The sequence below is a fragment of the Palaemon carinicauda genome, chromosome 19 (genome assembly GCF_036898095.1).
Source record: "Palaemon carinicauda isolate YSFRI2023 chromosome 19, ASM3689809v2, whole genome shotgun sequence".
NCBI classification, from domain to species: Eukaryota; Metazoa; Arthropoda; class Malacostraca; order Decapoda; family Palaemonidae; genus Palaemon; species Palaemon carinicauda.
In genome coordinates this window covers 127922425-127994513 of record NC_090743.1, presented here as the reverse complement: position 1 = coordinate 127994513, position 72089 = coordinate 127922425, and the positions used below count along the sequence as shown (strand labels likewise).

Here is a 72089-nt window from a genome sequence, read left to right as displayed (position 1 = left end):
CTGCTTGCAACAACCTTCCATCAATTCCATATAACATCATCACATTCCACATCACTTCCCTATCAACTCTATTATACACTTTCTCCAGATCCTTTTGCTAAATATTTCTCGCATATCTGTTTAACTGTAAAAATCTGATTCATACATCCCGTACCTCTTCTAAAACCACTCTGTACTTCTAAGATCGTATTCTCTGTTTTATTTTTAATCCTATTAATTAGTACTCTACCATACACTTTTCCAACCACATTCAACAAAATAATTACAACACTCATGCACATCTCTCTTACCTTTATATAGTAGTACACACCCAGTCTACTGGTACCGTTGACAACATAAAAGACATTAAACAGTCTCAACAACCATTCAAGTACAGTCACACCCCTTTCCTTTAACATCTCAGTCCTCATACCTTCCATGCCAGGTGCTTTTCCTACTCTCTTTTCATCAAGTGTTCTCCTCACTTCCTCTCTTGTAATCTCTCTCTCATTCTCATCTCCCATCACTGGCACCTCAACACCTGCAACATCAATTATATCTGCCTCCCTATTATCCTCAACATTTAGTAAACTTTCAAAATATTCCGCCCATCTTTTAACATCCTTTCATGTCTATCTTTCACTGTCTCTTCAATTCTCAAACTACTGTTCCTTACTCTCTTCACTTCTTTCCAAAACTTCTTCTTACTCTCTTCATATGAACGACCAAATCCCTGACCCCACCTCCAGTCAGTTGCCCTCTTTGCCTAAGCTACCTTACATTTTACCTCCATATTTTTCTCTCTATATGTTTCATACTTTTCTACACTATTACTCTGCAACATTCTTCAAATGCCCTCTTTTTCTCTTCCACTTTTACCTTCATTCCTTCATTCCACCATTCAATACCCTTCCTCATGCTGCCTCCAACAATCCTCTTGCCACACACATAACTTGCAATCCCAACAAAATTTTCTTTTACTAACTTCCACTCCTCCTCTCAATTACCAGTTTCTCTCACTTTCACTCTGTCATATGCTATTTTCAACCTTTCTCGATATTCACTTTTTACCTCAGGTTTTATTAAATCTTCAACCCTCACTACCTCCCTTTTACATCCTCCCACTATATTCCCCACTCTTTTGCTACAACTAATTTTCCTTCCACTAAAAATTATCAGACATAGCCTACCGTTACCCATACCCCTAAAAATGCATGCACGTCTTTAGAATCTTCCATAATATTCTTCTAGTTATCAACACATAATCCATTAATACCCTTTCTACCACTCTTCCATTTGCCACTCTTACCCATGTATATTTGTTTTTTATCCTTTTTTTTTTGAAAAAGCTAGAACTTATCACCATCTCTTGCTCAACACACATACCTATCAGTCTCTCACCACTCTTATTTTCCCCTGGTATGCCATACAGTACTTCCCATTGACACCTACCTCTCCAGCACCCACTCTAGCATTTAAGTCACCCATGACAACTACAATTCCTTCTACCCAGTCGTCCTACACATCTAGTGAATTCATTCCATTCTTCACTTTTCTCACAACCTGGTCCTTACGCACTAACAAAAGCCCAACATTTCCTACCCAGCCTAACCCTTACCCACATTAACCTAGATGATATTGGCTTCCATCCCACTACTTTAACTGTCATGCATTCACTCAGCAATAAAGCAATACCCTTGCTTGCTCTTCCCCTTTAAATCCCAGGTACTATACCAGTCACTTCACCAAACATCACTTCACCCTTCCCTTTTATCTTTGTCTCACACAAAGCCAATATATCCATCCTTCTATTCCTAAACATACTCCCAATCTCACATCTTTTACACTCTATTGTACTACATCCACACACATTCAGACACCCCAAAACTAGGGTGCATGGGAGCAATCACTCTCACCAAGCTCCACCTGTTTGATATCTCAAAGGAATATAAAATACAGGAGAGGGGGTTCCCAGTCCCCTCACCCCGTCCCCTTTAGTCGCCTCTTACAACACGCAGGGATACGTTGGTGCTAAAAACATCTCAGGAAAAAATGAGGATGCCAATTCTAGTAAAATTTCTAGGGCTAGGCAAGGTTCATTTGATAAATCTAAAAAAGAGAAGTGGCATTCAGTGTTGTGAGGAAGGGAATGCTGTTGCTGAAAATTATGTTGAGGAATTTAAAAGCTTAATGTATATGGATATTTGTCCCCAACAAGTTTTCCCCTGCAATGAAACTCATATTTCAAAAGAAAATGCAACGGAGGAATTGCATCACCCAAGATGAAAAAGCCTTGCCTAAATACAGCTGTCATATGTGTGAGAATACAAGTGCCCAGGACTTGAGGCATCAAAGCCGTACTCATTTACCATTCCGAAACTCCCACGGTTTTCAAGAACATGATAAAAGACAACTTAAGGATGATGTAAAGGTTCAACAGTAAGGCCTAGATAACTAACAAGGCAGATCTTCACTCTTTCAATGTATAGAAAAATCTCAAGTGACTGTACCTGCTTTCCAATTTTCTCCTCTGAGCAATGTGTGCCATTCTATCTCACTGATGCTGTAAACCATGGTGCAGAGGCTATGGCACTACTCAATACAAGAGAACAATGGTTTGATTTTAGAGTGTCCTTCTCCTAGAAGAGCCGCTTACCATGGCTAAAGAGTGTCTTCTACCATTACCAAGAGGAAAGTGGCCACTGAACAATTACAGTGCAGTAGTTAAACCCTTGGATGAAGAAGAATTGTTTGGTAATCTCAGTTTGTGTTGTATGAGAACAGAAGAGAATGTGGAAAAAATATGCCAGACTATTCAATGTATGTGTAGCCAAAGGAAAAATTAGCTGTAACCAGAGAGAGGGATACAATGTCATACTGTTTGGCCAATCAGAGGACCCAATAACTCTCTAGCGGTAGTATCTCGATGGGTGGCAATCAAATATAAGGATTTATGAACTCCTAATAGCTAGAAATTGTCATTAAATTCTCTAAATGAAGAATTTTTTATATTTTGGTACATACGTTTCTCTACTCTTGACAGAAACAAAGGATTGTAAGAGGCTCTCATATTTCAAAGTATAAGGGTTGCCTTCTCTAGTTCAGTTTTGCCAGAATCTTCAAAGTCAACTTAGTCACTTGGTAAGTTAGGGCCAAGGCTTTGAAACATTTTGGTCACCTTAAGTTAATACTCTATTACTCATTCCAAGAGGCACCAGCCTTTAGATGCCTTAAATACACTTTCCTCTCAATACCTACGGAGTTTCTAATAATCGAAACTTTTGTTAACACAACTATCAATGATTCATATTTTTATTGGGGGATAGCGCGAACGCAGTCCCCCGCTACCAAAAATTTCGCACCCGAGTTGACCACATTTGGGTCAATCGCAAGGGTCAGCACCACCGGAGTGCAATGGTGAGCCTCGCCTTGGGGGAACCACCTTCGTGATCATGGTGTCCCCTGTGCCAGGTAAGTATGCTCTTGCCACACACCACAGCATCCAAGGTGAGGTGAACTGAGTAAATTTGCCCTTTTATTAGTTTGTATGTAATAAATTCTGAAATTTTGTGTATATTTTAGAATTGATGTTTGTTAATGAAACCTTAAATATTTCATATTCACAATGAAAATTGAGTTCAATGGATCATTATAAATTAGTTATTTTATATCCCATGGGTTTCATCCTTTAATTTTTGTTTGAGAGAGATACAAGTTAAGAAATTTGGCACACCAAACTTAAGTCAAGACTGATTCTTTATCACCAATGAAACTCTATCTCTAATTTGCCAGAGTCCTTGTTGATAGTAGGGCATAATAGCTTTAGATTCTCCTGTTTTAGACTGATCTGACCTTATACCAGCAAGAGAGCATCTTAATCCTCTTCATACATTAAATGGAAATTTCTTACACACTCAAACTGTTCAGGAGCACGAATTCTCGCCAGCTTAAGGCCATCGCTATCTTTACACAATCTAAAACAATCACAGAGCAGCAAGACTGCTCATTTGAGTGAAATCCTTGGTTGGGTGCCACCTCTAATTCTTTACGTTATATATCATACTTTCAGTCTTAATTAAAGTGAAGAAGTTCTGAAGAACCAATTATTTAGCTGCAGCTCAGCTCCTGTGAAGGAAGAACCAATCAGCAAGTCCATCTACATCCCTAGCTAGGACTTTTGCCACAGGGATAAAAAACCATGCAAAGATTGTTCCAGCTACTACAATTCCAGAGACTATGGTTTCTCCATGTCAAGTTCAACTTGGATGTTGATGTGGACATGGATGCCAAGGCGGACAATTAATCAGCCAGCCAGTCGCAGCTCAGCTCCTGTGAAGGAAGGATCAATCAGCTCTCCTCTCGGCAAGAATTATTGCACATCCAACTGGCTAGCTGAAATTTTCAGCTAAGCTGAGATTTGCAGCTCAAAGTTCAAACTCCTAGCTGGCTGAAATTTTCAGCAAAGCCTTCGTCTGTTGACTCTCTATGAGTGCCTACAGCCCTACTTTCTTTTGTAAGATCATCTATAAGCCCACAAGGACAGAGTGCCGTGCAAGGAATGCTGGTGTTACTACGAAGACAAAGATCACGGTTTCCTCAATGTCAGGTTCAACTTACAGGTTGATATTGATAAGGATGCTATATACCAACAAGATCTGGTGCAGGTGTGACAACTACAACTTGCATCATGACACTGTGAGGGCACATAACTTTTACAACACCTTGTACAAGAGCATCACTGGTACACCGAGGAAACCACATATGTACAAGAATAGAAAGCTGAAGATGACACTTTCAACACCCACCATTCCTGCCCTGCCTTCTACAATTGCCACTGTTCCAGAACAGGCTTCTGCTGACCTGCCACAAGGAAGAAGAAGGACAAGTCCTCCAAAGGCCGCCTACCACCAACAAAAACTTACCTCAGGACCTGCCTTCTGCCACCAGTAAGACCCTGCCTGCTCCCTGGCCAGCCCTACTAACCTCAGACTTGCCTGCTCAAGATCCACCCACCACCTGTTGATGGGTGTGCCTGTAAAGCGTAAAGGAAATAAGTAGTGTAAAGGAACGTAAATGGATAAAAAATTAGGGTATAACTAGTCAATACTCATCAGAAAGTAATGGGTAGTACACCTGCGATGGACATTGGAAATTTCCAGGGTGGGTGATAACGTGAGTTGACAATACTGAACATAATCGGGCCTTGATCTCGGCTACAGTTCTAATGGTTTTTGCTATGACGTGGCTCGCTGCCCTTGCAAACTGAACATTACATCACTGTTCCTATGTTCTGGTAAGCGGTACATGTTGAGCTGTGCTCGCAATCCCCATGAGTCATTATTGTGGGGATATTCTTTAAAACTTCTAATGGATTTTGCCACATCGTGGCTCACTTTGCTAGCAAAAAAAAAAAAATACATTATCACTACTCCTATGTTCTGGCAAGCAGTACATGTTGAGCTGTGCTCGCAAACCCCATGGGTCATTATTTCGAGGATATTTTTGTACTTTCACATGAGCAACAATAGTTATATGGGTATTGTTTGGAAAACTTAATAAGAAAACTACACATATTGACATCCTTTATGTTTTCTATAGCCCTTTAAGGAACTGTATGCTATTCAGTAACACTGCCTGTTGATCACTGCCAACCTCAAACCTACCCTCTCAAAAGCCCCCTGCCACCTATCAAGCCCTGTCATCCTCAGACCCAACTGCCACTATTCCCGTCCTGTTATCCCCTGACTTCTTTGCGGCAAAGTCCACATCATCATCTAGGCATGGTGGCTGGATATCTTGAGATCATTGCTTTCTTTTGCTTCTCAGCTGGATCCAGGAGCACCAAGGAGGATTCTGTCTGAAAGAGGTTGGCACTTTCTTGATCCTTGGAGGTGATAAGTTCCCCTTACAGTTTGGTCCAACTGAGCTCTTGATGCTTGTATTTGCAGTTGCAAGGGCAGCTAATGCAGCATACAGAGGTGTTTTTGGTGGGAAGGAACTTGAATTTTGGCAGAGGGTCTTGAGATTTCTTCTCTGTTACAGGTGAGGATGATGAAGAAGAGCTGGAGATCGTAGCAACGGCTTCTTTTAGTAGCTGGGTGAGACAGTCCATACAATTGCAGTCTCGGTGGTGACTTCCTTCAGAATTGAAGAATTCAAAAGAAGATTCCCCCATCTACATAGCAGTGGAGATGGGCTGGACGACATTGATAGGACAGGTTCTGAGGAAGAAGGTGTAGGACTTGAGGCATGTGGGTCCAAAGAGGCCAGGATTTGGGTAGAGGCAGGTGATTCCTGCAAAGGTAGGACTTGGCTGATGGCAGCAGGGAGCTCGGCAGATATTGATCTTTTGGCAGGTGGGTCCAAAGAGGGTGGGACATGGCTGGAAGCAGGATGGACCTGGGCAGACAGGGCTTGGCTGGAGGCAGTGGAAGCCTTTGAAAGCTTGCCCTTTTTCTTCTTGGTGGGAGGTAGGGGTGCAACAGCCTGTGCAGGAGCAGTGGTAGCCAGAGAAGGAAGGGCTGGAAAGGTGGTTGATGAGTTAGTTTCAAACCTCCTCATCTTCAGTTTTCTACTTTTATGAAGAGGTGGTTCTCTTGGTCTTCCTGTGATGTTGAGGTACAGGCCATCATGGTACAAGGTCCAGTTGTTGCACCTGCACCAGCTCTTGTGATCCTTGGCATCGTGGCCATATCAATGTCCAGGTTGAACTTCACATGGAGAAATCCAGTCTCTTGCATTATGGTAGCTGAAATAATCCTTGCAAGGCTTCCTATCCTCGGGGCAGATGTCCTGGCAAGGGATGTCTGTTGGCTTATAGATGATTTGGCAAATATAAGTGTGGCTGTAAGCGCTCACTGAGAGTCAACAGTCGAGGGCCAAACTGAAAATTTCAAACAGCCAGGGGACTGGACTACAAGCTGCAAAACTCGGCTAAGCTGAAATTTTCAGCTAGCCAACTGGGTGTGCAGTAATGCTTGGCGAGAGAAGAGCTGGTTGGTCCTTCCTTCACAGGAGCTAAGCTAAAGATTTCAGCCAACCAAGAAAGTTGGGTAGCAGTAGATCTCGGAAAGCTGGGAGCCGAGTTGAAAATTTCAGCCAGCCAAGAAAGTCAGTTAGCAGTAGATCTCGGAACACTGAGAGCCGAGCTGAAAATTTCAGCTTGCCAAGAAAGTCAGTTAGCAGTAAATCTTGGAAAGCAAGGAGCCGGGCTGAAAATTTCAGCCAACCAAGAAAGTTGGGTAGCAGTAGATCTCAGAAAGCTGGGAGCAGAGTTGAAAATTTCAGCCAGCCAAGAAAGTTGGTTAGCAGTAGATCTCGGAACACTGAGAGCCGAGCTGAAAATTTCAGCTTGCCAAGAAAGTCAGTTAGCAGTAGATCTTGGAAAGCAAGGAGCTGAGCTGAAAATTTCAGCCAGCCAAGAAAGTCGGTTAGCAGTAGCTTTTGGTGAAAGCCGAGCTGGCAGGTCTTCTTCCCCTGGGAGTTGGGCAGAGACTGGGACGTACCTTATTTTACAACTGGTTATTTCATTTCTATTAAGTTGGCTGATTTTTTTCTACAAATGTGTTTTATTTACACTATTACTTGGTTAGGTTTGGCTATTTTAGACAAGAAATTCATCCCAGTGTCTTTATTATAGGAGCTACAGTACCTATAAAACAAGTAAATGATCAATACTTTAAAAAAATTTAATTTATAATTATTCACATAAAATATGTTTATGAGATTGTAAATTGATTTTAGCATCACAATTATTAAATGAATATAAACATATTATTGCATAAAAACTTTCTTCTCTGAAGATATATACTCAGTGCATCTGAGCTTGGGTGCTGTGGTGTGTGGCAAGAGCATACTTACCTGGCACAGGGGACACCATGATCACGAAGGTGGTTCCCCCAAGGCGAGGCTCACCATTGCACTCCGGTGGTGCTGACCCTTGCGATTGACCCAAATGTGGTCAACTCGGGTGCGAAATTTTTGGTAGCGGGGGACTGCGTTCGCGCTATCCCCCAATAAAAGTATATATAATTACAGTAATGTCTAATTAGTACCTACCCTTGTATTAATTAATGATGTAAGTCAGATAGAGACAGATCAATTTGATGATAATCTAACAGTAAAATAACTGAACTACTCACTTAAACAAGAACTAAGCATATTTCAGTACCAAGTCAAGAGTGTATTGCAAAATCTTATGTACACTGATTACAGATATAATCCTATTTTATATACTTCATCTGCTGTCACATCACAATAAAGATATTTTAACTTCTATGATAAACTTCCTATTATTTCCACTCTTTGGCTCTTTGGGTTCAAGGATTCTTTTTAAGACTTCACCAACCAGAAATATGGGCATGGGTCCAAGACAATTTCATAGACACCAACTATACCTACATATGATTAGTGTCCAAGCTGCTTTTCCACCCCAGCTAAGAACAAATATGGCCAGCGTTGATAAGCCAACCACGTTTGAAGCAAACGATACATCCATAATTATTTACAGTAGTACAAATAGACATAATTTTACAGAACACAGAGATAATCATTTGTAATTTATATAAAAAGGCAAAAACATCCAATTTCTTGTATTTGTGTTGTAATCCTGGAAATAAGCAACCCTATATTGGCAAAATATGGATTATGTGATTACAAAGGATTACCGAGTTAGTAAAATTAGCAAAAACAAGATATTTTAGATGTAAACTGGCTTTTTCCAAAGCCCGAAACTAAATATCTATGATCACCTCTGCTGTTTAGTTGCAAATGTGTGTCCAAAAAGTGCAGGACACAGGCTCTTTCTCCTCATATTCACCAAGTTTGTCATGAGCAAAACTCATAATATCAGTAGGCCTACAATATTTGTATTCCATATTCAGTTCAAGGCAGCACAATAACTTAGTGGATTCAACCTCACTTAGCATGAGACTTTCCCTCTGACCCTCCCTCAGTCTCAGTCACATGTCAGTTCTTTGTTACCAATGCCTTTTAATCTGAAGATGACTCCAAACCTGGAAATCAATAAGTCATATAATTTATATTCAACTAGAATCCTTGAATGAGAGGGCAGAAGTAAATGTTAAGAGCAGTATAAGCCTAACTGAAAGTTTCCCAGTAAATGTGGGACTACATCAGGGGGACTGCATTGAGCCCTTACCTATTTGATCTGGTCATGGATGTTTTTTGCTGATGATGTTATACTGTGTAGAACTAGGCAAAAGATAGTAGAAGAGAAACTGGAGGAGTGGAGAAGAGAAATGGAAAATAGAGGATTGAAGATCAGCAGGAAAAAGACAGAGTATTTGAGATTGAAAAATGGGGAGAATAGGGAAGTTAGTTTACAAGGAGAGAGATTGAAAAGAGTTGAAAATTTCAAGTACAGTATGTAGGATGAACAGTTGCAGAGGATGGTGATCTGGGGGAAGAAATAAACCACAGAATACAAGCAGGATGGAAGAATTGGAAAAAATGTGTAGAGTACTATGCAACAGGAAAATAAAGGTTAAGTTGAAGGTAAAGTACACAGGACAGTTGTGAGACCGGCAATGATGTATGGAGCGGAGATGTGGGCAATAAAGAAGGCAGAAGAGAAGAAGCTGGATGTGGCATAGATGTAAATGTTGAGATGGATGTGTGGGATGACAAGAAGAGATAAGATACGGAATGAGGTAATTAGGGGTACCACAGGAGTTAGAGAACTATTAGATAAGATCCAAGAAAGTGGACTGAGGTGGTATGGTCATGTCATGAGAAGAGATGAATAATATATTGGGAGGAGAGTGATGGCAATGGAGGTACAGGGAAGGAGAAGGAGAGGGAGACCAAAGTGAAGGTGGACTGACTGTATCAAGGATGACCTTCGATCTAAGGGATTAACCGGTGATGAAGTGTGGGACAGAGGTAGATGGAGAACACTGGCCAGCAACATTGACCCCACATAAAAGTGGGAAAAGATGCAGACAAAGAAGAAGAAGAAGAAGAAGAATCCTTGAAGGAAAATAGCTTTAATTCCATTAGAAGCCTTTTTGTTGTTAACTAATATGGCAACAAGACATGAGCTTTGGTTTGTGGTTCCTCTTCTTTTGTTGATTGGCCGGAGCTTTTCTCCGGACAAGGACATTTTTGACAAAATGTCATAGCCCCCAAAGTGGTTTCTTTAAGTACCCTCTTGCAGATGTTTTCCCACTGACACTTTACTAAGCAGAGGGAAAGCTCCTAATCTATAGTACATCTACTCGTTTGAGTGTTCCATTTCTTCATTTACAATTGACCAGCCTTTTATGTACGTTCTAGTCTTTTTTACTGATTGATTCATGCAGTCTTAAATTCTACACATTTTCCTCTTGATGCTACTATATATCAGACAAGATATGTCGAATTAGACACCCTTTCAATGACTACAAAGTAAAAAATACTTCCTAAGCTCTGTTTGTCATCATCACCAGGGTTTACTAATTTATGAAATTGTAAAATGTTTTAAGTAACTTATCTTTAAGCTATACCTTTAATATGAATAAATCTTGAAGAATATATTGTGTAAAAGTTAACAATATAGGAATCATATACTCATTGGATGTAAGCTTGAATTGTGTGTTGTTTAGGAAGAGCACCAGCCATCATGCAGCTAACGAAGGAAAATGTCTTCTTTTACAAAAAATACATATAGATATACATTCAGGTGACTGCTATCATACATACCCCCCTTGATATATATTGATAGCCAAAGTAACACAAATGGAAAGCTGCACAATTTATAGAATCCATGAAAAAAAAAGAAAAAAAAATAATGAAGATGCCAATATTAATCATTAAGAGAAAAATTTAATATTCAATAGGTAGATGTCATAATAAGAGCTTTGCATCTTATCAATATCTAAACAAGTAGATATCCTGATAATAAGTGATTTGCATCTGCTTGGTTCGGTCCGGTGCAGATTACCAGGAGCTTATACCAATCTCCTCAGCATATTACCAGCTTATATCATCTACTAAGCATATTACCCAACTCATATCATCTACCAAGCATATTACCCAGCTTATATCATCTGCTCCGCATATTACCCAGCTTATATCATCTGATCCACATACTACCCAGCTTATATCATCTGCTCCGCATGTTACCCAGCTTATATCATCTGCTCTGCATATTACCCAGCTTATATCAGCTACTAAGCATATTACCCAGCTCATATCATCTACCAAGCATATTACCCAGCTTATATCATCTGCTCCGCATATTACCCAGCTTATATCACCTGCTCCGCATATTACCCAGCTTATATTATCTGCTCCGCATATTACCCAGCTTATATAATCTGCTCAGGATGTTACACAAGTAAAAGGAAAGCTGTGGAGAGCTAAGAGAAACCACAAACTAGAGATCATCTGGTCATATCGCCCAAGTTCAGTCGAAAGGCGTATGGTTATTCTAATTCTCTTTAATCTTCTATCAAAATACTAGTGACAAGCCTTACTGGTTATCAGTTAGAAATACTAGACTTAATCCTTGACACAGGTAACTTGTAGATCATTGGAATCTAGGTTTGATAGGATGAATAAAAGTCAAGCTGTTCAACAGACCATGAATTTTCAGCAGCTAATGCAAGTAACAGTCAAATGCTTGATTTCCTCACGACAGGATCTTAAGTCTCGAGGTAGTCCACACCAGGTGTTAGGCAGAACCCCCTGGCCATAAGTCATAAGCCTTGCTTTGTGTACCATTATCTCACCTACTTCATTGTATTTACTTCTAAATACCCACTTGCAATCAATCATTTTGTGTCCTGTTGGTCTTGGCACTATTTTCCAGGGGGCCATGCTTTAAAGCATTTCACTTCTTGCAGCATTGCAGCTTCTTATTTGTCTTTGCCAGGACAATTGAATACTTCTTCGACAGTCAATGGGTCTTTTGGAAAATGCTGGAACATTCGCACTTCCTTGGCTTCCTCGTCCTTTGGGATCTTCCACAAAATTGGGTTCCTCTTCAAGGTTCTCTTGATGATTTTCTTGATGATCGTGACTTTCTTGTTTTTCATGAGTTTCTTCTTGATTTTCTTTACTGTTTTCCCAGTTTTCTGGCTTGTCTTCTTGATTATCTTGATTGTCATCCCTGTTTTTAATGCTGGTGTTATTATCAGAGAAATGGTTCACCCAATCTGTGTTGCTATCAGTGTCAGAGTCAGATAAGAAGAGAGTTACTGCTTGCTTCTTGGGTGCGGTTTCTACTGCGGGTTCCCTTCAATCTTCAAAAGGTCAAATCTGTTCTTTAAAGTCAACGTTAATGGAATTGATCATGACTTGTTTGTTGATGTTCCGCAACTCGAATCTTTTTTGATTCGGGCAAACCCCCAGGTAGACACATCTTGGTGTTACTATAGTGTGAGGTCTACCGCCATATGTCACCTACCCAGGTAGAGGGTGAGGTCTACCGCGTGACCAGCGTCCCAGAGCCGCGCACCTAACCATAAAAAACGTGACCTGTCCACGTGAACTGCCCATATAAAAGGAAGCAAATGGAGCTCCTAAATCTTGTTACGGGTCGGCCAAGGGAACGGCCCATGGCAACGAGAACTGTTGGCTATAATCTACAGCAAGCACACAAGTATACTCCTACATAAGAATGCTAAAACGATGATTCTGTTGGTCGTCAGCTGTTCCAGTCTCATCTTGATCATTTTTGCTGGAAGGGGATGAGAAGAAATTCCAATGATCTATTTGTTTCATTCTTAGAAGATGTACGAAGTGTGTATCGCTAGGATAAATGTGCGGAAATATATGTTAACATGTTTGATGTACGAAGAGTGTATCACTAGAATAAATGTATGGAAATATATGATAACATGTTTATTTTTACCTTTATTCCTTTTTTTTAATGTAATTAGAAATCCAATTATCTATTTAAGGTATTTCTAAGATATGTTTAAATTCAAGTGTTTATTGCTTAAATAAATGTATGAAATGTGTTTTATCTATGAGGGACGGATAATTCAGCAGTAGACCTCACGCTATAGTACTAACGAGAGGTAGATCTCACGCTATAATGTGGTAGACCTCACGCTATAGTAGCACCCATATCTTTCTGCTCGAACTTCTAGCTTTGGAGTTTCCCCAAGCTTAGCTTAAGCTTCACAGCCAAACACTTTGATCAATTTCAGGTCGCCACATTGAGGTTTCTCCCATTCCACACCATGGATGGAATTCGTTTATGGCCATTGCCATCGTTCTATTCTTGATGTAATTTGCATGAAAAATGGCTTCAGTCCAGAATTTGGGAAGTACTCCAGACTCTATTATCATGAATCTTGAGAAGAGAACGGGATTGTCAGCCATCTCTCCATTCCATTCTCTATAAGAAAAACCGAGAATTCCTTGCTGACATACTCTCCTCCATTATCAGGGTGGAGGCATTGCAAGAGTCTGTTGTGTTTCCTCTTTGCCTTGGCCATGTATTCCTTGAATTTCTCCATTGTTTCACTTTTCTTCTCCATTACAGTAATTCCACTGTACCTTGAAGGGCTGTCTAAAAAGGTAGGAAAGTAGTGGCTTCCACTTGCATTCGATGATGCTCAGGAATCTGACAAACATCACTATGTACTATTTCCAGTACTTCACTACTTCTTGATTCACTTGCAGGCATTGTCTTATTTTAGGATTTACCTTCCATGCATGTTGTGTAGTGCAGTATTCAAGTTTAGCTTTTGCTTCAAAAACTTTGGGTAAGGGTAGTATATGTCCAAATCTTCTCTGCCACAAATTTATCGTTGTCCTATTTCCTATGATTTCTATTTCTTCATTCTTATTAAAATTTCTTTCCTTTCCTTGAAAAATTTTCTTGGCTTTCCCCTGATACATCTTCACTACCTGATTCCATACTTTCAGAAATACTTCTTTTACATCTTTCACTTGTTTGACACCTTTGTAGGTAACTAACTAAAATCCTTTTTCATTGAATTTTCTTTCAGACATTAGATTTTGATCAAGATTTGGGGCACAGTATACTACTTGTAATTTCAATTCATATTCACCATATTAGTCTTTCATTTTCATAATCACTTTTCCTCTGGCTAGAATGGAGACTTTTTGCCTTCGCCCCATTTTATGTTACCTGTGATGCTACTATCAAAATCAATAACTATGCCTTTATGAGGTGTTCCAAGTTCCATATTAATTTGGAATCTTCTTTCACTGGTGACTTGTTCACAATAGCATTCACTTTTTCTTTCATTTCACTTTCATTTTCAATTACTGCAACAATTGCCTTTGTATCTGTTCTGGTTTTGGCAACTTTTCCTGATAGCTCCTCTTCTTTAGATTCACTTTAACAATCTTTATCACTGTCATATTGTGCTTTCTTCCCCGATATTCTTTTCCTGCTTCTTTCTTTTTTGTCTGTCTTCGGTATTATGTCTTCTTTCTTCTGTCTCTTCTTTCTTCCTTATCTCTTCTTTCTTCAAATTTTGGACAGTATCTTGCTATTTGTCCAGGCTGGCTACAAGCATATCGGACAAATCTTTGTCCTCTCTCTTAAAGCCTCTTGTGCCTTCTTCTCTTTTAAAACTTGTACTTGAATTTCCATCTTCTTTTCTTGAATCTATTCTGAGGTTCATTTATAAACTAAAAGGTTTTCTTCTTTTCTTGCTTCGAGTTTATCTTGCATCTCCTCGAAAAGCAGCACTGACTTTACAGTTTTGATATTCAATTCTTCAATTTTTGAGAACTGTGACTTTAACAAAATTTGATATTTGGGAATATGTTTAAGACCTCTCAGCACAAACACAGCTACCATAGAGTTTCAAAATTGAGCTACTTCTTCCCCTAAAGCTGCATTTACATCCCAGCCCAATCTGTATACATACGCTATACAGTCCTTCATTGACATTTTTTCAGTTTTTCTGCAGTTACACAGTTCTTCAAGCACATCAACAATTTGAAATGTATCCATTTTTGTGTGGATATCACTTGAAATATCCTATGCTTCTTTTGCTATGGTATATTCAATGACGTCATCCAGCTCTAATTTATCCTCTCCTTGTGTGATACCTCAGTGCGATAACTCAGTGCATCGTTATTTCTTTGAAGTTGCATTTGCGTCCAGTCGTCTTGATCATCGGCATATCTTGGATCTATACATTCCCACCACCTCTTCTGAGTGAGAGTAACTTTAATTCTCTTCGCCCAATAGAAATAATTCAATTCATTCAGAATTTTATGCCTTTTTTTTTCTCTGTCTTTGCCCGCCATTTTGTGTACCTCTCTGTGTCACGGCACCCTTGTAGTTCAGTCCTTCCACAATGTAGTACACGATGTTGTTTTACTTCCTAATTTTCCAATTTTTTTACGAGATTTATTTCACTGTTAGCGCTCGGAGTATCCTGGGCCCATAACCTGGTAAAGTTTGATTTTTTATTGTGTGTGATATTTCTCTTCATTTAATACACATTCTTTCTAATACTTTCTATCTACCTTCTTGAGTTGGATTACCAAAAACACATTTACACATGTTGCATTTTAATGTCCAACTGAGGTTACAAGGTATGGGTGACAGAACAACACACTACAGTTACATCTCGCCGTATGGGGCGGGTTTGTTTACATTATGGTAAGGGAACGGCCGACGTTGGCATTCATTGCTTCCAGGCAGTGAAAATGGAAATCAAATAATTACAAAGAAACAAAACTGAGAATCACATGATCAGATTATTTAAACATGTATAATAATGGACAGGACCCCCAGCGTGTACAGAATACCAGTAACATAAACTTACACACCTAACCTACAAACCTTGTCCTTACCTGCGACCCATCGTATTCTTAACAATAGGGCTGAAAATAAGGAAGTTACAGGGCATGGCCGGCATCATACACACTGCCCCAAGCAAACAATGATTGTGAGGACTAAACTTAAGAGAAATTAAGTCAACCATTCTTCCATGCCTGAGCCGGCCTACAAATGCTCCTGAATCATGAATGTCTATTTCTCCTCAGTTTATCCATTGTATAACCAATACACACACACAGATTGCCCAGACCATATTTCCGGACAGAGGCTCTTTAACGGTCAGTCATAGCCCCCAAGAGTAGAAGACCTGACCGGTGTTGTCAGGGTCTTGCAAAATCTCAGCTCACAAGAATCTGCTTTTAGAGTATTGCTCCGCCCAGATCAATCACACTTTTCAGAGTCTGCTAGACACATATGCAAGAAAATCAGCTTAGCCAAGAGCCACATCCAACCAAGAAAAGCCTTAGTATAACCAATATGGTGATACCTCACGCGTTGAATCATTCTACTCGGAAAATATTAATAAGGTCATGTATGAAAAATTTATTACCCAGAATATCCTCAAACATATTAAACTTTTAGTTTTTACAAGATAGAGTTTTTATTGGTGATAAACGTGAATGTAGTCCCCCGCTACCAAAAATTTCGCATCCGAGTTGACCACATTTGGGTCAATCGCAAGGGTTAGCACCACCGGAGTGCAATGGTAAGCCTCACCTTTGGGGGAACCACATTCGTGATCATTGTGTCCCCTGTGCCAGGTAAGTATGCTCTTGCCACTTGCTTGCTTACTTGCTTATAGACTGTCCAGTCTACATAGACTAAACACGGGCTCTTGCGTCGGCAGCCCATCGATCTCGTGTCATATGTTTGCCTCAAGTAAATGAGACAATCCAAATTGTTTTCCTACTTAATAGGAACCTTCCACTCATGCCACACATCACAGCATCCAAGCTGAGGTGAACTGAGTAAACTTCTCCTCATGTTAGTTTGTATGCAATAAATTCTTCAAGTTGATGTATATAATATATTTTGGGGGCTCAGGCCATGTCGTCCTGATGGAAGTTCCTTCGTTACTAGCTTCCTAGGTTATATTTGACTACAGTGATATATCCCAGAGAATTTACCAAAGGTATCCAGAATTCTAACTCCTGGAGCGAATATCCCTTGAAGATTTTTGATAAGGGATATCACATAAAATCAGAGGACGTATTCTTGACACGTCTCATAGCTATCTACACCCCTAATAGCGTTTTTGCTTCGAGGGGAAAAAAGTGGCAAGAATATATGAGAGCCGTTATCAAGAAAACGCTCCTACTGTACTGTAAATAGGCGCCACCCCGCCGCCTAGTGGCGCCATCTAGCCATTCTTTCCCTTGTAGCTTTGCTGACCGGTGTTTATCCTGTGTTATCTCCCGCTATTTTGGATTTATTTCGCTGCTGTGAAGACTATGATGTCTTCACCAACTTCATCTGCCTCTGGAAAGTTGAGTAATATCTTTGAATTGTGTAAATGTAAGCTCTTGCCAGTTTTACTCTTCGACTGAAATCGTAATTAACGTAACAAGAGCTGTTGTCAGCCGGATGGCTGGAACACAACTTCACCCAACTTCCCTCAATTCTTCCAACACTCAACCCCCATATTGGAAGAATATGTTCAGGAACTCTTAAACAAGAGGGTTATAAGAAGGGCGAAGTCCATCAAATTCCAAGGAAGGCTATTTTGTGTTCCGAAAAAGGACTCGGAAAAGCTCAGAGTCATTCTGGACCTATCACCATTCAACAAGTTCATGGTGAACTACAAGTTCAGAATACTGACGCTTCAACACATAAGGACCCTTTTGCCCAAACAGGCATTCACAGTCTCCATAGACATGACAGATACGTACTGGCATGTACCAATCAACCGTCAAGTTTCCCCCTACCTAGGGTTCAAATTACAGAAAAGACAATACATCTTCAGAGCCATGCCCTTCGGCTTAAACATAGCCCCACGGGTATTCACCAAGCTTGTGAATGCAGTCATTCATCAACTATGCCTAAAGGGAATCCAGGTAGCAGCCTACCTGGACGACTGGCTGGTATGGGCAGCATCCAAGGAGGAGTGCACGCAAGCCTCCAAGGAATTGATCAGGTTCCTGGAACACCTGGGATTCAAGATCAACTTGGAAAAGTCTCGTCTTTCTCCAGCTCAGAAGTTCCAGTGGCTGGTTGTCCACTGGGACTTACAGTCACACTGCCTTTCCATTCCATCAAAGAAGAGGAAAGAGATAGCGGGATCTGTCAAGAGACTCCTTCAATCCGCCCTGATATCAAGAAGGCAACAGGAGAGCGTGTTGGGGTCCCTCCAGTTTGCCTCAGTGGCAGATCCAGTGTTGAGAGCACAATTAAAAGATGCATCAGGAGTTTGGAGAAAACACGCATCAAACGGTCGAAGAGATCTAAAGAAGCCCTTACCAAATCGTCTGCGATCCCTACTCAAGCCATGGTCGGAGGTCAAGAACCTAAAGAAGAAGGTACCCTTGCAACCACCTCCACCGTCAGCCACCGTTCACACGGATGCCTCAAGAGAAGGGTGGAGAGGCCACTTTCATCATCGGAAAGTCCAAGGAACCTGGTCTCCTCTCTTCCAAACCTTCCACATCAACTTTCTGGAAGCCATGGCAGTTTTTCTCTCGCTGAAAAAACTGAAACTTCGCTGCTCGATCCACATTCGCCTGGTCCTAGACAGCGAGGTTGTAATGAGATGCCTCAATCGACAGGGCTCGAGATCGCCTCATCTGAATCAGGTAATACTGGCCATCCTCCGTTTAGCGGAGAAGAAGAGATGGCACTTGTCAGCAGTCCACCTTCAAGGATTCCGCAATGTGACGGCGGACGCTCTTTCCAGGTTCAACCCAGTAGAGTCGGAATGGTCCCTAGACGCAAGATCATTCTCCTTCATCTTATGCAAAGTCCCAGGACTGCAGATAAACCTCTTCGCAACGAGCGACAACAAGAAGCTACCCCGGTACGTAGCCCCGTACGAGAATCCCCTAGCAGAAGCAACGGACGCGATGTCTATAGACTGGAACAGATGGTCCAAGATATATCTGTTCCCTCCAACCAACCTTCTGCTGAAAGTCCTCGACAAGCTGAGATCCTTTCGCGGGACAGCAGCAATAGTGGCCCACAAATAGCCCAACAATGTCTGGTTCCCCCTAGTAACGGAACTACGCCTGAAGCTGATCCCGTTGCCGGATCCAGTTCTGACTCAGCAAGTGCAGAAATTGACTGTCTCCGCTTCATCACTGAAGTCCCAGAACCTTCATCTCATGATTTTCTCACCTTGGCAGTCAAGAAAAGGTTCGGGATTTCAAAAGGACAGTATCGATTTCTTAGAAGAGTACAAGTCAAAGTCAACAAGAAGACAATATGAGTCTTCCTGGAAGAAATGGGTTGCCTTCGTCAAGGCAAAGAAACCTAAGGAGATTTCTACGGATTTTTGCCTGTCCTTCTTCCTCCATCTCCATGAACAAGGTCTAGCAGCCAATATAATCACTACGTGCAAATCCGCCCTATCCAGACCAGTGCTTTATGCCTTCCAGGTAGACTTCTCTAACGAAATCTTCAACAAGATTCCCAAAGCCTGCGCTAAACTTCGGCCCGCAGCCACTCCTAAGCCCATTTCATGGTCTCTGGACAAGGTTCTTCACTTAGCATCAACTCTGAAAAATGAAGATTGATCGCTAAAGGACTTTACTCAAAAGGTAATATTCTTATTTGCACTAGCCTCGGGAGCCAGAGTCAGCGAAATAGTGGCCCTCTTGAGGGATGATGGCCACATTCAGTTCACAGACTGCGGAGAACTGAACCTCTTTCCGGACCCAACGTTTCTCGCCAAGAACGAGCTGCCCACTAAGAGATGGGGTCCCTGGAGAATCTGCCCTCTGAAGGAAGAAGCATCCCTCTGCCCAGTGGAATGCCTAAAGGTCTATCTTCGTCGAACTTCAGACTTTAAGGGAGGTCAGCTTTTCAGGGGAGAAACATCAGGTTTAACGTTATCCTTGAAACAGATAAGGGCGAAAATCACCTATTTTATTCGCAGAGCGGATCCAGACAGTACACCCGCAGGTCATGATCCGAATAAAAGTCGCCTCGTCCCTTAATTTCTTTCAGACTATGTCGTTTGAAAGCCTTCACGCTTATACTGGATGGAAGTCATCCAGAGTCTTCTTCAAACACTACGCAAAGCAATTACAGGAAATTAAACATTTCGTGGTGGCAGCAGGTAGTGTTCTGAAACCTGCCGAATTACCTCTGCAAAGAATATTGCACTATTTGGGACTTTTTAGTGAAGGGTGTACATGATAGACTCTTAAGGTACATCATGTGACTAATGTGTCTAGTGACGACACTATAAGACTGTTCTAACTACACAGGTGACATTCAGCATAAGAGACCAACACATGTGCCATGCATATTTATATGCATAGTGTTCCTTGTAACAACAGAATACAAAGTGAAATCTTTACATATTTCCCATAGAGTGGCTTGTGTTCCCTTTTTCAGGTGAAACTTTTTTATTTCTGTTATTACTAATTATGCTCCTATGCAGATCCATTCAGCATAAAATTGAAATTGTAATTGATTCTTACAACCATGATTTCTATTTTTATTTTTGTAATAAACAATAGTAGGAATCTTTGCGTCTCATTTCGCCACAAATATTCTAAACTTTATATAAATGCCAGAGCATCTTTTGATCCTATTATTATCTAGGAAAACACTAGGAACTGAGATTATTACTGTTCCGAGCAACCAGGTAAGGACTTATTGTACTATACTGTCTATCTTACTGAACTAAGGTTTCCTACATGCATATAAACCTGTCATTCTCTTTCAACAACCAGACTCGGGAGGTTCTTCAGTAACCTACACAGATCAATACCATCTAAGTACAATCTATGCTTTACGTATATGACGACACTAATATACAAACTGTTTGCTAGTCTGTTCCTTGAACTCACAATCCTCGGGTTTTTTCCTTGAGTCTACCCAGACTCTTCCCTGTAGGTGGCAGGAAGCACTGACATTTGATATGATAAGTTGAATGATGTTTTAATGGTAACATCAAGTGTCTCTAGGTCCTGAGGGCCAAAAGGAAAATTTATCTCAAGATGAACGGCACTATTGAAAATCCACAGATACATTAATGCTCTGGTAAAATTCCATCAGGACGACATGGCCCGAGCCCAAAAAACGGATTTTGAGCAAAGCAAAAAATCTATTTTTGGGTGAGGTTGCCATGTCGTCCTGTTGGACCCGCCCTCCTTTTGACAAAGGATAACGATTCCCTCCCTAATATAACGTAAAACCTATAAAGCTACAAAGAATGGCTAGATGGTGCCACTAGGGGGCGGGGTGGCGCCTATTTACAGTACAGTAGGAGCGTTGCCGTAATAACGGCTCTCCTATATTCTTGTCACTTTTTTCCCCTCGCTATTAGGGGTGTAGATAGCTATGAGACGTGTCAAGAATACGTGCTCTGATTTTATGCGATATCCCTTATCAAAAATCTTCAAGAGATATTCGCTCCAGGAGTTAGAATTCTGGATACCTTTGGTAAATTCTCTGAGATATATCACTATAGTCAAATATAACCTAGGAAGCTACTAACGAAGGAACTTCCACCAGGAAGACATGGCTACCTCACCCAAAAATAGACTTTTCGCTTCGCTCAAAATCCATTTAAGTTAACGGAGACGTGCTTGAACCATCTTATAATCTTATAAAACCGCGAAAAATCTATTTTTGGGTGAGATGGCCATGTCGTCCTGATGGAAGTTCCTAAAGGGTAGCTTCCTTGGGTATATATAACTACGGCGATATTCCCAGAGAATTTACCTTAAGGTACCCAGAATTCTAACTCCTGGAGCGAATATCCCTAATAAAAGAACCAGGGATATCGCGAAATATCAGAGGACGTATTCTTGACACGCCACATAGCAATCTGCACCCTGAACAGAGTTAACACTTCGAAGGGGTCAATTGGCAAGAAAACGAAAACGAGAAAGAAAAGAGAGCCGCTCGCAAGGTATCTCTCCTCTCCCGTTTCGTAAGCGTGCATTGCGCCGCTCACGGCGCCATCTGTATTCCTTGTAGCGATACACGAGATGCTACAGATACTGTATGTAGGGAGGGGACCTACAGCCCTTTAGAAGAAAGGGAAGGGTGGGTCCATCAGGACGATATGGCCATCTCACCCAAAAATAGATTTTTTGCTTCGCTCAAAATCCGTTTTTTGGGCTCAAGCCATGTCGTCCTTATGGAAGTATACCAGAGCATTACCGTATCTGTGGATTCTCAAAACGTGCCGTACTCCCCGAAGGTATTTCCCGGCCAACTAGACCTAGAGACCTAAGATGTTACCGTCATACATCTTTTCAACTAACCATAGACCATGTTAGTGCTTCCTGCCCCCTACAGGGAAGAGTCATACTAGACTCTGGAAAAGTCTCGAAGAGTACATATACCTATGTATGAATAACAGACAAGCCAATATAGTGGTCTCACCCTATATCATGTAAAGCATAGTTTGTAAAGAACCACTGAGTCAATATGAAATATCGACCAGTTCCCCGTTCAATACTGGATTGGACAAAGGTTTATATCCGAGTAAGAGGAAAACTTGCATATCCGCCACCGTCCCCTTAGGGCATGGAGTCCTCCCGCCATGGGAAAGCATAAACCAATGCAAAGAATGCTTGCATAAAGGAACAATCTATTAGAATTATCCCAGATAAATATACATAGAAACGTAATGCTAAATTATTTCAAATAAATTGACACAGGTGAAGGAGACGCAAGGTTCACAAGAACTAGTTTATTGACAAACAATAAATAAAACCGGTTAAACAACCATTATATATATATAAGAGGAGGATAAGCTCAGCTTCCAGCTTTCCGAGATCTACTGCTATCCGACTTTCTTGGCTGGCTGAAATTTTCAGCTCGCCTCTCAGCTTTCTGGTTTCAGAACTGTGCCTTTTTCAAGCATTCCTACAGTTGAACCTTAATTTGCTATCATCTACCACCCCTGGCATAAACCCTGCCAAGACTTCAGACACAGATAGAAAGCTCTGCAAGGATTGCTTAGAGCGTCAGCCGAACTCTCACGCCGACAACAACAACTCTCTCTCTCGCCGATCCGCTTAAACTGATATTTTCAGTGTGGTCTCCCTAGAGTTTCGCCACCATGTCCGTCTTCCACCTCGGAGAATGGGCATGGGCCCTTTACCCGGAAGACCACCGCCACTACAGGGACCGTTACGACGATCCTTCGTGTGACTGCGACAGTTGCAATGCATACCAACAAAGAAGAGTGGCCATATTCACAGCAGTAGGCCTCAGAACCACCGATGTTGATGACAAAACACTGCCTACACATCACGTCAGATGCAGCTGCAAGGGGTGCAAAATCGCCTCTACCAAGGTCCTGAAACACTATAGGGCCTTGAAAGCTAACAGGGAAGCGACTACACCTCCTCCCAAAAGAAGGAAGAGCCCTGAACACCCTTCTCCAGTTCCAGTATTACCCCTGCCATCACCTTTAGTGACTCCAAGGACTGAGAGCTCAGCCTCATCCTTATCAGTCCCTTCAACTCCACAGCAGACAGTTGCAGTTGCAGTCACAACTCCAATCTCGGTACCTGAGACCTCCAATGCCACGGAGACCGAACCTGCTGAGACCCAGGGGAACCATCCCATGGACTGTAACAGCACTGTCTACCTTACTCAACTACTTCATGAAGCCTCTACCATTGCTGCCAGCATTCCAGCTCCCAAGAATGAAGGCAGAAAACCCCTGCCTAAATTCAAACTGCACCAAACCAACAGCTCCATCTCCTATGCCACAGTTGCTGCCATGGTTGCAAAGCCTGGCATTAACCTCACTGCCAGACCCAACCGGAGGGGAGTTATTATTATTAAAAGGAGTTTTACCAGCCCAATGAGTCAAGCTTGACTCTCACAGGGCTGGCCCGAAAAAAAAATCGGGATATAAAGAAATATAAGATTATCAAAAATTCAATTGATAAGGAAAAAAAAAATAAATAAATGAAAAAAAAAATAAAAAAAAAATTATATATATGTATATACAGTATATACTTATAATCTTTAAATATTCTAAATATGGGTGAATAGATGGATGAATAGATATATATATATATATACATATACACATATATACATATATATATACATATACATATATACATATACATATATATACACACACACACATACATATATATATATATATATATATATATATATATATATATATATATATATATATATATATGAAAACTGAGTGATGAAAATAATTAACAATATATTAAATCTATGTAATTTAAAATGAATTAGTAAAAAAAACTTAGGTAAAAATTTAGATTCTATCAATAATACGTGAATTCCTTAAAAAGGTTAAAATTCTAGAAACAGAAAAATTACTTGATTCAGTTAAAATTTCAGAGAAAGTTTTCTGACCAAAACATATCTCTCTCTCTCGCTGGAAAACTTTACAAACCGAAAATATATGTTTAATAGATAAAAAAGTATCACACTCACTGCACATTGGAACAGTGCCGTGAGGTGTACTCATTAAAAATTCATGGGTTAATCTCGAGTGCCCAATTCGTAATCTGGTTAAAATTACTTCTGTTCTCTTGTTCTTTTGTGTCGAGGAATCCCAAGGAGCAACCTCCGGTTTAATTTGCCTTAATTTATTATTTTCTGGCACATTATTCCAAACATTCTGCCATTTTTCCAATATGAAATGCCTTAATAATGTGATCAAATCTCCAACTAGGAGGTCAATGTTTTGTTGTGGTAATTTAATGGCTTCATTAGCAGCAGCATCCGCCTTTTCATTACCAACAACTCCAACATGAGCCGGTATCCAGCATAACTCGACACTTACACACTGAGAAGATAATTTACTTATAAGGTCTTTAATTCTTAGGATCAAGTGGTTCCTATGAGTATAGTTTTTAAGGGCCACTATGGCACTTTGAGAATCTGAATAGATGACAAATTTAAAATTCTTCCTGTCTTCAATGGTTTTAATCATATTGATTGCTTGTAAAATGGCATATAACTCTGACGTAAATACTGATGATTCTTTTGGCAACGATAATTGTTGCATTCCATCTAAAGATACTGCAGCACATCCAGTACCCATTGGGGATTTAGAACCATCAGTATATATTGCATAGTGAGGACCTTTTCTCTGAATGTTCTATGGTAATTTGCTTGTGGTGACTCGGAGTATAAGTGAATTTTTTTGATAAATAAAACAGATGAGTACAGATTCTTGTCCTTGTCATAATCCAAGGTGGGGGAAATAAAGATGGTTGAATAAGATTCACTTTAACGTTTGTTGATTGTAACAGTCTGTTTGCCCTAATTGGGAATGGTGGTTCATGGTTGTTTATAAATATGTCCCTCTCATTAAAAAGCTTTTTTGTTGGAGAATTAGTGGATAAAATTTTCAATGCACTCCGCATTGTTACAAAATCCCGATGCAAAGACAATGGGGGTTCTCCAATTTCACATAAAACTGAGAGATTTGGGGATGATCTAAATGCTCCGCTACAAATTCTCAGGCCTCAAGTGTGTATTGGATCTAAAGATTTCAAAGTTGCTTTTGATCCTGAACCATAAATTGGGCTACCATAATCAATTCTTGATAATACTAATGCTTTATACATCATTAGTAAAGTTGATCTCCTTGCACCCCAGGTTGTGTGAGATAATTTCCTCATTAAATTAAGAGCACTGTTACATTTGGATTTGATGTATGATACATGTTCTTTCCAATTCAAAAGGGTGTCAAAAATTAGTCCCAAAAACTTTACCTTATCTTGAAATTGGATTTGTACGTTGCCCAATGTTAGATTGATATCTTGGTTTTGCTTCCATCTACTGTTTTTATAAAACATTATGGCTTGAGTTTTTTCTGCCGAAAGTCTAAAACCAACAGATGCGGTCCACGCTAGTATTTTTCTAGTGGCACTATTTAGAATCCTTTGTAAATGACGCAGGCTATTGGAGGAATAGTAAATTGCAAAGTCATCTACATATAGACTACTTTGCACTCCTTGTGGCATTTGATTAACAATGTCGTTAATTGCCAATGCAAAAAGAGTCCCGCTTAAAACACTGCCTTGCGGTACACCACTGTCAAGATTAAAAGATTCGGAGTAAATGTTATCAATACGAGTTTGAAACGTTCTTCCACCAATAAAATTTCTAATAAAAATAGGAAGGTGTCCTCGAAAACCATTCTGATGTAAGGATTTTAGTATCGAGTGTCTCCACGTTGTATCATATGCCTTTTGAATATCAAAAAATATGGCTATTGTGATCTGTTTTCGTTCAAAGCCTCTACGTATATAATTTTCTAAGTGTGAAAGTGAATCCAAAGAAGATCGTTCTGATTGTGAGCCAAATTGAGAAGTTGATAGAATATTATTGCGACGTAAACACCAATTTAGTCTATAATTTACCATTTTTTCAAGTAATTTACATATGCAACTGGTTAATGAAATTGGTCTGTAATTGTTTGGATTACTTGGATCTTTCCCTGCCTTTACTATTGGTATTACTATTGGATGTTTCCATGCCTTTGGAAATAGGTGTTTGGTCCAAAGATGATTGTAAAAATCCAATAGATATGCTTTAGCTAAAGGGGCTAGATTTCTAATCATATCGAAATTTATCTTATCTTTACCCGGGGCTGTTGACCTACAATTAGATAAGGCAAATTCCAACTCCTCTTCAGTGAATCTTTTATTGTAATATATATCCTCCATAGTATCAAAGTTCAATGGTGTTGCTTCTTCTCTTCTTTTAATGGCTTGAAAGTGGGCATCTAAATTATCAATGCTGCTTATATTTTCAATATTATGGCCGATAATATTAGAGATTGTCTGAGTATCATGTATTAACGAGCCGTTATGCATTAATGCGTGTCTCGCTGGTTTGCTGTAAGAGCCATTAATCTTCCTAAACTTCTGCCACACCTTCTGCACAGAAGTATTATCCGATATGCTTGACACGTATTTTTGCCATGAAATTATCTTGCCTTTAATTACTTCCTTTCTGAATTTAGCAGAAACCCTATTAAAATATGGTTTCAACACACTAATTTCTATTGCTATGTCAACCAGTTTGTTTATTTTATTCCCTAACATTAGGGGACCAGTGCTCAAATGTTTGAATCTTTTATTTAGGGTTTCTAATTTTCTTCCAACTACATGCTTTTCGTTTATCAGCTGGGTTAATGTCTCTGACCACCATGGGACTGAATGTTTTAACTGTCGGGTGCCAGTCAGAGGTATCGATTTATCAGCCGCTTGTGTGATAAAATTCACAACGTCATCATTTGTTTTATCATGATCTTGGGAGTAATCAAAGGGAGGCACTTGCTTAGTGTAAAACTTGAACTTATCCCAGTCAGCTTTATCTGTATTATATCGTTGAATCGAAGAAGTTGGTGTATGTCCTAATATGGTAATCAAAATAGGAAAATGATCACTGGTAAACAGGTCGTTTAAGACATTCCATTCGAACCTATCAACAATATTATTGGAACACAGAGTTAAATCTATTGACGAATAGGTTCCATGAGCTTTTGAATAGTAAGTGCTACTCTCTGCCTCATTCAATATACAGAGGTTATGATCATTCATCATCTGTTCAACCTTTGAACAATTTATGTCAACATCAACACAATTGGTGTCCCATATGGAGTTATGGGAGTTGAAGTCTCCTAGTAATAGTATATCCTCTTGCGTATTTGGGAGTACTTTAGGTAGATTTTGTATATCATAGTTAAAAGAGGGTTGATTGTACATATTATAGATATTAAAAGTGTCGTTATTTAGATGTAATCTAACTCCAGATAATTGAAATTCTGATGTGTTGAATATTGAAGCATCATAAGTTACTTTATTATGAACATATACTGCAGTCCCTAAAGTATTGGGAGAAGGGATTGAGCGAGATGCTAAATTGTAGTTTCCTATTGAAGGAACAGTATCATTAGTATGTTGTAAGCATATTGCAATAGGGTTATAATTTTTCAATAGTCTTTGGATTTCCCCTAAATGTAAACGGGTTTTAAGACCATTAATATTCCACTGAATTATGTAAGGATTGAACGTTACGGCAAAGATGATAAATTTCCACTGGGTAAGGCATTATTTCTGCTTATTCTGTTGGAGACGGGTTTCTGCTTGACTACGCTAGTTGTAGTTTTTGAATCAAGATTTGGTTCCTTGGGTATGGCTCCCTGGGTTTTACCCTTGTTTGTATTAGCTTCCTGGGTGTCATTTGGATTAAGGTGAAGTTTTTCTATAACTTTTTCCAGTTGGAGGGTGCCTGTTGCACGTTTCTTTATTAGATGGTCAACACACATACAACCAGCATTGTGGCTTTCTAATTTGCCATACTGGTTTTTGTTTTTGTTCTTAGTAAAATTATCTATTATATTATTCATCTTATGTACATTTAGATTTTTAGGGTCATTGAATTCTGCCATGAAGCAATCGTTACAACCACATGAAACTTTGTGTGTTGTATTTTCTGCCATTGTTTTACGTGAAAGCATCAGTTTTCCAGTCATACCTAGAACTGGAGAAGGGCTTATTCCTTTAATGGGTGCATTATTATTCAACTTGCTTTCACTTCCTTGAGGGTCATTGGGATTCCTATGGACTTCAACGTTTATCACTTGTTTAGTGATGTGGTTATTGACTGTGTTAGGTTCAGGTCCAGAGGTTGGGAGTTCTAGTAATTTTTTGATATCCATTTCAATTGCATCTGGTATAAATTCTATATCATTTGTTTTTTTTGGGTTTGGATGGTGTTGTATCTTCAATTACTCTTTTCTTGCTCATGGATTTTGATTTATGGGGCTCGATATCAACCATCTCTATTTCTCCTATGTTTTCTATAGCCTTGCTGGCACTGTCTGTGGCAAGTGTGTTGAAACGGTTTTGCAGTGGGATACGGTCTTCTTGCTTTAAGGGACCATTTTGGCCTACTTTGTTATTTGGTTTTTTTTTTATTCTACTGCTATTATTGTTTTCCAGAGTAGCTGGAACTGGATGAGAGTTCTGTGGCTTGCTGGAATTATTGGAAATCTTGTCGGGCCTTGAGGGATTTGTTGATAAAGAAGGTGAAATCTCAGGATATTTAGATCCAGCAGTAACTGTGGGGTAAGTATTCCTTGAGTTATTTGACTTTACGGGATTGGACAAAACTCTGGCATATGTTGGATTAGAACCATTAAGTTTTTTTCTTGCTGCACCAAAAGTTATATGCTCATTATTGGCAGTCTCAATTATTGATTGCTCCAGTTTGTACTGAGGACACAGTTTAGAATTGGGAGAGTGAGCTCCCTCACAATGGAAACAAAACTTTTCATGAGTAAAATCGGCGGAGGTATCATGAAATTCGTTGGGATAATGAAATTCGGAACAAATATAACATCTTTTCTTATTAGTACACTTTACATTAATGTGGCCATACTCGTAACACTTATAACATTGCATTGGTCGTGGGTGGAATTTCTTGACCGGAATGTTTAAGTGTCTGATCTTGATGTAATCTGGTTGGTAATGTGAAGAAAAGATTAAACAAATTGCATTATTATTCCCTTTTAGTTTTTTAGCTTTAAGAACGGTAGCTGGGCATCTTTTCAGTATATCTTCATCAGAAAATTCACTTAGATCCCTACTATAAATAATTCCTCTTGCGTGGTTGTAAGAGTGGTGAGGAGAGACTCTCTGAATTATATCTGACGAGGAAGCTTTAAAATTATTCAATAATACAGCTTGAGATTCGTTACCTGCTTTAATAAGCAGACAACGGCCATAGCGTGTTAAATTTCCCTGTGGAATACAGCCTACCTTTTTTTCAATACATTCATACCCCTTTATCAGATTATTACAGCCCTCCTTGTATGAAGCAACATACCAGACTGGTTCTGGTACTATTCTGGTATTTTCCAGAACTTCTTCATGCAAGGCAGAGCATTTGGGTATAAAGTCATATTCCGAGTCTAAAACATTTTTTATACTAGGCAATTTCACTCGACAAGAAAGGTCAGAAACTTTACCATTTCTTATTTCATGAAAAGCATTTGTAGCTTGTAATGTGTTACTAAAAGTGATATAAGCCTCAAATTCTTGTTTATCTTTGGAGAGCTGCAGTTTCATTCTTGTTATATCTCCAAACTTTTTCAGAACATTAAATAATTCTTCATAATTCCCATTGCGAGTAATTCCGTCACAATATAGGACCCTTAAATATTCATTTAAACTGCCAGAGTTTTTATTTCTCTGGCATCTGGGGGAAGTTGGAATGAAAGGTTCCAGAGTAATAGCACTGGATGAATGCGAGTCCATCGAGTGAACTATTTTCCTGGAAGAGTCAACCAGAGAGGAAGCGGATTGGTCGTCAACGGGTTTCGGTGGGTTCGCCATAATGACGAGAAGATTAATTTCGTCTGGATATTCCCCCCACCCACCAAGGAGCCACACTTAGAGGACGGGTTCATCCCTACAATTAGGGCCGCCCTAGGGGCAATATCCAGAGATACACCCCGCCCTCAGCACTTGAGGCGTCATGACGGCCGTCAACGTCAGACCCAGCACTGAGGGAAAGGTTTGACATAAAACTTTCCCCTCGCTCGGTCACGTCAGGTACTCGAGTTCTTTTGAGATGGCATGCCGTCCATCCCACCTGCGTCAAATCCAAAGAGGCAGCCAAACCATAATCAAACATAAGCCAAAGTCAATAACAAGTTCATTTCCAAGAGTTGGAGATGGGAGAAAAAAGGAAAAAACAAAAGGAAAAGAGAAAGTGCTGACTAATTTAGTTGGATCAACAGCTTGGCACCAAGGACCAGTGGGGAAGCAATTCCCACCAAACATCGGAACCCAGCTGCTAATCCCTAAGCCCCCCATCCACATCAAGGCTTCAGCATCTGGGGGGACCAAAGGGGAGAGTTAATTTTCTCCCCAAAGGACCAAGAAACTGCCAGCTATCTTCAAGAAGAACCAGCCGTGACACTGCTTGACTCTGCCTTGATCCAGAGGAAAGCAGTCATTGCCAGATACCCCATCACCATGCCCATCTCCATCGCCACCTCATGCAGCAACATTGACAAGGCAGTGCGCTGCATGCGCAAGAATGATGTCCCTGTCAGAAGGTTGATAGCCACCTTCATCGGTCCAGTGTCTTCTTCACTGGATCTTGGAGTCTGGGGGACATTCCCCATAGAAGAATACACGCCAGAACCCCTCAGATGCTACTGCTGCCAGCGATACGGCCACCACAAGGAGGAGTGCAAAGGCCCCATCATCTGTGGAGTATGCAGCCTACTAAGAAGGAAAAAAAGTGAATACTCTAAGAGAAATATCCTCGAAGCAGCAACAGACATAAAGCTATATCGTCTCCTGAATGGTAAAATGAGAAATGTAAAAGAAAAGAATCTACCTGAAGGATACAGTGACCAGGAACTAGCAAATAATTTTCTACCATTCTTTAAAAACAAAATTGAAAACATAACCAGATCATTTGTAAATACTCAACATCAGATTAATGATACACCAAGCACACAGACAAAATTAATACGATTTAACAACATAACACAAGATGACATCACCAGAATTATCAAGAGAGCAAACAAAACAAACTGCGCGATCGATTCTATGCCATAATCTGAAGTAATTGGAGAGAGACTTTCCTAGTCTAGCCAAAATAATAATGAGAATAGCAAATGCAAGCATTGATGAATGTAAGTTTCCTAAGTCTGAGAAAATGGCCATAGTAACGCCAGTTCTGAAAAATGCACTGGACTACCAGGAATTAAGCTCATATAGACCTATTTCAAATCTATCCTTTGTCTCAAAAGTGCTTGAATATGTAATTCTAGAACAACTAGTCAGCCACTTAGAAGTAATAGAAGCTTTGCCTGACAACCAATCTGCCTACAGAAAACTATACTCTACGTAGACAGCCATCTGCTCTGTTGTAAATGATATGCTAGAAATGATGGATGAAAATAAATGTGGTATTTTAATATTGCTCGATCTCAGTGCTGCTTTTGATACAGTTGCGCATGAACTGCTCCTAAATGATCTACAGTCCATCGGCGTCGAAGATCAAGCTTTCGAATACCTAAAAGACTACTTGGTTGGTAGAAATTACTGTGTACAAATTGGAAACTCTTATTCATCATAATATGAACCCTTAAACAGAGGGGTACCCCAGGGGAGTGTACTTGGCCCAATCTTATTCTGCATCTATACTATTGGTCTATCGAAAATGCTACAAAGGCATGGCGTGAAGTATAACTATTTGCAGATGACACACAATTTTACTTCTCCATAAATGATATACATGACACTACTGAAACTCTAAACCGAATCCTTGATAGTGTTAGAGAATGGATGACATTTAAAAAAAAAACTAGAATTAAATGAGAACAAAACTGAATTCATGGTGGTGGGCAAGAGAAACCGCGTGAGAAACTTAGATGATATTCAAATGAACATAAATAATGACTCGGTGCCGAAATCTAGTAAAGTTCGAGATATAGGTGTATTTCTTGACTGTAACCTGTCTCTAAATGCCCAAATAAATGATGTAATAAAAAGTGCTGGTTATCATCCAAGAAATATTGCGTTTATAAAAAAAGTGCCTGGACAAAAACTCTGTTAAGAAACTTGTGATAAACTGTGTTATTACCAGGATTGACTACTGCAACTCTATCAACTACAATTTATCAAAAGTCCAACTTAAGAAATTACAAAACATAATAAACAGAGGAGCAAGACTGATAAAAGGTGTCCAGCCTAGAGAAAGGATCACCCCTATACTAATTGATTTACACTGGCTGCCGATTAAAGCAAGAATTGAATTTAAAATATGTACAATAACCCACCAAGTTATCAGAACTGGTCGTCCAAAATACTTAAGAGAATTGCTACATATTGCGCAGCCAACCAATCGTGTCGACACGAGAATAGTTACAGATGGCTTCAAACTGTTGGAACCTAGATTTATGTCCACTTTGGGCTTCAGAGCCTTTAAATATGCAACCCCGAGACTCTATTATAAGCTCCCACGAAACATTCGAATGATTGAAGACATTAAGGCTCTCAAGAGGAAACTGAAGACTTTCTTATTTCATGAGTCTTTTGACAGTGACAATTTACCAGTAAATGAACAATATGTGACTTGAAAAGATAAATACTGTGAACAAACAAGGTAAAACAACAGTGGAGTTCCTGTAGAGAGTGGGGTTCCCTTGCTGGATGGGACCGAAAAAGCAGCCATCAAAGTAAAGTAAGTAAAGCATCACAGCACAGAAGTGAGTATCCAGGCCCACAAGGATGGAAAGGAAACAAACCTGGAGTGCCCCAACTGCTCCAGGCCTCACCACACCTGGAACAGGCGCTGCCCAGAGAGACTAAGGAGGATAGCTGCGATGAAGAGCACTTCTTCCCAAAACAGCCAAAAACACCTACAACTCGGCCATCAAAGGACCAGCGACCTCCTTGCCAGAGAAGACAACACCAGCCGCCCACTGCTACTGTACCTGTACCAGCCAACCAGCCGAAAGCAGCACCTCTTCCACAACCCATGTCCTCCAACCCTACTCAAACCCTGACTCAACAAGTTGAGTCACTGCCCTTGGAAGACCTCATCCCTATCGCCTTCAAGATCCTCATCAGAGTCCTGTCCTTAACCAGGATCCCCAACTTTATGGATTTACTCCAGCAGTTCCAGATTCCAACCACCGAGCAGGGATAAGCCTATTTGCTTAAACCTACTTCTTTTCTCTCTTGACTAAAGAAAAAAAACTTCTCCTCTCCCAGTCTCTTCTACTTACTGGGATGGGGCTTGCTGCTATAACTACTTTTTCTCTGACTGACAGACTCTGACTGTTAACCTTTCATTTCGTGGACCTAAAGAGGAGTCTCTCCTCCGGGTCACTTCCCTCACTTCGACGTCAGATGCTAGAAATCCCTTTTAAAGTAAAATATCTTCTCCTTTTGCATGTTCCAGTAACTCTGAAAAGATCACCTTTTGCCTTTATAATGTTGCAGTATCAGCCTCCTCTGGGAGACCACCTTTTTCAAAGTAATATTCTCTTACGGGCTGCCCAACTCATAGGTTTTAAACCCAAGAATCCACTGTTGTCCTACCACAGCACGAAATGCGACTGCATGGAATGCGATGCCCTGACACTACCATATGTCCCCCACTTCTAAGACAGAAGACACAGACCAGGATACATACATGTAACTAAATCCGCACCAGACCCACCTTACCCAGAAGTCTTCCGCAGAAAATACCGGGTATCCAGGCAGCACAAAAAAGCAGCCTTTGAGGAAAACTACAGTACATCTGTACCTTTCAATCAAACCAGCGACTGCCAGACTTGTCTACAGGCTCCATGAGCATCCACCGAAGAACACATCTCCTGAACCAGCGACCACTTCAATGACGACGACCCACGTCTTTGTACCAGCTACTACCCCACGGGTACCGAGTGTCTATCGTAACTCTTGAAGGAAGCCAAAGCAATCGCTGGAAATCAACCAGTCCCAGGCCTTAACCTAGCCGCTGTTACTCAGCCTCTAGCTGAGGCCACGGCCATTGACAACACACAAACCGCAATTGCAGCAGCACAACCAAGCTCATCCCAGCTATCCAAATTCAAGCTCTCTGCCACCGAAGAAACTCCATCATATGCGGCAGTAGCCGCCATGGCAGCTGCCAAACCTGGCCTCAAGTTCACAGCCAGGCCCAACTTAAAAGGTGATATCATTATTACCCCAAAAGGACCAAGAAAGCGCGAATCACCTCCACTAGGAAACCGCCCTTACCTATCTGAATCCTGCCAAGAGACAGAAGAAAGCGGTGGCTTACAACTACCCGACTAAACTGTCTGTCTCCTTCATTGAAGAATGCCACAATGTTGCCCAAGTCAAGAGGAAATTGGGCAGTGGTAAGACACCCACCAAAGAAGTTGTTGTTACCTTCATTGGACCTATACCACCTGTCCTGGAGCTCGGACTGTGGGGAACTTTTCAAATTAGGGACATGAAAAAGGAACCACTCAAATGCTTCAACTGCCAACAGTTTGGGCACCATAATTCTGACTGCAAAAGCTGGGCCATCTGCGGAGTCTGTAGCGGCAAACGTCCAACGCAGAACTACATTGATAAACATAATGACGGGAGAGAAACCTGGGCCAATTGCCCCAACTGTTCCCAACCACATCATGATGGAACAAAAGATGTCCAGAACCCCTGAAAAGGCTGAAGAAAAGAATGAATCCTCAGCAAGTCTCCAACCCTACTGCAGAGACCACAGAAACGAAACAACTAAAGCCGAAGAGGAAACCTCGAAAGAGACCTCCTCGGAAGCTGGCTCCAGCTCCAACGCCAGCTGCTACTCCTGTGTCCATCCCTGATCCTAACCCCAATCCTATTCAGAATCCTCCTTCCCCTCCTTCAATCCCCTCCATCATTGCCCAAGCTACATCCTTGCCATTGGAAGAGCTGATCCCCTTGCTAACACAGCTCATAATCAAAGTCTTCTCCCTTGTCAAGACTTCTGACAGTAATATTCAATCCGTCCTCTCCATCGTAGTTACACTCCCCCTTGAGCAGGGATAAGCATCTTTGATTTAAACTGCTCCTTTACTCTACTACTTGAGATCCTTCTCTCCTCTCCCAGTCTCTCCTACATACTGGGACTGACTTCTATCAACACTTTTACCTACCACTAAACCTTTTCACTTCGGTTCCAATTGGACTGGGTTTTCTTGGTCCACAGACGGTCATGCTCTTGGTGCTGAGCGACCTCACTTGCAACCATGCACAAGGTGCTCAGCGGATGCAAGCCCAGGCAGATGAAGGCTTCAGCGGCTATGCTCTTAGGGCTGAGCGGTCGCACCTGCAGTTATGCTCAAGGAGCTGAGCGGCTGCAGGACTAGTTATGTGAGAGCAGTGTGGCTCTGCTTTATATTATACTGTAGTCAACAATGTTGCCTGTGTTGAATAATATGCTCTGAAAAGAGCTCCAGTAAAATAGAGCAGGTTTCCTGTGAGCCAAGTACCTCCTCGACGGGCTGCCAACGCAAGAGCCCGTGTTCAGTCTATGTAGACTGGACAATCTGTAAGCAAGCAACCAAGCTGGGCCCATAACCTGGTAAAGTTTGATTTTATATTATGTGTGATATTTATCTTCATTTAATACACATTCTTTCTAATACTTTCTATCTACCTTCGTGAGTTGGATTACCACAAACACTTTTATACATGTTGTGTTTTAATGTCCAACAGAGGTTACAAGGTACGGGTGACAGAACAACACACTACAGTTTCGTCTCGCCGTATGGCGCGGTTTGTTTACATTATGGTAAGAGAACAGCAAACGTTGCTTCCAGGCGGTAAAATTGAAATCAAATAATTACAAGTGTAACTTAGTTGTCATTAATTTCTGAATTATTTAAGTTTTTAGACTTTTAATGTTAAGTATAGAAGTGTTGTATTTTTTCTTTATTAGCTTTTAGTCTCCTCACCGGTGGTTATCTTGGTGTTTATTATTGGCTAACGACTATTTTATATTTTCAAGTTGTGTTGGTTACGTGGCAGCTCTCCTTCATTATCCGAGGTATGGAGGGTTTCGCTTGGAGGAGTTGTCCTCAGGGTGTTTCTGAGCCTCCAACCTTGAAGGGCACGATAATTGCTGCTGGATTTATATTATTCATCGCCATTGCAGAGCTGCGTTGTGAAGCTGTTTAGCTTTTTCAGGATATCCTCGCTCTGCATTAAGGATTTTTATCCTTTATATACTGCCCTTGGTTCAGTAAAAGCCAAGGGGACCTCTCTGCCCCAAGGTAAAAATTTTGCTTGTTATATTTGTGTGCCGGGCCCACGACCTGTACTCCTGGGCGGTCTGCAATATTGGAGCATTCAACACCATTGTTTTGGATCCTGGTTTTCTGCCACCTGGAATAAGCCTCCAGCTGGAGAGTTTATTGTCCTCTTTGAGGAGACCCCTAGAAGTGTATGAGGAATTTGTTAGGGATATTTAGTGTGTATTTGCTAGGATATTCTTACTTTTCGTTTGCCTCCTCCTTTCTGGACCCTCTCCCCTTTTTGTATGCTTGTGTTGATGACCTTTCTTTAATTGTGTAATTGTTTTCTTTTACAGGGAGTTTAAGAGTGAGTGTTTATCATTAATTACTGTATTGTTGAGGTTCAGGTGTTATTTCTGTCTGAAACTTGTGTATTAAAATTAAGTATATTTTTGTGGTATTTTCTTTGTCCCCTTGAATTGACTTTGCACTCTTATTGAAATTGTATACTATTCCACCTTTTGTGGACTTAGTATGGTACTTAAGTGAATACTGTTTGAAAAGTTTAGTGTTTTTGTGTGGTGGTCAAGCCATCCATCACAAAATGGCGACCGTGACAGGATCTTTTTGTTCCTAAGTATTCACCGGAGTATGTGCAAAGTAAATTCTTGGGGTTGTTTTTCAGGCAGCATATTTTCACCTCCTCGTGGTTTTTTTTTTTTTTTGTAATTTAGTATTGTGTGAATAATAGTGGTCATCATGGTTAATGTACTAGACCTCCTTAGCGGAGAGGGGTGGCAAAAAAGGCTTGCAGAGTTGAATAGGGAAGATTTGGAAATTGTAGCAGAACATTTTGAATTGGAATATGAAGTGTCTAAGTCTGATTGTTATCCCTTACCACGAATTGAGGATTGTATTGATCGTATGGGTAAGGCCAAGTACATAAGTAAATTCGATTTGCTGAAAGGTTATTGGCAGGTTCCTCTTTCGAAGCGGGCAAGGGCCCTGTCCGCTTTCGTAACACCCCAGGGACTATTTCAATGTAAAGTGATGCCGTTTGGTATGAAGAACGCGGCTGCCACCTTTCAGAGGTTAATGAATACTTTAGTCTATGGTTTAGAGGGGTGTGTAGTTTATATTGATGATATTGTTATTTATAGTAATGATTGGGAAACTCATTTAAAACGTATTAGGGCACTGTTTGAGGTTTTGAAGAAAGCAGGTTTAGTAATTAATTTAAAGAAAAGTGAATTCGCAAAGGCGAGGGTCGTATATTTGGGTCATGAAGTTGGTAATGGTAAAGTTGCTCCTAAGCAAGCAAATATCGAATGTATTGAAAAAATGTTAATCCCTAAGTGCAGGAGGGATGTCAGAAGATTCCTTGGGTTGGGTGGTTACTACCGAAGGTTTGTTAGAAATTTTTCTGACATCGCCGATCCTTTGACTAATCTCTTAAGAAAGAAGGTAGCTTTTGTCTGGACTGATGAAACACAAAGGGCTTTTGATAATTTAAAAGAGTATTAATTAATTTCCCTGTCTTAAGAGCTCCTGATTTTGACCTTCCTTTTTCTCTTGCCACGGATGCAAGTGACGTTGGTGTAGGAGCGGTGTTGTTGCAGAATGACGAGCAGGGAGTATCTCATCCTGTCGCATTCTTTTCAAAAAAATTGTCCTCCGCCCAACGTAGGTATTCCACTGTGGAGAAAGAGACTCTTGCTTTAGTATTTGCTATTAACCATTTTCAGGTTTATCTCTCCTCCTCAGATACACCTATTAAGGTCTTGACGGATCATAATCCCCTGACCTTCATCAGCAGATACAAGAATAAAAATCAAAGATTGATGAGGTGGAGTCTCATGCTGCAAGAGTGGAATTTAGAATTTTCCCACATCCCAGGAAAAGATAATATTGTTGCCGATTTTCTCTCTCGCAGCGTTGAATATTAGTTGATTGACAGAGGGCTATGCAGTTATTAAAGGTAGTATCTGTATCGTTCTAATTGTGGTGTGTTTGCTGTTGAAGTGGGCACGTAGTGAGTAGAAGCAAATGTATATTTAAGATTTATTAATCATGGTTTGTTTACAGAAGACTATAATGTTTTGGGTATAGTATATGGGATCTGTAAGGTTAAAAGGTGAGGGTGATCACTGGTACTTTCTAATGATTGATTAATTAGATGGGTCATGGGCTCACGGGTCTGTAGCACAACACAGCCGTTTTTTAGGCGCTACAGGCTGGTGTATGAGTGGTACCCTAGACTAAGTTAAGGTTAATCTACTAAGGTTTAGAGGTGTCAGGTACGATAAGGTTTATAATAAGCTAAGAAAAGAGATAGTCACTAATCTGGTATTCTGTATTTTCAGGCTAATAATTACGCTTCATCGATTTTGTTTGTTTGTTTGCGCAGGGGAGTCTTGTGGTGGTCTTCTCTGTGTCGTTCGGTGTGTGTGTATGTATTGGACACTATGGTGATAAGTGTGATATATAACACTGAAATAGACAGTGGTTTTTGTGATCAACATTTATTGCTAGTGAGTGATGTGTATCCCTGAAAATGAACAGTGTATTGATTGTGGAAAAGGTTATAGCCTTTGGACTATATATACAGAATCCGGTTGTTAGTGCAATGACTCTTTATTAGGTTTATTAACGGTGTGAGTGATGGGAAATTTTTAGGTGGGGTATCTATTTATCGAATGGTGATGTTTTGCCTTACTGGTTTTGGAAAGTTTTCCTGTGATTAGTATTAAGTTTAAGAGGTTGTTAGTATTTGTTATATATTGTTATATTTTGTTTTCCTTGTGAGCTGCAAACCTTGGTACTTGCCACCCTCTTTCCTTTCGTTTGTCATGTCTTTGCAGGTGGTTTAATGACTATTTTTTTTTGTTATTTTATTATTTCAATATGTGATTAAATGTTAACGTACATTATGAAAAAAAAAAAATGAATTTTTTTTTTTTGGTCGGGTGAGGAGGTGTAACTTAGTTGTCATTAATTTCTGAATTATTTAAGTTTTTAGACTTTTAATGTTAAGTATAGAAGTGTTGTATTTTTTCTTTATTAGCTTTTTGTCTCCTCACCGGTGGTTATCTTGGTGTTTATTATTGGCTAACGACTATTTTATATTTTCAAGTTGTGTTGGTTACGTGGCAGCTCTCCTTCATTATCCGAGGTATGGAGGGTTTCGCTTGGAGGAGTTGTCCTCAGGGTGTTTCTGAGCCTCCAACCTTGAAGGGCACGATAATTGCTGCTGGATTTATATTATTCATCGCCATTGCAGAGCTGCGTTGTGAAGCTGTTTAGCTTTTTCAGGATATCCTCGCTCTGCATTAAGGATTTTTATCCTTTATATACTGCCCTTGGTTCAGTAAAAGCCAAGGGGACCTCTCTGCCCCAAGGTAAAAATTTTGCTTGTTATATTTGTGTGCCGGGCCCACGACCTGTACTCCTGGGCGGTCTGCAATATTGGAGCATTCAACACCATTGTTTTGGATCCTGGTTTTCTGCCACCTGGAATAAGCCTCCAGCTGGAGAGTTTATTGTCCTCTTTGAGGAGACCCCTAGAAGTGTATGAGGAATTTGTTAGGGATATTTAGTGTGTATTTGCTAGGATATTCTTACTTTTCGTTTGCCTCCTCCTTTCTGGACCCTCTCCCCTTTTTGTATGCTTGTGTTGATGACCTTTCTTTAATTGTGTAATTGTTTCCTTTTACAGGGAGTTTAAGAGTGAGTGTTTATCATTAATTACTGTATTGTTGAGGTTCAGGTGTTATTTCTGTCTGAAACTTGTGTATTAAAATTAAGTATATTTTTGTGGTATTTTCTTTGTCCCCTTGAATTGACTTTGCACTCTTATTGAAATTGTATACTATTCCACCTTTTGTGGACTTAGTATGGTACTTAAGTGAATACTGTTTGAAAAGTTTAGTGTTTTTGTGTGGTGGTCAAGCCATCCATCACACAAGAAACAAAACTGAGAATCCCATAATAAGATTATTTTAACATGTATAATAATGGACAGGACCCCTAGCATGTACAGAATACCACTAATGAACTTTCACACCTAATCTTCAAACCTTGTCCTTAGCTGCGACCCACGTATTCTTAACAATACGGTTGAAAATAAGGAAGTTACGGGGCATGGCCGGCATCATACACACACCCCTACAACTGCCCTAAGCAAACAATTAATGTGAGGACTAAACTTAAGAGAAATTAAATCAACCATTCTTCTATGCCTGAGCCGGCCTACAAATGCTCCAAAATCATAAATGTCTAATTCTCTTCAGTTTACCAACTGTATAACCAATACATACACACACAGATTGCCCAGACCATATTTCCGGACGGGGCTCTTTAACGGTCAGTCATAGCCCCCATGAGTAGAAGACCTGACCGGTGTGGTCAGGGTCTTGCAAAATCTCAGCTCACAAGAATCTGCTTTTAATGTATTGCTCTGCCCAGAGCAATCTTACTTTTCAGAGTTTTCTAGACACATGTGCAAGAGAATCAGCATGGCCAAGAGCCACACCCAACCAAGACAAGCCTAAGTATAACCAATAGGGTGATACTTCACGCGTTGAATCATCCTACTCTGAAAATATAAATGAGGTCATGTATGAAAACTTTATTACCCAGAATATCCTCAAACATATTAAACTATTTTAGTTTTTACAAGATGATTAAGAGTTTTTATTGGGGGATAGCGCGAACGCAGTCCCCCGCTACCAAAAATTTCGCACCCGAGTTGACCACATTTGGGTCAATCGCAAGGGTCAGCACCACCGGAGTGCAATGGTGAGCCTCGCCTTGGGGGAACCACCTTCGTGATCATGGTGTCCCCTGTGCCAGGTAAGTATGCTCTTCCCACACACCACAGCACCCAAGCTGAGGGGAACTGAGTAAACCTTTCCTCATATTAGTGTTTATGTAATAAATTCTTCAAATTTTTGTATATAATATAATTAAGCTAATATAACGGTGCTTGAACCATTTTATAATCTTATAAATAAATAAATCTTACTGAATTATTGTATACAGATATTTTCCTCAAGTGATCTTTAAATATTTCTTATTCTTTGTCTGTTGACAGCTTATGTTCTAAAATCCCCAAGGGAATTTCCCTTACTCAATATTTCGGAAAATCTTTTAGTTATAATAAACCCTAACCAATAAATAAGCATAAGCATGATAGTCAACAGAAAACTTGTTTATCTGAAAGAAAAACATTAGCGCCACTTTTAACATACTGAGGTATCAAAATCATAAAAGTCTGTATTACTAATCAGTTACATTAGCGTTGGAAACGCTCGGCACACATGTCTGCACTTATGCTAGGTTCACCTTTGAATGTGGAACAGTCAATGTGGGCAACCCAGTGCCCTAACACTTAGTTTGTAGAACAGTTCGTAACTACACACTCACCCCGGAATTAATCGTCCCAATTAAATCCACTGTTCCTCGCAGAGTTAAACAGCAGGGTTAACGACACTACCCACTGCTACCACAGACCTCTTTAGTTGCTCCACTTGCTTCGCATAGTGACGAAAGAACACTCTGGAAGACTTCCAGCCAGTGTATGAACGAAGATGTTCGAAATCCATACAATTAAAGAAATTTAAGGATGAGGCAACTTTCCTCGGATCGTGACCTGTGGGTGTACTGTCTGGATCCGCTCTGCGAATAAAATAGGTGATTTTCGCCCTAAGTTGTTTCAGTGATAAATTTGAGCCTGATGTTTCTCCCCTGAATAGTTGACCACCCCTGAAGTCTGAAGTTCTACGAAGATAGACCTTTAGGCATTCCACTGGACATAGAGATGCATCTTCTTTCAGAGGGCAGATTCTCCAGGGACCCCACCTGTTGGTGGGTAACTCGTTCTTGGCGAGAAACGTAGGATCCGGAAACAGGTTCAGTTCTCCCCCATCCAAGAACTGAACACAACCCTCCTCTCTTGAGAGGGCTACAATTTCACTAACCCTGGCCCCCGACGCGAGTGCAAACAGGAAAATAACTTTTTGGGTCAAATCCTTTAAAGCACACTCCTCATTGTTCAACAGCGAAGCGAAATAAAGAACTTTATCTAAAGACCATGAAATGGGCCTTGGAGGTGCTGATGGTCTGAGCCTAGCACAGGCTTTCGGAATTTTATTAAAAATATCGTTAGAGAGTCGACCTAAAAGGCATATAAAATGGGTCTTGTCAAAGCAGATTTACACGTTGATATTGTGTTGGCTGCTAACCCTTGACCATGGAGGTGGATGAAGTAAGATGAGCAGAAGTCCGTCGAGATCTATTGCGGATTCTTCGCCTTGACAAAGGCCACCCATTTCCTCCATGATGACTCATATTGCCTTCTAGTAGATTTGCACTTATATTCCTCTAGGAAGTCTATACTGTCTTTCAAAATCCCGAAACGTTTTCTCACCGCTAGGGAGAGAAAATCATGAGCTGCAGGTTCCGGGTTTTCTGTGATGAAGCGCAGACAGTTGACTTCTGAACTCGCTGGGTCAGAACTGGATCTGGTAACGGTAGACACTTCAGCCGTAGTTCCAATGCCAGAGGGAACCACACGCTGTTCGGCCACTTGTGAGCCACTATTGCCGCTACTCCCTTGAAAGATCTCTGTTTGTTGAGGACCATCTGTTCCAGTCGAGGGACATCGCGTCCACTGCTTCCGCCAAGGGATCCTCGTACGGGGACACGTAAAGGGTTAACTTCTTGTTGTCTTTTCGTCACAAAGAGGTCTATCTGCAGTTCTGGGACTTGACTCAAGATGAAGGAGAATGACTCTGCGTCTAGGGACCATTCCGACTCTATCTGTGTGAACCTGGATAGAGCGTCCGCTGTCACATTGCGGACTCCTTGAAGGTGAACTGCCAACAGGTACCACTTCTTCTTTTCCGCCAGTCGAAAGATGGCCAACATCACCTGGTTGAGTGGTGGTGACCTCGATCCTTGTCGATTCAAGCATCTCACAATCACCTCGCTGTCCAGCACCAACCTTATGTGGATCGAGCGACGAGGGGAGACTTTCTTCAAGGTAAGGAGTACTGCCATAGCTTCCAGAAAGTTTATGTGAAATGTCTTGAATAGATTGGACCAAGTCCCTTGGGCCTTCTTCCAATGAGAATGACCTCCCCACCCCTCCTTCGAGGCGTCTGTGTGAATAGTCAATGAGGGGGGAGGTGGCTGAAGAAGTACCGACTTCTTTAGTTGCCTGACTTGGGACCAAGGCCTGAGAAGCGTACGTAGACGAAGCGGAACTGGTCTTATCAGATCTCTTCGCGCGTTTGATGCATAACTTCTCCCAACTCCGGTTGCATCCTTTAGCTGTGCTCTTAGCACCGGGTCCGTTACTGAAGCAAACTGGAGAGAACCGAGCACTCTCTCCTGTTCGCGTCTTGATATCCTTTCGGAATCCAGAAGTCTCTTGACAGAACCAGCTATCTCCTTCCTCTTCTTCGCCGGGATGGAGAGTTGGTGTGACACTAGGTCCCAGTAGATTCCCAACCACTGGAACTTTTGAGATGGAGAAAGTCGAGACTTTTTTTCTGTTGATCTTGAAGCCTAGATACTCTAGGAACTGGATCACCTGTAGGGAAGCTTGCAAACATTCTGTCTTGGATGCTGCCCACACCAGCCAGTCGTCCAGGCAGGCTACCACCTGGATTCCCTTTAGGTGTAATTGTTTGAGAGCTACGCTCGCAAGCTTCGTGAAGATCCTTGGGGCTATGTTTAGCCCGAATGGCATGGCTCTGAAGGCGTAGAGTCTTCGATGTAGCTTGAACCCTAGGTAGGGGGAGAGTTGACGATTGATTGGAACGTGCCAATAGGCGTCTGACAGATCTATGGAGACGGTAAATGCCCTCTTGGGCAGTAAGGTCCTTATGTGTTGCAGTGTTAGCATCTTGAACTTGCAGTTCACTATGAACTTGTTGAGTGGCGACAAGTCCAGAATGACTCTGAGTTTTTCTGAGTCCTTCTTGGGAACACAAAACAGCCTCCCTTGGAATTTGATGGACTTTACCCTTCGGATTACTCTTTTCTCCAACAGTTCTTGAATGTACTCCTCCAGAACGGGGGTGGAGTGTTGGAAAAATCGAGGGCACGGGGGTGGAGTGCTGTACCAGCTCCAACCAAGTCCATTCTTGAGTAGGCTGTGGCCCCAGGGATCGAAGGTCCACCCATCCCGAAAATTCTGAAGTCTCCCTCCTACCGGTATCATCTCACTATAACTGCCGTTGCCCTGAGGCCTTGCCTCCTTGACCGCGACCACCCCTGAATCCCCTCCCCCTTGAGGGGCATCTAGACGAACCTCTGGCTGCTCCTCTAGGCTTCGCTCGAAAGGTAGTTGACTGCCCTTCGAACGCTGGGTTAAATGCCGGAGACTGCGTCGACACGGCTTGGGGTACCCACTGGTACGTGGTTGTTATGTATTATTGTAATAATGTACTATATTATTTCAAGTGTTGCAGGTATTGCGCAACATTGCATCATATTGCATGAATAAGACATGTTATGCTTTGTACATAAGAGTAATGATTTGTTTTGGTATTAGGATTCAAACATTTGTTGATTACCTCAAAGATAGGATGTGATTCTTTATGATTTGTACTGGAGTAGGATTTAAGTCTTTTCAGAGCGATGCTCTTTTGTTTAGCAATGTTTTGGTTTGTCAGATTGTGTAAGACGCTCCATATACACTTGGGAGTCAGCTGTCACAGAGTAAACAGAGTACAATGTAGTCTTTTATACAGTAAACGTATTTTTAGAATACCAACGTCTTATTACCCATCAAGCCACATTGACGACATCAGATGGGATCAGCTGAGAAATAATTACTAACAATTGTTCATCTATGTTCCAGGTAATTATTATGGTTAATAGAACTTCCTACCAAAGTACCAAATCCCACAGTGATGACATCAGATGGGATCAGCTGAGAAATAATTACTAACAATTGTTCATCTATGTTCCAGGTAATTATTATGGTTAATAGAACTTCCTACCAAAGTACCAAATCCCACAGTGGCGACGTTTAGGACGACGGACAAGCAGGGAGAAGCATTGGACCCTATGCACAAGGACGGCCAGCACAAGAGAAGGTCGTATGTACATCAGGGGACAAGAGTAAAATCGCCCAATGAAGATTTTACCAGCAGCAGAATAGGAATTTCATCAAATACACAAAAGGGTGAAATTTAAAGTTGGTTAGGTAGGTAGGAAGTACACTTGTGACTGCAGAACAGTAGCTTAACCTACCACAGTTATTAAGGTAAGCAAACAAAATGCCTTTTAATATCGAGCACCCACAAGGTTTCAGCATCACTGCTGAGCCCAATTCTGTTGCAACACGATGGCAACAGTGGTGTGAGGAATTTAAGATTTATTTAGAAGCATTAGGGAACATGAAGGATGCACAAAAGAAGGCATTATTACTTCATACAGCAGGTAGGGAAGTTCGGGAAGTGTTTAAGACTTTGCAGCCTACAGATGACACAAGTGAAGCTGCAATGAAGGCTCTTACCACATATTTTCCTCCTCAGGTCAATAAATTTTTTGAGAGATACCAGTTTTCAGCGCAGGCTTATCAGAAAGAAAATGAAAGTTTAGATGCATTTGTGACTAGACTAAAGAATTTAGCCGTTTCATGTGAATTTCTAGAGTTAGAAAATGTTATCATAGATCAAGTAATTGCACATTGCACATCAGAAGAGCTAAGAAAGAAATTATTGCAAGATAAAGATTTAACATTAGAAAAGGTATTGATAACAGGCAGAGCTTTAGAAACATCAAATAGGCAAAGTAACATAATATGTAGTTCTACAAGTAATAGAATGGAAAATTCTAAAATTAATACAGTAGGTTCTAAGTGGAAAACCAATGAGAATCAGAGAAGGAATATGACAAAGCCTAGTCATAGAAAAGTGCCTAACACTAATGTTCATAAATATCAGAATCAGGCTTATACACAAAAACACAAGAAAAACCCAAGTGTTTTAGGTGTGGTAAAACTGATCATCTTGCATACGAAGCAAAGAAATGCCCTGCTACTGGACAAACATGCCAGAATTGCAGAAAGCTGGGTCATTTTGCAACTGCTTGTAGATTCCCTAAACAGTACGCAAAGAAAATAAATGCTACAGTTGATACTATGGGTCAAGAGAATAATGAGGAAAATGTTCATGATAATCAGGTTAGTTCAGAAACTGATTTTGCGTTTCGCATAAATTCAGTCAACAAAGATGCAAAGAAACATATCATGGTAGAAGTAATCATAAATGGTAAACCAATTTTGATGCAAGTTGACACAGCAGCTGATGTATCAATTATGTCTGAGAAAATGGCTAAAAGCATTCCTAATTTGTTATTAGAAGGTACAAATAGAGTTTTGAAAAGTTATAATGGTTTTGATATTCAGGTAATAGGTGCTTCGAACGTAGAAGTACAGTACAAAGAACAGAAATTAGAGAGAATGCCATTAACAGTAGTAAAAGGTAATGGAATAACTTTGCTAGGTTTAGATTGGCTACAGTATTTGAAGTTAGATTGGCCTAGTATTTTGAAGGTTGCAGGTAGACAAGATGAAAACAAAAATGAAATATCTATGGATGATATCATATCAGAGTTTCAAGACGTATTTGAAGATAAAATAGGTACAGTAAAGAACGCAAAGGCAATTTTAGTTTTGAAACCTGACAGTTCTCCTAGATTTTTTGCTCCGAGACCAGTACCGTATGCATTGAAAAGTGCAGTTGAAACAGAAATCAGGAGATTAGAAAGTGAAGGTTCCTGGGAAAAGGTTACATATTCAGATTGGGCTACACCATTAGTTCCTATTGTGAAGGAAAGTGGACAGGTTAGGTTATGTGGAGATTACAAAGTAACGTTAAATCCACAACTGCAAGTAGCTCAACATCCCTTACCAAATCCGAAAGACATGTTTGCAACTATGTCAGGATGCAGTGTTTTTTCTAAATTAGATTTAAGACAAGCATTTCAACAGCTTCCCATGGATGAAACTTCACAAGAATTATGTACAGTAAATACATCCTTAGGTTTGTTTAGGCCAAAGAGATTACCTTATGGAGTTCCAAGTAGTCCAGCTATATGGCAACAAACTATGGATAAGATTTTTTCAGGAATGCAAGGAGTATTCATTTTTATAGATGATATTTTAATTGCGGGTAAAGACACAAGAGAACATAGAGAAAGATTGCGAACAGTTCTGAAGAAGTTGAAGGAACATAATATTAGAGTAAATAAGAACAAATGCATTTTAGAAGTTGATTCAGTGGAATACTTAGGTTTTGTAATAAATGGCAAGGGTATTCACAAAACTAAAGAGAAGATTAAAGCTGTACAATCAACAAAAGTGCCAGAAAATGTTAAGGAATTAATCATTTCTAGGTTTAGTAACATTTTATGGGAATTTCATTCAGAATTTGTCTACAATTGCACATCCATTGTATAATCTGTTGAATAAGGGTGTAGAATGGAAGTGGACAAAAGAGTGTCAGGAATCTTTTGAAAGAATCAAGCAGGAAATAACATCACCTACATTCTTAGTACATTATCAAATGGATTTACCAGTTAAATTAGTATGTGATGCATCAAACATAGGTTTAGGTGCAGTATTATCTCATGTAATGCCAGATGGAACAGAAAAACCAATTGCATTCACTTCTAGAGTATTGAACAAGGCAGAAAGGAATTACTCTCAAATAGAAAAGGAAGGTTTAGCATTAGTTTATGGAGTTAAAAAATTCCATATGTATCTTTATGGTAGGAAAAAGTTCACACTTGTTACAGATCATAAACCTTTATTAGCAATATTGGGTCCAAAAGCAAGTTTACCTACGTTGGTGGCTGCAAGACTACAACGTTGGGCAGTTACGTTAGCAGCGTAGCCTACCACTATGATATAGAATACCGTCCAACATCAAACATGGGTAATGCAGATGCTTTATCCAGATTACCCGTAGACAAAGCTCCAGAAGAGTATGATGACAGTGTTCTGTTAATTTCTGTATATGATGTACCAATAACTGCTTAAGATGTAGCACACAGTACCAAGCAAGACCCAGTACTTAGTAAGGTTTTGGAGAGTTTAATGACAGGTAAGGACTTATGTGGAAAAGAGGAAAATTGTAAACCGTATAAGGATATATGGTATGAACTGAGTGTAACACAAGGAATAGTGATGAGAGGTTCCAGGGTAGTTATTCCTAATTCACTGAGAAATAAGGTTTTGTCTGAAATACATGCTGATCACCAAGGTATTGTAAGATCAAAGTCAATTGCGAGAACTTTTGTATGGTGGCCAGGTGTAGATAAAGATGTGGAATGTTATATAAAGAATTGTATGAATTGTGTTATGCAACAGAACAATCCTCAATTTGCTAAAATGCACCCGTGGGAGTTACCCAGGTATCCATGGCAAAGAGTGCATATAGATTTTGCAGGTCATTTTTTGAATTATTTGTTTTTGATAGTAGTAGATGCTTACAGTAAGTGGCCAGAAATTATCCCAATGAAGACAACAACGTCTTACGCCACAATAAAAGAGTTAATGCAAATTTTTTCAACGCATGGTATTCCAGAAAGAATTGTTACAGATAATGGTCCACAGTTTACCTCACAAGAGTTTAAAGAATTTTGTAATGTCAATGGTATAAAGCATACATTTTCAGCTACATATCATCCATCTACTAATGGAGAGGCTGAAAGATTTGTCCAAACGTTTAAACACAATATGAAGTGTAGAAAAGCAAATTCAGGTAATATATTTTTGCATGTGTCAAAATTTTTATTGTCTTATAGAACAACGCCGCACAGCAAAACAGGCGTGGCACCCTCAAATTTGTTGATGGGGAGAAGGATAAGGTGTAAGTTAGATTTGTTGTATCCAAGTTTGCAAAGTGATTTAGAAGATAAAGGGTATAAACAAGTAGCAAAGCTTCCTAATGTAAGACATTTTTTACCTTTGTCTGATGTCATGGTAAGATCGTACAACACTCCAGAGAAGTGGGTACCAGGAGAGATTGTAAGAGAGATAGGAAATTTACATTATGATGTTCGTGTTGGTGATAATGTTGTAAAATGTCATGTTGATCAATTACAGCCGTTAAACAGAAAGACAGTAGAGCATGTGAATGTTAGAGATGGGAAACTTAAAGAAGTAGTTAGATCAAATGAGTCAAATATTAACCAAGATGGTCCAACATCCAATGTAGATTCAGAACCAATTCATGTACCAGTACAAGATGAGGTTAAAGTGCTTCCTAATAGGATTAACAGAGGAAAACCCCCTGAGAGATTAGATTTATGAAGATTTTTACAATGTCAAGTTAAGGGGGAGGAGACTGTTATGTATTATTGTAATAATGTACTATATTATTTCAAGTGTTGCAGGTATTGCGCAACATTGCATCATATTGCATGAATAAGACATGTTATGCTTTGTACATAAGAGTAATGATTTGTTTTGGTATTAGGATTCAAACATTTGTTGATTACCTCAAAGATAGGATGTGATTCTTTATGATTTGTACTGGAGTAGGATTTAAGTCTTTTCAGAGCGATGCTCTTTTGTTTAGCAATGTTTTGGTTTGTCAGATTGTGTAAGACACTCCATATACACTTGGGAGTCAGCTGTCACAGAGTAAACAGAGTACAATGTAGTCTTTTATACAGTAAACGTATTTTTAGAATACCAACGTCTTATTACCCATCAAGCCAAAATTGACGACATCAGATGGGATCAGCTGAGAAATAATTACTAACAATTGTTCATCTATGTTCCAGGTAATTATTATGGTTAATAGAACTTCCTACCAAAGTACCAAATCCCACAGTTTTCAGGGTTTGTGCCACCATCTGGGGCACTGTAGGCATAGGAAGTTGCTGTTGCTGCTGCTGTCTGAATGGCTTGGCTGGCCGAGAGGGTAGCCTAGTCTTCTTAGTCTTCCTCTTTGGTTGGGGACCCTCATCCGGGGAAGACTTTCTCTTGAGAGATAGGCCCCACTTCTGGAGAAGGTTTCTATTCTCCGTGGCGGCCTTATCTACAACCTCCTTGACCGCTTCACTAGGGAAGAGGTCTTTGCCCCAAATGTTGGAGGAGATTAGCTTCCTTGGCTCGTGCCTCACCGCAGCCGAGGCGAACACGAACTCTCTACAAGCCCTCCTAGCTTTGACGAAGCTATAAAGGTCCTTCGTCACTTTGACTAGGTGTGTCTTAGCCACTACCATGAATATTTCATGGACCTTGGGGTCACTTGCCATTGTCTCTAGAGTCGTTTGATGAGACATTGAGGCAGCAAGTCTTTTTTTTGTCTCAAGCTCCCTTCGCAAAAGAAAGTCAGACAGCTTGGGGAGGTTCTCACCGAACTGACGTCCGGCAATATCAGCCTCCAACTTCCCGACTGAGAAGGTAAGATGGACGTCCTTCCAGTCCTTGTGGTCCATGGGTAGGGCCAAAGACAGAGGTTTACACTCCTCCAAGGAGGGTATGGCTTACCTGCCTCGACTGCTTTCAGCACAGCCGTAAACCCTTTCTGCATAAAGGGGAAGGCTCTAGAAGGAGAGGACACAAAGGAAGAGTGCTTCTTACTCAAAGCAGGTACCTTTGAGTTTGTGAAGCCCCTCTCTTTCATCGAGCTTGACAGTAAAGCTTGAGCCTTAGCGTGGTCCAAAACTATGACCTCCTTGGGCTCCGTTTCTTCCTTTGAGGCTGGTTCCTTCCTTAGACGGACATAACAGTCCGGATACGACTCCTTGCTGGGCCAGAATTCCACCTCCTCGAGGGGGACTGAGCCCAACTTCTCCGAAATGACGATTTTTCCCGTCGTCATAGGCATTTGCTCAGCATACTTCCAAGGGTTGGCATCTGAGCACAAGGGAAGGTCTTTCACGCTGAGCTTCTTCTGGGGCCCACGTGATGCTGCAAGTCTCCGCATCTCCAGCTTCACTGCAGCAGCCTTCTCATTATTTTCCCTCTGCATCTGTTGGATCATTCCAACGATGGAGGAAAGGGTCTTTCCCAGCTCATCTGGGAGAGAGGACGATGTTGAGGGAATAGGTTCAGGGGCCTGAACCGGAGTAGCCGACACCTCGTCGACCTCTTCCTCTTCATTGTCTGGAGCCTGCTCTTCATCCTGGTCTTCTGCCAGAAGGTCATCTTCCAGACGCTCGGACACCTCCGACATCCTATCGTCCAATTGGATGTCCTGCAGGGCGTCCGCGACTTCAGCATCCACGGGGATCTGAACCACTGGTATCTCCACTTGAGGCTGGGGAATCACTGCCTCAGCTGACGCCCTGGGGAAAAGGTAAGCCCTCATCTTCTCACTTGGAAGATAGGGCCCAGAAGTGTTCTTCTGAAAGCCCCTTACCCAGGTACGAAGCTTTTCCGTTGCTGCGTCCCTTGACTCCGCCGTCTTAGGGGAATCAAAAGCCTCAGTAATCAGGTTTGTGCACACGGTACATACCTGCGGGTCCCAATACCGGAGATCACCTTTGGAGACTGCGCATGCTGCGTGCCTCCTACACAAATCAAGTCCGCAGAAGTTCTTGCTGCGGACGTTGCAGAAAACGCTTCCACACTTCGGATGGTCCTCCTGTAAAGAGAAGAAAATTCCATGAGTATCAAGTGAACTACGTATCACTGGATATACATAGCTTAGCATAACTAAACTAGAAAGGAAAGACACACACTTGTATTTCCCGCACAGTCAATTGCTGCAACCTTCCAGATAATAAAATCGTATGGTTAATCTATTCTAGAGCAACCAATAAATAATTTCCAGAGGAAACAGGTGTAGCTCACACCCAAAAAGTGATTTTAAAATGCTGGATAGTAGACAAGAAAGAACTCACTTTCTTTATCTGTAAGGTTACACCAAAGGGCTGTACAAGACAACACAAAAGTGTTAGAAAAACTTAGTGTTGTAACAAATACTATACTATAGTTTTCTCCCTACAGTATATACTATACTGAAAAATACTGGCTACAGTATAGAAGGTAATGTGCCGGCCGGCACACACCTTAACTAGTTCCAAAGTATACTACTTATAAACTATAAGGTGGAAGAACGCTGGTTCAAATGCGTGTGCCGGCCGGCAGTGACTGCCGGCCGGCAACTACACAAGATAGCACCTGGCTGCCAACGCAAGAGCCCGTGTTCAGTCTATGCAGACTGGACAATCTGTAAGCAAGCAACCAAGCTGGCCCCATAACCTGGTAAAGTTTGATTTTATATTATGTGTGATATTTATCTTCATTTAATACACATTCTTTCTAATACTTTCTATCTACCTTCGTGAGTTGGATTACCACAAACACCTTTATACATGTTGCGTTTTAATGTCCAACAGAGGTTACAAGGTACGGGTGACAGAACAACACACTACAGTTTCGTCTCGCCGTATGGCGCGGTTTGTTTACATTTTGGTAAGAGAACAGCAAACGTTGCTTCCAGGCGGTAAAATTGAAATCAAATAATTACAAGAAACAAAACTGAGAATCCCATAATAAGATTATTTTAACATGTATAATAATGGACAGGACCCCTAGCATGTACAGAATATCACTAACGAACTTTCACACCTAATCTTCAAACCTTGTCCTTAGCTGCGACCCACGTATTCTTAACAATACGGTTGAAAATAAGGAAGTTACGGGGCATGGCCGGCATCATACACACACCCCTACAACTGCCCTAAGCAAACAATTAATGTGAGGACTAAACTTGAGAGAAATTAAATCAACCATTCTTCTATGCCTGAGCCGGCCTACAAAAGCTCCAAAATCATAAATGTCTAATTCTCTTCAGTTTACCAACTGTATAACCAATACATACACACACAGATTGCCCAGACCATATTTCCGGACGGGGCTCTTTAACGGTCAGTCATAGCCCCCATGAGTAGAAGACCTGACCGGTGTGGTCAGGGTCTTGCAAAATCTCAGCTCACAAGAATCTGCTTTTAATGTATTGCTCTGCCCAGAGCAATCTTACTTTTCAGAGTTTTCTAGACACATGTGCAAGAGAATCTGCATGGCCAAGAGCCACACCCAACCAAGACAAGCCTAAGTATAACCAATAGGGTGATACTTCACGCGTTGAATCATCCTACTCTGAAAATATAAATGAGGTCATGTATGAAAACTTTATTACCCAGAATATCCTCAAACATATTAAACTATTTTAGTTTTTACCCAGAATATCCTCAAACATATTAAACTATTTTAGTTTTTACAAGATGATTAAGAGTTTTTATTGGGGGATAGCGCGAACGCAGTCCCCCGCTACCAAAAATTTCGCACCCGAGTTGACCACATTTGGGTCAATCGCAAGGGTCAGCACCACCGGAGTGCAATGGTGAGCCTCGCCTTGGGGGAACCACCTTCGTGATCATGGTGTCCCCTGTGCCAGGTAAGTATGCTCTTCCCACACACCACAGCACCCAAGCTGAGGGGAACTGAGTAAACCTTTCCTCATATTAGTGTTTATGTAATAAATTCTTCAAATTTTTGTATATAATATAATTAAGCTAATATAACGGTGCTTGAACCATTTTATAATCTTATAAATAAATAAATCTTACTGAATTATTGTATACAGATATTTTCCTCAAGTGATCTTTAAATATTTATTATTCTTTGTTTGTTGACAGCTTATGTTCTAAAATCCCCAAGGGAATTTCCCTTACTCAATATTTCGGAAAATCTTTTAGTTATAATAAACCCTAACCAATAAATAAGCATAAGCATGATAGTCAACAGAAAACTTGTTTATCTGAAAGAAAAACATTAGCGCCACTTTTAACATACCGAGGTATCAAAATCATAAAAGTCTGTATTACTAATCAGTTACATTAGCGTTGGAAACGCTCGGCACACATGTCTGCACTTATGCTAGGTTCACCTTTGAATGTGGAACAGTCAATGTGGGCAACCCAGTGCCCTAACACTTAGTTTGTAGAACAGTTCGTAACTACACACTCACCCCGGAATTAATCGTCCCAATTAAATCCACTGTTCCTCGAAGAGTTAAACAGCAGGGTTAACGACACTACCCACTGCTACCACAGACCTCTTTAGTTGCTCCACTTGCTTCGCATAGTGACGAAAGAACACTCTGGAAGACTTCCAGCCAGTGTATGAACGAAGATGTTTGAAATCCATACAATTAAAGAAATTTAAGGATGAGGCAACTTTCCTCGGATCGTGACCTGTGGGTGTACTGTCTGGATCCGCTCTGCGAATAAAATAGGTGATTTTCGCCCTAAGTTGTTTCAGTGATAAATTTGAGCCTGATGTTTCTCCCCTGAATAGTTGACCACCCCTGAAGTCTGAAGTTCTACGAAGATAGACCTTTAGGCATTCCACTGGACATAGAGATGCATCTTCTTTCAGAGGGCAGATTCTCCAGGGACCCACCTGTTGGTGGGTAACTCGTTCTTGGCGAGAAACGTAGGATCCGGAAACAGGTTCAGTTCTCCCCCATCCAAGAACTGAACACAACCCTTCTCTCTTGAGAGGGCTACAATTTCACTAACCCTGGCCCCCGACGCGAGTGCAAACAGGAAAATAACTTTTTGGGTCAAATCCTTTAAAGCACACTCCTCATTGTTCAACAGCGAAGCGAAATAAAGAACTTTATCTAAAGACCATGAAATGGGCCTTGGAGGTGCTGATGGTCTGAGCCTAGCACAGGCTTTCGGAATTTTATTAAAAATATCGTTAGAGAGTCGACCTAAAAGGCATATAAAATGGGTCTTGTCAAAGCAGATTTACACGTTGATATTGTGTTGGCTGCTAACCCTTGACCATGGAGGTGGATGAAGAAAGATGAGCAGAAGTCCGTCGAGATCTTTTGCGGATTCTTCGCCTTGACAAAGGCCACCCATTTCCTCCATGATGACTCATATTGCCTTCTAGTAGATTTGCACTTATATTCCTCTAGGAAGTCTATACTGTCTTTCAAAATCCCGAAACGTTTTCTCACCGCTAGGGAGAGAAAATCATGAGCTGCAGGTTCCGGGTTTTCTGTGATGAAGCGCAGACAGTCGACTTCTGAACTCGCTGGGTCAGAACTGGATCTGGTAACGGTAGACACTTCAGCCGTAGTTCCAATGCCAGAGGGAACCACACGCTGTTCGGCCACTTGTGAGCTACTATTGCCGCTACTCCCTTGAAAGATCTCTGTTTGTTGAGGACCCTCAATAGAAGGTTGTGAGGAGGTAACAGGTAAATCCTGGACCATCTGTTCCAGTCGAGGGACATCGCGTCCACTGCTTCCGCCAAGGGATCCTCGTACGGGGACACGTAAAGGGTTAACTTCTTGTTGTCTTTCGTCGCAAAGAGGTCTATCTGCAGTTCTGGGACTTGACTCAAGATGAAGGAGAATGACCCTGCGTCTAGGGACCATTCCGACTCTATCGGTGTGAACCTGGATAGAGCGTCCGCTGTCACATTGCGGACTCCTTGAAGGTGAACTGCCAACAGGTACCACTTCTTCTTTTCCGCCAGTCGAAAGATGGCCAACATCACCTGGTTGAGTGGTGGTGACCTCGATCCTTGTCGATTCAAGCATCTCACAATCACCTCGCTGTCCAGCACCAACCTTATGTGGATCGAGCGACGAGGGGAGACTTTCTTCAAGGTAAGGAGTACTGCCATAGCTTCCAGAAAGTTTATGTGAAATGTCTTGAATAGATTGGACCAAGTCCCTTGGGCCTTCTTCCGATGAGAATGACCTCCCCACCCCTCCTTCAAGGCGTCTGTGTGAATAGTCAATGAGGGGGGAGGTGGCTGAAGAAGTACCGACTTCTTTAGTTGCCTGACTTGGGACCAAGGCCTGAGAAGCGTACGTAGACGAAGCGGAACTGGTCTTATCAGATCTCTTCGCGCGTTTGATGCATAACTTCTCCCAACTCCGGTTGCATCCTTTAGCTGTGCTCTTAGCACCGGGTCCGTTACTGAAGCAAACTGGAGAGAACCGAGCACTCTCTCCTGTTCGCGTCTTGATATCCTTTCGGAATCCAGAAGTCTCTTGACAGAACCAGCTATCTCCTTCCTCTTCTTCGCCGGGATGGAGAGTTGGTGTGACACTAGGTCCCAGTGGATTCCCAACCACTGGAACTTTTGAGATGGAGAAAGTCGAGACTTTTTTCTGTTGATCTTGAAGCCTAGATACTCTAGGAACTGGATCACCTGTAGGGAAGCTTGCAAACATTCTGTCTTGGATGCTGCCCACACCAGCCAGTCGTCCAGGCAGGCTACCACCTGGATTCCCTTTAGGCGTAATTGTTTGAGAGCTACGCTCGCAAGCTTCGTGAAGATCCTTGGGGCTATGTTTAGCCCGAATGGCATGGCTCTGAAGGCGTAGAGTCTTCGATGTAGCTTGAACCCTAGGTAGGGGGAGAGTTGACGATTGATTGGAACGTGCCAATAGGCGTCTGGCAAATCTATGGAGACGGTAAATGCCCTCTTGGGCAGTAAGGTCCTTGTGTGTTGCAGTGTTAGCATCTTGAACTTGCAGTTCACTATGAACTTGTTGAGTGGCGACAAGTCCAGAATGACTCTGAGTTTTTCTGAGTCCTTCTTGGGAACACAAAACAGCCTCCCTTGGAATTTGATGGACTTTACCCTTCGGATTACTCTTTTCTCCAACAGTTCTTGAATGTACTCCTCCAGAACGGGGGTGGAGTGTTGGAAAAATCGAGGGCACGGGGGTGGAGCGCTGTACCAGCTCCAACCAAGTCCATTCTTGAGTAGGCTGTGGCCCCAGGGATCGAAGGTCCACCGATCCCGAAAATTCTGAAGTCTCCCTCCTACCGGTATCATCTCACTATGACTGCTGTTGCCCTGAGGCCTTGCCTCCTTGACCGCGACCACCCCTGAATCCCCTCCCCCATGAGGGGCATCTAGACGAACCTCTGGCTGCTCCTCTAGGCTTCGCTCGAAAGGTAGTTGACTGCCCTTCGAATGCTGGGTTAAATGCCGGAGACTGCGTCGACACGGCTTGGGGTACCCACTGGTACGTGGTCGGGGTTTGTGCCACCATCTGGGGCACTGTAGGCATAGGAAGTTGCTGTTGCTGCTGCCGTCTGAATGGCTTGGCTGGCCGAGAGGGTAGCCTAGTCTTCTTAGTCTTCCTCTTTGGTTGGGGACCCTCATCCGGGGAAGACTCTCTCTTGAGAGATAGGCCCCACTTCTGGAGAAGGTTTCTATTCTCCGTGGCGGCCTTATCTACAACCTCCTTGACCGCTTCACTAGGGAAGAGGTCTTTGCCCCAAATGTTGGAGGAGATTAGCTTCCTTGGCTCGTGCCTCACCGCAGCCGAGGCGAACACGAACTCCCTACAAGCCCTCCTAGCTTTGACGAAGCTATAAAGGTCCTTCGTCACTTTGACTAGGTGTGTCTTAGCCACTACCATGAATATTTCATGGACCTTGGGGTCACTTGCCATTGTCTCTAGAGTCGTTTGATGAGACATTTTTTTGTCACAAGCTCCCTTCGCAAAAGAAAGTCAGACAGCTTGGGGAGGTTCTCACCGAACTGACGTCCGGCAATATCAGCCTCCAACTTCCCGACTGAGAAGGTAAGATGGACGTCCTTCCAGTCCTTGTGGTCCATGGGTAGGGCCAAAGACAGAGGTTTACACTCCTCCAAGGAGGGTATGGCTTACCTGCCTCGACTGCTTTCAGCACAGCCGTAAACCCTTTCTGCATAAAGGGGAAGGCTCTAGAAGGAGAGGACACAAAGGAAGGGTGCTTCTTACTCAAAGCAGGTACCTTTGAGTTTGTGAAGCCCCTCTCTTTCATCGAGCTTGACAGTAAAGCTTGAGCCTTAGCGTGGTCTAAAACTATGACCTCCTTGGGCTCCGTTTCTTCCTTTGAGGCTGGTTCCTTCCTTAGACGGACATAACAGTCAGGATACGACTCCTTGCTGGGCCAGAATTCCACCTCCTCGAGGGGGACTGAGCCCAACTTCTCCGAAATGACGATTTTTCCCGTCGTCATAGGCATTTGCTCAGCATACTTCCAAGGGTTGGCATCTGAGCACAAGGGAAGGTCTTTCACGCTGAGCTTCTTCTGGGGCCCACGTGATGCTGCAAGTCTCCGCATCTCCAGCTTCACTGCAGCAGCCTTCTCATTATTTTCCCTCTGCATCTGTTGGATCATTCCAACGATGGAGGAAAGGGTCTTTCCCAGCTCATCTGGGAGAGAGGACGATGTTGAGGGAATAGGTTCAGGGGCCTGAACCGGAGTAGCCGACACCTCGTCGACCTCTTCCTCTTCATTGTCTGGAGCCTGCTCTTCATCCTGGTCTTCTGCCAGAAGGTCATCTTCCAGACGCTCGGACACCTCCGACATCCTATCGTCCAATTGGATGTCCTGCAGGGCGTCCGCGACTTCAGCATCCACGGGGATCTGAACCACTGGTATCTCCACTTGAGGCTGGGGAATCACTGCCTCAGCTGACACCCTGGTGAAAAGGTAAGCCCTCATCTTCTCACTTGGAAGATAGGGCCCAGAAGTGTTCTTCTGAAAGCCCCTTACCCAGGTACGAAGCTTCTCCCCTGCTGCGTCCCTTGACTCCGCCGTCTTAGGGGAATCAAAAGCCTCAGTAATCAGGTTTGTGCACACGGTACATACCTGCGGGTCCCAATACCGGAGATCACCTTTGGAGACTGCGCATGCTGCGTGCCTCCTACACAAATCATGTCCGCAGAAGTTCTTGCTGCGGACGTTGCAGAAAACGCTTCCACACTTCGGATGGTCCTCCTGTAAAGAGAAGAAAATTCCATGAGTATCAAGTGAACTACGTATCACTGGATATACATAGCTTAGCATAACTAAACTAGAAAGGAAAGACACACACTTGTATTTCCCGCACAGTCAATTGCTGCAACCTTCCAGATAATAAAATCATATGGTTAATCTATTCTAGAGCAACCAATAAATAATTTCCAGAGGAAACAGGTGTAGCTCACACCCAAAAAGTGATTTTAAAATGCTGGATAGTAGACAAGAAAGAACTCACTTTCTTTATCTGTAAGGTTACACCAAAGGGCTATACATGACAACACAAAAGTGTTAGAAAAACTTAGTGTTGTAACAAATACTATACTATAGTTTTCTCCCTACAGTATATACTATACTGAAAAATACTGGCTACAGTATAGAAGGTAATGTGCCGGCCGGCACACACCTTAACTAGTTCCAAAGTATACTACTTATAAACTATAAGGTGGAAGAACGCTGGTTCAAATGCGTGTGCCGGCCGGCAGTCACTGCCGGCCGGCAACTACACAAGATAGCACCTGGCTGCCGGCCACTAATCGTAGCGGTCGGCAGACAATGGTGTGATATATAGCCGGCCGGCAACAGTATACAACCAATGCCGGCCGGCAGCAAAAGAACCAGAAAAACAGAATGGATGCCGGGATAAGAGACTGTACTACCTCATAACCCGGCAACCTGAAAGAGTGCACATAAGGAAGGGGAGAATATAACTTCAGGCTTCCTGACCAATGCCATCTGGCTCTTCAGACAAACATGGATGAGAGACCAAGGGAGGTCCGGGCAGCACTCAAAGCAGAAGACCCTTGCCGGCCGGCACGCACTGTCGGTCGGCAAGGGACTGAGTCAACCCCACATCCTAACCTATGCTAGGTACAGATGTAGAATGACGGACAGGAATGCAATGGCTAGGCCATCACAAAGGAAAGAGGGGGAAAGGGAGAAGAGGGTCCTGCCAACCTTGCTCTAATAATGAATCACCCGCAGCCAAGAAAACTCATCTTAGCCTAGGGGAGATCCGAGGAGGGAGGCCAGCAATACTTGCCAACTCCCTCGGAACCAAAGCAAGGAAGGCGTTGTTATTCACAGAAAAGAGGATCTCATCCTCCACACCGAGAACAACAACACTGGACTAGTCTGCTAGATCACAAAAAGAAGGAATCATCTCGTACAGAAACCTTCGAAAGTGAACTAAGGAGGCTAAGCCTCCTATGTCTGTTGTCAGTCTAGCAAGGGAATCTCAACCACAAGCTAGACAGAAACAGACTCAGACTAAGAACTCTGATGTCCTGCCCCTTCCTGAAGCCAGACTTACTGGAAACAGGAAAGAACAGAAACACCCTAATATAGTTGTATCTAAAGTCAAATTAGATAAGCCATTAGGGTTAAGCCCAAGGCTTAAACAGAGGGAAAGGGATTGCACACCTTCTCCGAAGAGAAGAGAGCAACCGGGGAGTGTGAGAAAACGGATTTTGAGCGAAGCGAAAAATCTATTTTTGGGTGAGATAGCCATGGCGTCCTGATGGAAGGTTCCTTATTGGTAGCTTCCTTGGGTATATAACTACTAAGATATTCCCAGAGAATTTAACCACAGGTTATCACAGAATTCTAACTTCTGGAGCGAGTATCCTAAAGGTTTCCCTTTAAGACATCGTATATCAAAGGGGACGCATGTATTAACACGCCACATAGCTATCTGCACCCCACATAGAGTTAACACTTCGATGTGGAGGAGCGGAGAATAGCTGGGGAGCCGTTCCACAGCTATACTCGTCCGTGGCTACTTTTGGTACTCGAAACGTAAACAAACGGGCGCCATTGCTAAATGACGTCACGTCCGTCCTCATCCTGATGCCAGTTGCTTGCCGATCACCATGATACAGCAGGACAGGGTGGGGCCTGAAAGGCTGGACAAAGTAGCAGGGAGGGTCCATCAGGACGCCATGGCTATCTCACCCAAAAATAGATTTTTCGCTTCGCTCAGAATCCGTTTTTTGGGCTCAAGCCATGGCGTCCTGATGGAAGAATACCAGAGAATCAATGTATCGTGGTAGATTTCCCCTTGTAGTGTAAGTGCCGAGGGCTTTGAATAGGGTAAGCATAGTGACCTCGATAGAGGTTCCCTGGGGATGAAACTTCCTGCCCCCCTTGGCAGAGAAGTCCCAACGGACCATGCTGAAGATCAAAGTGGTCATCGAAGGGCTACCCACCTTGCGGGGAGAACGTGAAGAACTCGGAGACAAGACAGAATGGTTGATATTCATATAGGAACATTCTCAATGACAGACAAGTGGTGGTTAGGCACTGTATTTTGTAACAAGAGAACGATCTGGTCTCGAAGGTATAGCGCAAGTAAGTATTCAGTTAGGAATATTACATAGCATAGGTGAGTATATAATATGGATTGAATCTATTATTCTTCATCATTTTTTTAAAAGAAAAAAGGGGATAATGAAACTATGACAACCATGTATTTCATAGTATAAGTAGGAGCGGATTGAGACGCACAAGTAATAAAATAGAAATTTTATTTCACAATTGCAGAATATGGTAAATAAATGCAATAAGGGATGTAAAAGTAATTTACAATAAATTATAATGTACATAGTCATGAAAGACTTCGCTCTTGAATCTGAAAGAAAATTTCAAATTATTAGAAGGCACAGGTTCCAGAGGAACGTCAGTCTTTAATAAGGAAAAAAAAAACACATCATGCTCTAGGCATGCGGCACTCATGTGACGACTATGACATTTCACCTTGTAAAGAACAGTCTATGAAAAAACACTAAGTGTCTCTGATTTCACTACGTATCACACGAGGGTCAACATAGGCACCCGAAGAGTTAAAGTCCCAAGTAACTCACTGTTCTATGCAGAGTTAGGTGCAGGTTTCATAACACTACCTGTGGCTACCACGAAATGTTTGACTTCATGCACTTGTTTCGCGTAATGCTTGAAGAAAACACGCGAGGATTTCCAGCCTGTGAAACTCTTGAGGCTTTCAAAATTCATGCTCTGGAAAAAATTCAGAGACGATGCAACTTTTCTAGGATCATGACCTGCGGGTGTACTGTCAGGATCCGCTCTGCGAATGAAGTAGGTGATTTTCGCTCTTAGTTGTTTCAGTGACAGGTCGCTACCCGATGTTTCTCCTTTGAAGAGTTGGCCTCCACCAAAGTCAGAAGTTCTACGAAGATAGACCTTGAGGCTCTCTACTGGACATAGAGAGGCATCTTCTTTCAGGGGGCAGATTCTCCAAGGGCCCCATCTTTTGGTGGGTAGTTCGTTTTTAGCGAGAAACGTCGGATCCGGGAAGAGGGTAAGGTCTCCTGAGTCTGTAAACAGGATGTGACCCTCGTCTCTTGATAATGCCACTATTTCGCTGACTCGGGCTCCTGAGGCAAGAGCAAAAAGAAATATAACGTTTTGAGTCAGATCCTTGAGAGGGCACGAATCGTTGTCCAAGTTGGAGGCAAAATGGAGCACCTTGTCCAGGGACCAGGAGATAGGTTTTGGTGAGGGTGCTGGGCGTAGACGAGCGCATGCCTTCGGCAGTTTATTGAAGATGTCGCTGGACAGATCAATCTGGAAGGCGTACAGTAGTGGTCTAGTCAAGGCCGATTTGCAGGTAGAAATCGTGTTGGCTGCTAAGCCCTGTCCATGAAAGTGTATGAAGAAGGACATGCAAAAATCAATGGTGATTTCCGTAGGATTTTTTGCCTTGACGAATGAGACCCATTTTCTCCAGGATGATTCGTATTGCCGTCATGTGGATTCGGTCTTGTATTCCTCGAGAAAGTCTAGACTTTTCTTCGAGATCCCAAACCTTTTCTTCGCGGCTAGGGAGAGAAAATCATGAGATGAAGGTCCCTGACTTTCGATGATGAAGCGAAGACAGTCGACTTCTGTACTTGCTGGGAGAGAACTGGGCCCGGGAGAGGGATCAGCGTGGGTTATAGCTCCAGGACTAGGGGGTACCAGTTGCTCCGGGGCCGCTTGGGAGCCACTAGGGCCGCTGTCCCTTTGAAGGTTCTCAGTTTGGAGAGGACTTTCAGCAGAAGGTTGGTGGGAGGGAACAGGTAGATCCTGGACCATCTGTTCCAATCCAGTGACATGGCGTCCACTGCTTCTGCCTTGGGGTCCTCGTACGGGGCCACATATCGAGGAAGTTGATTGTTGTCGCTCGTTGCGAAGAGATCGATCTGAAGTTCTGGGACTTGGTGAGAGATGAAGGAGAACGATCTTGCGTCTAGAGACCATTCCGACTCTATCGGGCTTGTCCGAGATAGAGCGTCCGCCGTCACGTTGCGGAATCCTTGTAGATGTACTGCAGACAGGTGCCATGTCTTCTTCTCTGCCAGACGGAAGATTGGGAGAAGCACCTGATTTATCTGGGGCGATCTTGAGCCTTGGCGATTGAGACATCGAACTACCACCGAGTTGTCCAGGGTTAGACGAATATGGATCGAGGAAGGCGGGGAGAGTTTCTTCAGAGTTAGAAGGACCGCCATGGCCTCCAAGATGTTGATGTGAAACGTCTTGAATAGGGGAGACCATGTTCCTAGAGCTTGTTTTTGGTGGGAGTGACCTCCCCAACCCTCCAGCGAAGTGTCCGTGTGGATGTTGAGTGATGGAGGTGGGTGTTGAAGAGGGATGGACCTTTTTAGGGCCTTTGCTTCCGACCACGGCTTTAGGAGTAACCGAAGTCTGTTTGGGAGCCGTCTCTTGAGGTCTCTTCGACCGATGGATGCGGAACGTCTCCAGCCTCCCGCGGCATCCTTTAGCTGTGCACGCAGCACTGGGTTTGTCACTGAGGCGAACTGTAGAGAGCCTAGAACTCGTTCCTGCTGACGTCTTGAGATCCGTTTGGATTTCAGCAGTCTTTTGACAGACCCTGCTATTTCCTTCCTTTTCTTCTGGGGAATGGAAAGGCGGTGTGACTGAAGATTCCACTGGATTCCTAACCATTGGAACTTCTGAGCTGGAGAGAGGCGAGATTTCTTTCTGTTTATCTTGAATCCCAGGTGTTCCAGAAACTGGGTGACTTTGTTGCAGGATCTTAGACAATCTTCGGGCGATGGAGCCCAGACCAGCCAGTCGTCGAGGTAGGCCATCACCTGGACGCCGCGGAGGCGGAGCTGTTGAACAATGGCGTCTGCCAGCTTTGTGAAGATCCGTGGGGCCACATTGAGGCCGAAGGGCATGGCCCTGAAAACGTAGCTTTTCCTTTGGAGTCGAAATCCTAGGTAGGAGGAAGCGTGGTGGTTCATTGGAACGTGCCAGTAGGCATCCGCCAGGTCTATGGAGACCGTCTAGGAACCTTGAGGCAGAAGGGTCCTTATCTGTTGAAGAGTCAGCATCTTGAACTTGTTGTTTGCTATGAACTTGTTGAGGGGGGATAAGTCTAGAATGACTGAGTTTGTCGGAGTCCTTGACTTTACCATCCTTATCACCTTCTTGTTCAAGAGTTCTAGGACATATTCTTCCAGAAGGGGGGTTGACTGTTGGAAGAACTGCTAGAAGGTTGGGGGTGGTTGAGTCCAGCTCCAGCCTAGACCCTTCTTGACGATGCTGTGTGCCCAGGGATCGAAGGTCCAACGATCCTGGAATTGGCGGAGTCTTCCTCCCACCGGAAGCACTTCATTGCTTCTGGTTTCCCGAGGGTTTACTACCTCGGCCGCTAGCTCCCTTTCCTCCTCTGCCTCTGGAGGGACGGCGAGATGCATCTCTCCCTGCACCTCTGTTTGAGCCTCTACCTTTGGGACGAAAGGTAGTTGACTGTTGCTCAAAAGCAGGGGTGAAAACCGGCGACTGTGACAAGACCGGTTGGGTGACCAGCTGAAAGGTCTGCTGTGGCTGAGCTGCCACTTGGGGAGTAGCGGATCCCGGAAACTGCCGTCTCTGTTGACGTTGCTGGGGTTTCGGTTTTGTGGGTTTCCTCTTAGGTTGAGGGCCGTCGTCCTGAGAGGATTTCCTTTTCTTCGACATGCCCCACTTGTGGAGAAGGTTCCTGTTCTCCGTGGCGGCCTTGTCGGTGATCTCTTTCACAAGGGAGGAGGGAAAGAGGTGCTTACCCCAAATGTTGGAGGAAATCAGCCTCCGGGGTTCGTGTCTCACTGTGGCACTGGAGAACACGAATTCACGACAGGCTCTACGAGCCTTCGTGAAGCTGTACAGATCTTTTACTACGGTCGCCAAATGTGTTTTGGCGAGAACCATGTAGTAGTCAGGGACCCTAGTGTCACCGGCCATGACTTCGAGCTGTACTTGGAGGGACATTGATGCGGCGAGCCTTTCCTTCGTGTCATGTTCCCGACGAAGGAGATGGTCATTAAGTTTAGGGAGGTCTTCGTTAAACTGACGGCCAGCGACGTCAGGTTCTAGTTTTCCCACCACAAATGTTGACTGGACATCTTTCCAGTGTCTAACATCAGGGGGAGTAGTCAGGGAGAAGGGTCTGCACTCCTCCAGTGCAGGGCAAGGTTTTCCTTCTTCCACTGCCTTATGTACCGCAGTGAAGGCCTTTTCCAAGAAGGGGAGGGTCGCATCGTCTGGTGCGACGTAGGTAGGGTGCTTCTTGCTAAGCGCCGGAAGTTTCGAGCAGGTGAAGCCCCTACTTTTCACTGTATTGGCCAGCATAGCCTGGGCCTTCGCGAGATCGAACACTATAACCTCCTTCGGTTCGGTCTCTTCTTTAGAGGCAGGTTCGGATCGAAGTCGGACGTAACAGTCCGGATAAGCCTCAAAGTTCGGGAAGAATTCCACTTCTTCCAGCACAATCGAGCCGATCTTTTCGCTTATGAAGATCTTGCCCATCGTAATTGGCATGTGCTCGGCATACCTCCAGGGGTTGGTATCTGAGCATGCGGGGAGGTCCTTAACCGAAATCCTTTTCGGCTGCTTCGAACTTCCCATGTTGGACCTGAAGAACTCATGCGTCTCGCGGAGTTTCTTATCCATGAGAGCCTCAAGCATTTTGAAGATCTCCTGGGTGTTGGATGGGGTGGGATCCGGGGTAGCAGATGTAGACGGGAGTGATACGTCCGTCAGTGTAGGAGTCGGTGGGGGGGTGGAAGGTGGAGCGACCTCCTGCTCCGACTCAGGGTATTCCACCTGGTCTTCCTCATAGACCAGTTCGTCGCCCATGAGGTTCCTCTCCGTATTCTCCGACACTTCCGACATACGTTCCGCGTTGTCGGCATCCAAACGGCACTCGTGCATGGACTGAGCCATGACTACGTCCGGTTCCACCGTTATCTGGACGGTGGGGATCTGATCCTTGGGGACCACTGAGTCTGGGGATGCCTTCGGGAAAAGCAAGGCCCTCAAGTCTTCGGTGGCAAGGTATGGTCCAATGGCGTTCTTCTGGAAGCCACGCACCCACTTGCGTAGCTTCTCTCGAGAAGAGTCCCTAATCTCCGCTGAAGGAGGATTGTTGAACGCCTCGACCAGGCGGTCCTTGCAGACTGTACAGTTCTGCGGGTCCCAAAACTTCAGATCGCCTTTCTTGTTGGCGCAAGGGGCGTGGGTCCTACACGCCGTGTGCCCGTAGAAGTGCGGGCGCTTCACTCCACAGAAGTTGTGGTCACATTTCACGTACTCCTCCTGTAAGAGAAAGAGAACATGAGTATATGGAAGTCATACAAATGACTTATATTATTCTAAAGTTAAATATTAAGAAGTTAACTTTAACTTAATCTTAAGTAATTAAAAAACATTGTAATGTTAGAGAGTGGAGCGGGAAATGAAGTAGATAGACACATACTTCGTGTATCCCGCCCGGCTGGTTACCGTAACCTTATCCATAGGCAATTTGTTTGTGGCCGAGGACACAAGACAGAATTCTTCATAGATCGCCAGGGAGGCAAAAGGAATTCTATTAGGAATTGCCTAAGATGTAAATCTGGGACTGAGACCACTCAGGCCATTAAAATGGGGGTGTAGAAGACCCCATAGGGCAACGGTTTCCGGCAACCAGCCGTGCTAAGATACACACGGCATGCTGGAAAATTGTGATATGCAAGAAGACAGCACGGCTATTAATAGAACGGTAAGACAATACCTATCTATTTAGGTAGCCAAGCCATCTGGTTGCAGTGTAGGGCTATCAGCATGGTGTTGATAGCTGGGAGAAGGGGTGCAAGTCTCTTGGCGTCTCCAGAAGGTGCCGGCAGACTGGCAGCACGCCGGAGGCCGCTCCAGCAGAGTTTCTGGCATTAGTGAAGACACATAGAGAAGTCAGGAGTAATGCCAGGATGGCGGCCGCCGGTACAGCGGTGGCGGCTCCGGCAGCCGAAGGCTGCTGGCTTGGTGACAGGATCATAGGATAGGGAAAGTGGATATAGCTAATCCGGACCGCCGGCAATGGATGCCGACACGCCGGGGGCTGGCCCGATGGACGGACGACCGAAGCTAGGAGGTATAAGGGTAGGCCATCAGCTGTACACCGACGGGAGGCGGCAGCCCTCCGGCACACGGAGGACTGTCGGCCAGGGGGGAACAAAGAATGTGTCACCAAGGGGGGAGGGCGGTATCGCCGGCAGTAGAGGCGGCAAGGGACCAGCACCAGGACCGGAAAAGAGACAGAAGGAGGGATGGAGGGGTAAGGACACGAACCCCATTGCATCCCACCTGAATGGGTGTACCCATGATAGAGGCTAGCCCTATCACCCAATGGCAGGGGGCCGGCAGGCGGCCGGGAGCCAGAGTAGCCCAAGGGAGGGCTAGGGAACACCCAAGAGGGGAGAGAACCCCTACGGACAAAACGCATCCAGTGGCTAACCCCATAGGACACTATGAAGGGTATATGTACCAGAGCGGACTGCACACAGGGACTCAAGATAGCCCTGTCACTCCACCCTAAAGAGGAGTTGTAGGACAGGGGACAGATGGGTATAGGCTAACCTAAGTATAGGCTAGGCCATACAAGGGATAGGTGGGGAGGGGAGAAGAAGCAGGGTCTTCCATAGGGGAGGCTCTGTACCAAAGCGGCCACCAAGGAAGGGAGGACGCTCCCTAGCCTAAGGTAGGCAGCCTGGCTGAGAACGGTGCATGGGTACCGTTTCAAGCAAGGCACAGAACTAGCTCCCCCCGAGGCCTAACCTAGAGCAGGGATGTTACACCCTAAGCTAGGAGGGCTGGAAGATGTATCGCAATTGCAAGGAAGGTCAGGTAACCTAACCTCAGCAATTGAGGAAGGGCAGGCCGTTCCTCATTCTCGGACGCAACCCTAAGGGGGGATCATTCCCTTAGGGAGGGCAGAGAAGCGATAGGTACTCTGGTATGAACTTGATCCCCTTACGTGGTAGGGGGAGCAAGGCTACAGAGGGAATGCCCTAAGGCAGGGGGTGAAGGGAGCATATAGGGGTCCTACATTTAGGTTAGGTTAGAAAGGCACACTATCAAACCTATCCCCTATATGGTCCCTGAAGGCGAAAACACTTGCATCACAGTAAACAGTATCATAAAATAATGCCACTATCTTCATAACTTAACCTAGGATCACTGTAATATATCATGCATGAACACTGGTGCTAGGCACTCTGGCCTAGGGGCTAAGCTAGCGATCTAGTGTGGGGTCAGGCAATGACCGATAAAAAAGCGTCAAAACACGATATATGAAGTTCCTAGCTATGAAGACTAGATAACTAATAGTATCAATTAGTTAAAAGGCCGGAATAAGCTGTTCAGGCTAGCTAAATAACGCATGCAGGGTAACAGCGACGCCATAAAATGGCGTGTCCGGTAGTAGCAGAGCTCTGCCAGAAAACATAAAATATCTTGAAAAGTAAAAGTTACTTTACGGTCAGAGCTTATTTAAACAATACTGGGACCTGGTACTCAACTTTCCAGAAGAAGGCGAGGCCGAAGGTAGCGACATAACGAAGATGCAAGCCAATGAAAATAGCACAAGGGAAAATCCGTCTTAGCAAGGCAAGCTACTAGAAGAAGGATGAGGACGGACGTGACGTCATTTAGCAATGGCGCCCGTTTGTTTACATTTCGAGTACCAAAAGTAGCCACGGACGAGTATAGCTGTGGAACGGCTCCCCAGCTATTCTCAGCTCCTCCACATCGAAGTGTTAACTCTATGTGGGGTGCAGATAGCTATGTGGCGCGTTAATACATGCGTCCACTGTTGATATACGATGTCTTAAAGGGAAACCTTTAGGATACTCGCTCCAGAAGTTAGAATTCTGTGATAACCTGTGGTTAAATTCTCTGGGAATATCTTAGTAGTTATATACCCAAGGAAGCTACCAATAAGGAACCTTCCATCAGGACGCCATGGCTTGAGCCCAAAAAACGGATTTTGAGCGAAGCGAAAAATCTATTTTTGGGTGAGATAGCCATGGCGTCCTGATGGAAGGTTCCTGTTTGGTAGCTTCCTTGGGTATAAGACTACTAAGATATTCCCAGAGAATTTAACCACAGGTTATCACAGAATTCTAACTTCTGGAGCGAGTATCTCAAAGGTTTCCCTTTAAGACATCGTAATACAACAGGGGACACGCATGTCTGAACGTGCCACATAGCTATCTCCACCCCGAACAGAGTTAATGCTTCGGTGTGTAAGGACTGAGAATAGCTGGGAGCCGTTCCACAGCTAATCTCACTCGTGGCTACTACTGATACTCGAGACGTAAACAAACGGACGCCATTGCTCTAATGACGTCACGCGCGTCTTTATCCTGGCGCCAGTTGCTGCCCATCACCATGATACAATTGTGTAGGGTGGGAACAAACTGAACGAAGTAGTAGGGAGGGTCCATCAGGACGCCATGGCTATCTCACCCAAAAATAGATTTTTCGCTTCGCTCAAAATCCGTTTTTTGGGCTCAAGCCATGGCGTCCTGATGGAAGAGTACCAGAGAATCAATGTATCGTGGTAGATTTTCCCCCAGAGTTAAGTGCCTAGGCATTGACAAAACAGCAAAGTAATCTTAGGTAAGAACCATAGGAACGAAGTATCCTGCCCCCCATTGGTAGGAAGTTCCCATGGGCTATGCCGACGTCAAAGTGGTATTGAAGGGCTATTCATCTTGACAGAAGAACTTTTAAGAACTTAGAGATGAAGCAGAATGTTTGATATTTGTATAGGAACATTCTGAAGTAGGCCAGTGGTGGTTGGGCACTGTGTATAGAGTTCATCTCCTGATTATCAGAAGTAAGTATTCGTGTAGGAACCTTACTGAGACAAGGTGAATATAATTTAGGATTAGACATCTTAAATTCTTCATGACCATAAGAAAGGAGGAATAAATAAAACTATGACAGTATGTATTTCATAGTAAGTAGGAGCTGAAAGAGACGCATAAGTAATAAAATAGAAATTTTATTTCACAATGCAGAAATTAAATAATTTACAGCAAAAGTAAAGTTCATTTACAGTAATAATAATGTACATAGAAATAAAGGCTTGCTCTTGAATCTGAAAAGGAATTTCAGGATTAGTAGGTACTCGTTCTCGAGGAACGCAAGTCTTTAAACAACACATCATGCTCAAGGCATGCGGCACTTGTGTGACACTATGACATTTCACCTGGGATAAGAACAGTTATAAAAGCACTAAGTGTTTTTAGACATCACTATGAATCACTCGAGGGTCAACATAGGCACCCGAAGAGTTAGAGTCCCAAGTAACTCACTGTTCTACGCAGAGTTAGGTGCAGGTTTCATAACACTACCAGCGGCTACCACAAAATGTTTGATTTCGTGCACTTGTTTCGCATAATGTTTAAAGAAAACTCGCGAGGACTTCCAGCCCGTAAAGTTTTTAAGGCTCTCAAAGTCCATGCTCTGAAAGAAGTTCAGAGAAGATGCCACTTTTCTAGGATCATGACCAGCGGGTGTACTGTTCGGATCCGCTCTGCGAATGAAGTAGGTGATTTTCGCTCTTAATTGTTTCAGTGACAGGTCGCTGCCCGATGTTTTTCCTTTGAAGAGTTGGCCTCCACCAAAGTTCGAAGTTCTGCGAAGATAGACCTTGAGACTCTCTACTGGACATAGAGAGACATCCTCCTTCAGGGGGCATATTCTCCAAGGGCCCCATCTTTTGGTGGGTAATTCATTTTTGGCGAGAAACGTCGGATCAGGGGAGAGGGTCACTTCTCCTGAATCAGCAAACAGGATGTGTCCCTCTTCTCTTGATAATGCCACTATTTCGCTGACTCGAGCTCCCGAGGCGAGAGCAAATAAAAATATAACTTTCTGAGTCAGATCCTTGAGGGGGCATGAATCATTGTCCAAGTTGGAGGCGAAATGGAGCACCTTGTCTAGTGACCAGGAGATCGGTTTCGGAGGGGGTGCTGGGCGTAGGCGAGCACATGCTTTCGGCAGTTTGTTAAAGATGTCGTTGGACAGATCAATTTGGAAAGCATATAGAATTGGTCTAGTCAAAGCCGATTTGCAGGTTGAAATCGTATTGGCTGCTAATCCTTGTCCATGAAGGTGAATGAAGAAGGACATACAGAAATCAATGGTGATTTCTTTAGGATTTTTTGCTTTAACAAAGGAGACCCATTTCCTCCAGGATGATTCATATTGCCGTCTCGTGGATTCGGTCTTGTATTCCTCTAGGAA

General features: G+C 42.6%; 5 non-coding genes across 5 annotated transcripts; 1 reads left to right on the top strand and 4 right to left on the bottom strand.

Annotated features, from left to right (window-relative positions):
- Nucleotides 1-3295: 3295 nt before the first annotated feature.
- Nucleotides 3296-3458, bottom strand: LOC137659344 (U1 spliceosomal RNA). Its single transcript, XR_011047478.1, has one exon. It is a non-coding gene; the product is annotated as a U1 spliceosomal RNA (small nuclear RNA).
- A 4373-nt stretch (nt 3459-7831) lies between these two features.
- LOC137659343 (U1 spliceosomal RNA) lies at nt 7832-7994 on the top strand. Its single transcript, XR_011047477.1, has one exon. It is a non-coding gene; the product is annotated as a U1 spliceosomal RNA (small nuclear RNA).
- Nucleotides 7995-16365: 8371 nt separating this feature from the next.
- Nucleotides 16366-16529, bottom strand: LOC137659370 (U1 spliceosomal RNA). Its single transcript, XR_011047499.1, has one exon. It is a non-coding gene; the product is annotated as a U1 spliceosomal RNA (small nuclear RNA).
- Nucleotides 16530-41388: 24859 nt separating this feature from the next.
- On the bottom strand, nt 41389-41551 carry LOC137659342 (U1 spliceosomal RNA). The gene has a single exon (XR_011047476.1). It is a non-coding gene; the product is annotated as a U1 spliceosomal RNA (small nuclear RNA).
- A 12424-nt stretch (nt 41552-53975) lies between these two features.
- On the bottom strand, nt 53976-54138 carry LOC137659341 (U1 spliceosomal RNA). Its single transcript, XR_011047475.1, has one exon. It is a non-coding gene; the product is annotated as a U1 spliceosomal RNA (small nuclear RNA).
- Nucleotides 54139-72089: the final 17951 nt, after the last annotated feature.